Source organism: Columba livia, chromosome 4, assembly GCF_036013475.1.
Source record: "Columba livia isolate bColLiv1 breed racing homer chromosome 4, bColLiv1.pat.W.v2, whole genome shotgun sequence".
NCBI classification, from domain to species: domain Eukaryota; kingdom Metazoa; phylum Chordata; class Aves; order Columbiformes; family Columbidae; genus Columba; species Columba livia.
The window spans coordinates 36,899,032-36,971,120 of NC_088605.1; positions in this window are offsets into that span (position 1 = coordinate 36,899,032).

Sequence of the window (72,089 nt, forward strand, 5' to 3'; positions counted from 1 at the left end):
TTATTGGCTAAGCTTTTTAGGTAGATTATTGTAGTGAGAGCAGATGGTCTCAGTTTATGCCTTTTGTTCTGCACAATTATTGATGTGGATGCTAATATGAGACAATAAGTGGGCTATTTTTTGTCTGTAATTGACATTAAATGGGTAATATTGAGGAAGCATTATGACTAGCTGACAGATTCAAATCCATGTAGTCCTTACTAAAAATCACGCAAGTTCAGAATGTTGTAGCCAAATTACCACTGTAATTATCCATACACAAAAGAGAAACAGAACAAAGAATCAGCAGGGAGAAAAATATTTCAAGGGTATTTATGATCTGCAAAGTACCACAGACAGTACAATTTCAAATAGACAGAGGTAGCATTCAAGCATGCATGCATGCATGCATGCATGCATCCATCCATCCATCCATCCATCCATCCTCCTGTACCCATAGTTGTATGTACACCCTAACATGGGCACGTGTCCTACCCACGCAGCTGTTGTGGTTCTTCTATGTACAGATACCTGCTAAAGTACACAGAGCCAGTCACCAATTTCCACCCATGAAGATGACATTTCTGCCCTATTAGGGTTGTTCCTTCTTTGTATCTACTAAAAAATGAAACCTGTCCAGGCTTTCTGATATTCAGCAATACTATTTACTCTCTTGTTTCAGAGTTATTAACAGGGAGCAAGTGAGAATCAGGAAGCCCGAAGGTCTTCTGTGAGTGTTTAATTTTTTGTTTATAAAAAAAATCACTATTTAACCTATACATCAGTATAATTTTTAGCCTATACATTAGGATAACTAATAGTAGGAATACATTCCTTACTGATATGAGGAAATCATTTTTGCAAACTTTTAGGGCTAGGTTAAGCTAACATCTGTCAGAAATCAGAAATATCATTGGGAGAGCTGAGCCTGCCTGGGGGATGAGAGATGGACAATATAATTTCTTAAGTTTTCTTCCTAGCCCATTTTCTGTGATTCTGTAATAATGTACTGTAGTAGGCTTTGACCAAGGAAAAAATAATTCAATATAGCTTCATATTTGAAAGTTTTAGTACGTAACTGAAATTTGTAATACTTTCTAGTTCACATACAAATCTATGCCAGTTCAAAATTACTGAGACACAGATATTAAGCATACGTATGCATTTGTTGGATGTGCTTTAATTTTCTCCTTCACTTTAGCTTTAGGATGGCTATAACATATTAACTGCTTGAACTGAATACACATTAACTTTAGCAGTCTGCAATAAAGAAAAAAGGGGTCTTTTTAGCAAAGATAAGGTGAAATCCTGAGGGTGTTCATATCAGCAGAGATTTGATACTGTGTTTTCCTTTTTATTATTATTATGTTTAATACCGATGAGTTTTCCTACTGACAAAAAAAAATGGTGCTGTTCTGCATTTTTTATGATAGATCAGTGACAGAAGTTGTACAAGTTTTTAAAATATACAGATAAACCTTGGAATCTTTTTTTTTTTTTTCTTCAGGTAACAGCTTTCTCTCTCCAATGTATTTCAAATTGAAAGAGTCAATGAACTGTCTAAGAAGAAAGTCAGTGCAGTTCAAGTTTTAGCACCAGGGTGCTGAAAAATATTTGGACTCCTCAACCACACACAACTTCTAGACTTAACAGAATCATTACAATAATTATGTTTTAACGTGGTGCCTCTGTCATTTTGGCAAATCATGAATCATAGAATGGTTTAGGTTGGAAGGGACCTTACAGATCATCTAGTTCCAACCCCCCTGCCATGGGCAGGGACACCTTCCACTAGACCAGGTTGCTCAAAGCCTGGTCCAACCTGGCCTTGAACACTGCCAGGGATGGGGCATCCACAGCTTCTCTGGGCAGCCTGTTCCAGTGCCTCACCACCCTCATAATGAAGAATTTATTCTCTATATTTAATCTTCCATCTTCCTTATATCTTTCTATCTATCCTTGTATCTAAATCTTTCCGTTTAAAGCCATTACCCTTTGTCCTACCACTACATGCCCTTGTATAAAGTCCCTCTTTAACGTTCTTATCGGTTGCCTCTAGGTACTGGAACACTACTCTAAGAACACTGTTTAAGTATTGTGTATTTTTGTGAAAGTGTATTAATAAGCTTATTTGCTTTAGACAGAAAGTTGCAAAATATAATTTCGAGTTTTTTGGAAGGAGTTTTCATTAAAATGTGAGATACATTATTCAATCACGATATAAGAACTTCTAAGTTCAAATGTTGCATTCTGTTAACAGTAAATAACTTGTGCTATGACACCTGCTTATGTTAGATACGGTGAAAGCATCACAAAAACACTTCATAAGCTTCTGATACTCGTACTTTCTGGCAGCTGGACACACTTAGCCTTTATATTCTTAAAACAGCTGTATATTTTACTAATTCTGCACTTCCTGTATGAAATCATTCCTTAATGGCAGTGTGCATTTACATTTAAAATCTCATTTTAGGGTATTATATACTTCTGTGCTATCCTGAAGGGGTGTAAATAGACAGAGCTTGGTTGAGTTCAGCGGAGGTTTGTCAATCTGCATCTGCTTGGTAGCTGGTTGCTTATTTTCAAAACAATGTGTAATTTAGAAAGACCAAGAATGGGTTTTGTAAATAGGCACTATGATATTTACCTTTTCCTTAGGTGACAGCTAAAATATAAACACAACATGAGATTGTTTATTTATTATGATGAGATGTTATGTACTGGTTTCTAGAGACAATTCAACTAAAATGGAGTTGACACTGTTTTGTTCTGCTGCATTTAGTTTCTGGAAGGTTCATCTTTTAAGTGAAAATTTTCCATCAAGGGAATGACAGTTTGGCTTATCCATATCTTGGTCTATGATTCCATGGACTCTTGCATGAAAGTTTTCAATAGGGGAAGAAGATGGGGACAACTCCTTATGCACTATCACTGATTTAAGTAGAAATTTGTATACTTGTAATCTGATCTTTATATTTTATTCAATTAAAAATTCTATCCTTTTCATGTCTCAGTTGTTTTTCTTACTGGATTGGAATTGTGTTTTTTAGGGTTTTGTGCATGTAAATATTAAGATAAATTATTACCTATAAACATGATCAAGTTCATTTGTAAATTTAAACTCAACTGTAGATGCCCTTGTATTCACGTGCATATTTTTGCTCCTGACTTGAGTGTGAACTGCATGTCATCCAAGGACAGAATGCTTACAAGTTCTCACTTTAAATGAAAGTTCACATAATAATTAATTATATGTAATGATATATGTACTGAAAATCATGTTCTTGCCTAAGTTTTGGAGACATCTTTTCTTAAATAATTTCAAATAAAATTAAAATCTGTCTCAAATATTTTTACTTTGTCATAAAGAGATCATTGTGTAATTATTTATGTAGTGCATAATGTCAACTACTATCCCAGAAGGGTTTAAACAATGTAATTTATTCACTTAAAAACAAAAAAAATATAAAAATGAAGCTCCTGCTTAGACTTGGTTTGTCATGGGAGAAGATGACAGATTTCAGACTCCAGCTTTTGAAAATATGTATTTTGAGCCCTTTTGAACAAGTTTTGTAACACATACAGCTCAGAATTGGCCAGTCAATATTTACATAAATTATCCAAAAGAGTTGAACAACCATCCCACATCCCGTCTCCACTGGGAAAAAAAAAAAGACATTTTTAAAAAGAAGGACTGAGCAGATGGAATTATTCTATTAGCCTAACAGTGCTAATAGAGCAATCTTTGATTTTATTTTTTTTTCTCTGCAAAAGCTCCAGTGGACATTGGTTAGTAACGCTTTCAAGGGAAACTAAACACAAATCTAGGATTGTGTTTTTTTCTTTTCTTGTCTGCAAGTTGTTCTTACTTGATTAGCTTCTTTCATTTTTTGTGGCTTTATAGAAGTGAATCTTATCAAGTATGTATTTCTAAGCAATGTATATGGATCTTCAACTACTTTTTCACTAGAACAAATGTTACATACACATACTTTACTAAGGCTCTAGACACTATGTTCTACTATCTCTCTTAAGATCCTCACAGAGAACCTGATGAAGAATGGGCTAAATATAGTGAGGTGGATTGAAAACTGTTTGAACAGCTGAGATCATCAGTTTTATCAGTGGTAGAAAGTAAAGTCTAGTTGGAGGCCAGTAACTAGTGGTGTACCCCAGGGGTTGATACTGAGGCCAGTAATGTTCAACATTTTTATTAATGACCTGGACGATGGCACAGAATGGACCCCCAGCAAGTTTTCAAATGGTACAAAACTGACAGGAGTGTCTCATACACCAGAGGTTTGTGCTGCCATCCAGAGGAACTGCAGGAGGTTGGAGAAACAGGCTGACAGAAACCTTATGAAGTTCAACAAGAGGAAACGTTAAGTCCTGCATCTCAGTGGGAATAACCTTAAGCACCAGCCAATGCTGGGGAACAGTTGCCTGGAAAGCAGCTTTTCCAAGAAGGAGCTTAGAGTTCAGGTGGACAAGCAGCTTGTCATGAGCCACCAGTATACACTCAGAACAAAAAAGGCCAACATCATTCTGGGTTACATCAGGATAAGTGTTGCCAACAGGTTGAGGGAGGTGACCCTTCAACTCTACTCAGCAAGGGTGAAGTTGCATCTGGAGTGCTGTGTCCAGTTCTGGGCTCCCCAGTGCAAGAAATTTATGAACTTTCTGGAGCAAGTCCAGTGAAGGACAGCTAAGATGATTAAGGTACTGGACCATCGTTTATACGAGGAGAGGTTGAGAGAGCTGGGACTGTTCGGTTGGAAGAAGAGAAGGCCCAGAAGAGTCTTATCAATGCGTATAAATACCTAACGGAAGGGAATGAAGGCAAGTGAGTCAGACTTGCCCCAGCTAGTCCTACTTGAGCACGTGGGTTGGACTAGATGATCTAAGGAGGTCCTTTCAAACCTCAACCTTTCTGTGATCCTGTGATCTGAAGAACACATTTGGTGTGTTCTTTAGGTGACACTTCAGCCTACCACTGTAAGACATTTCCTCAGCACTAGGGACTATTTTATTGCTTCAGAGGCAAATTTAGCCCTTTTCTGTTCGGAAGACAAGTGAAGAACATTCAAATAAACACTTAAAGAAACACTTCTGAGCACACAAGAATTTTGAAAATAAAAAATTTTTACTACAAGTAGAGGACAAAGTGAAACTCTTTTGGAAAAAAAAGGAAAATATATATATAGAGATATATATATAGATATAATTTAAAAATAAGAATAAGGTAGCTAAACCTCAAAGAATATTAGGAATTGGAAGGGACCAAAAGATGATCTTGTCCAATCCCACTGCTGGAGCAGGAACACCTAGAAGAGGTTACATAGGAAGGCGTCCAGTTGGGTTTTGAATGTCTCCAGAGAAGGAGACTCCACAACCTCCCTGGGCAACCTGTTCCAGTGCTCTGTCACTCTCACTGTGAAGAAATTTCCTCTCATGTTTAAATGGAAACTCCCGTGTTCCAGTTTGTACCCATTGCCCTTTGTCTTATCATTGGTTGTCACCGAGAAGAGCCTGGCTCCATCCTCATGACACTCACCCTTCATGTATTTGTAAACATTAATGAGGTCACCCCTCAGTCTCCTCTTTGTAACTCGACAACAGCACTCAGTTCCTGAGATCAGCTGATCGGAGGTAGCTCGGTGGGTCCCAGTTAAGCGAAATCTTCGAGGTACAGAGATGAGATGACCTTCTGATAAGAGTCAACTCTGAATATTGGGCCCTCCATCCCTCTCAGAATGGCATTGCCTACTATAACTACCCTTCAAAAAAAAACATCTTGGTCACAAAACTATTTTAGTCAGGAACTGCTTTCATTTTCTGCTTTAATTCCTATTTTCAAACAACTGTGCTATTCACTTGAGATTCAAATTTGAAAAAATCTCTATTCAGCAAACTGCACCACTATCCCTAAAGAAACAGTTTACCCTTTACAAAGGAATTCCTAGTAGCTATGTGGAATTCTTTAAAAGTGTAATTTCAGTTCTCTAATGCTTCTTTGACTAGAGACAACGATCAAAGAGGATTTTAATGACACCTGGTTTGGATGGGAGTGTCTCAATTTGAGCAGCACATGCCAGTTATTTTGATGACTGTTGTATATTCAGTTTGCACACACATTAACTTTGTGTCTAAAACAAAAGAAAAAAATCTGTGCTAATACAAAAAACATGCAGCTACTCTGTTACTGCTAGCTGTCTTTTGGATATAGAATCCTAACATTTCCCTACCAATTTTTAGTACGGACTTGAACCTTCTGTATAATGAATGTTGAATTCTAGAAATAGTCTGGCTAAACCAGACATCTAACCTGTAGGATATGCGTCTACTATGAGACCTGGACTGCTTTTCAACGTGCTCTGGCAACATCCTGATTCTAGAATTCGCTGAGAAACAGGCACACATCAGATTTGCTATTTCATCAGTAAACACAGAGCTCATAGTTGCCAAAATTGTCATCTTATCCACAAAGCTAAAACCAATGATCCTTTCATTCCTATTTCCAAAGGGAATGAAAACTTTCCTGGAGAGTCATAGTGGTATCGTATACAGAACAATGATATCACAACACCATTGACAGAGGAGACTTTGTATGATGGTCACTTACAAGCACTAGTAGATACCATAGGACATCCACCTTGATTTCCTGCAGAAGCAAACCTAGACTCACACCTTTGCAGAGAGTGTGATATCATGTCATCCTCTCTGCAGGATGACAAGGGACGAGAACTCCAAAGCTCACCACAGAGTGTATGTATCCCTATCACAAGATACATGATGCAGCCTAATCCTCTTCCCTTTTATCTTCAACCCTTGTTTACTGTTCTGAGCATAAAAGAAGTTATTTCACAAAGCAAATCAGTCATTACAGCTTGATATCCAATTGCTTAAAAAGTTGCACTTTACTTGTAATTTACTTTGGAAAAATAAAGTTTCTGAATTAGTTTCAGAACTATATACCTCACACCTTATTTTGCATCTTATCTGACAAACATGAAGAAACACAAATCAAAAGTACTCTTTTCATGCTGTCTAAATCAAAAGACTTCAATAATGAACTATTGTTAGAAGGCAATTTTCATCATATAGCTCATATTTAGTGAGTCTTCACTGTATCTAATGTGGTGCAGTTAATCTCAAATTAATTAGCTCAAAATAAAGTCATAAAATATTTTTGTTTGCTTGTGAGGAGAACTCAGTTGGCTCAAATTCCAAAAGACACTAGAACATCTTCAAAGTGAGCTATAGATACTATGAATTCCTAATATGTCTCTTTGTGACAAAACTTTTCATTTCCCTGCGAAATCTGGGCACTAACAGGGATGAAGGATAGCCACCAACCCTAGAGAAATAACATTTCTGACTTATGAAGGCTGTCTAACCAAACATCAAGCAGCACTAAAGATGGATCAAAATATGTTAATAAAATCTATTGGCTTTGTGGTTGTGTTTTAGCATCCTGGCAGCTTAGTCATGTAACGTAACTATGGTATCAAGATAAAGAGCTTATGTATTTCAGAGATCCCTTTTCTTATTTTTCTAATACAGTCACGAAATAATCACGATTTTGTATCACACTGGAAACTTTAAGAAACATGAGCATATGTGATGTATTACACCACATATACACTTGAAAATCTGTAAATGTTTTCTGTCAATTTGAAATCCCCAATCATTTTTTCTAAAGACAGAAATAGATTATATACATTAACGGAAGCTTCTGACTGTTATCAGAGAACATGTTTACTTTTTAGTTATTGCCATTAACACCTAAAGAACAACATGATGATCCCACTGGTGCAAGCAGAGAGATTCTCAGGTGGATATACACATGGGAAGTAATAGCTACCATTCTTTACAGACAGCACTGCTTGTCTTTCACAGCATTGTTCAGACCTGGGTCTACATGGAGGAAGAAGACAGCACCTTCAGCTTCCCCTTGCCTTTGTTCCTTTCCCTAGAGTTACAATCTTTCTCCTGTTTCTGTCAGTCATCTCCTTTTCCAATGCTGTATGCACTGCAGGTGTGCACAGTCCCTTAGCCATACCTAAACAGAGATTACTGAGGTGAGGTGGCAGAGGGCAGGCTCTTCGGATTACATCTCAAGAGGCATTTGGCTATGGTGTTGTAGCTGAGTTTTTAGTAGAAATGTGATTCACAGCAATTAATTAAGTAGTTAATTTCCTTCATATACTAAAAGGGGAAACATCATCAGGGATCTCAGATGGCAATTCACAAAAGCTTTAAGAAACCTGAAGGAAGTAGGAGAAAGGGGGCCTAAAAGGTTCAGGCTTTTTCCTCCTCTGTCTACTTTACAGACTTGCCCAAAATGCTGTGTTACCAGGACTCAGATATCAAACCCACTTCTTACCTTAGGAACCTGTAGCAACAACATCCAGAGATCAGCAGACCGACCTAGCAGCCCACCACCACCGAAAGAAGGGGTCCTGTATCCCCACTGACTCCCTCCCTGCTGCCAGCCATGGGTTTCCCTGCATTACACCCCTCCAGACCTTGCCAAAACCCTTACTGAGCCTTCTCAGGTCAGGGGAAATTTGAAAGAGGATAATTATGAATTAATTAGATTAATTGGATTGTGTGGTGTCCAGCAGGTGTTAGGGGAAGTCAGAATGATACACCTGGGAGCATGGAAAGGCAAGTGAAACTGTCCCTTTCTAACAATTCTAAGATTTCACATGCTCTGGAAACCTCAGCCTAAGCTGCCTCTTCAAATCAGACAAAAGACAGCAAGAGGAAAGAGGGGGACCAGTCCCAGATTTACAGATAATTTCTGTAATTTATACAGCAAAAGAATCTGCAATCTCACATGACTTCCCTCAAGTAAATAAAGTCAAGAGATTAAACAATAAATAAGTAGATTGTATTACTAATGTAATCATTATTATTTATAAATAATTACAGACAGACCTCCTACTAAAATAGAAGGCATGTAACAATTACATGAGTTAGTATGAGGTGATCAGATCAAATTAATAGTCTTTGGGACCTGAAAACTAAATCTGATGTTTATGAGACTCTTTTGGTTGGTTTGTTGCCCACCCTCACCCACTACCACCCGCCATTTACCCATTTGCCTGGCTTTACACACACAGTTTGCTACAGGCAGAGTGCTAGCAACAAAGGCTTTAGATTGAAAAATATTCTTAATACAGCTCAAATGTAAGTAAGAGACTGTAAGTATAGACAGCTCCTACTAGGACATAGTATCTTTTTGTCTTTATTGTCAGGTCAGGTACGGGTCACTGGTGTAGTGCCCAGTGACAGAGTAACAGTGTGGCTAACGATGTTATATCACCATTTCAGAACAGAATCTCCTGCATCCAGTATTTCACCAAGGTGTTATCACATCTAGAGAAAGTCAGGAATCTTCCTGGATTTCATGATTTATAGTGCTTTAAGTTAGCTTATACTTTGAAAGATGTTCATTGTGTTTCCAACTCTCCTTCACTGAGGAAACATGTTTTATTTTGCTGAAAAATTGCAATTCTTGAAAATATTTCTCAAATAGTGACAGTGAAACATTTATATAATTTGATCATGTAGAAATGTAAAAGTGTTTTGCCTTTTTGTGATTTGCTTACATTACCAGTCAAATGAAAAGGTTTTGAAAACATGTCAGGTTTGATACAACATTTCTGGCAGATGAATAGTGGTTTTGGGCAACAACTAACCAATTACTCTTCTTCTTTGGTTTCCTGTTGCCCCAGGGGTGGTCATATAGTACCATATAGAAAATTTTAAAAAATCATAAAACATAGTAATTTTAAAAATGTGGAGCTTTCAGATCTCACATATTAGTGTTTTACTATGCTCTTTTTTCTTCCCTATTATGGATCTGTCTTATTTTATTAGCATAAATTAAATAAAATTTTGAATGAATATATTTGCAGTAGTTCTCCAGAGCAAACAAAATGAAATCTGTCAATTCATTTTGTAAATAGGCCTCGGTTACATTTTGCACTTACTCCATATTCATACTCCTTTAAGAGGCTTTGCAGATGGCAAACTACATACAGATTGTTGAGAAAACTCTAGAATTATCATCTGAAAATATTCCCATAGTCACGCATTCTCACTGATACCACTGCATATTCATAAGCTTTTGGGAATTTGCACTGAACACTTAATGCATCTCATCCACCTCTCCTCACTCCCGCCCCAACCTGTGCAGAGGCTGGATTGGCATTCATTTTCATTATTAGAAGCACTCTTGTGCCTGAAGAATCTGTTTTATCTTCAGCAATCACATGTTGCCACACTAAGCACATTGAGCAAATATTTATGTGGAGAAAAAAAAACCTCCATGAGCACTGTCTCCTTTCTAAAGATGAAAATTTCACAATTTGGTGAACTGAATGTGTACATAATGGACACAGCTTGAATGTTTAAGTAGTGTAAATTACTGTGTCAGAAACATACACAAAAAAATAATTGCAATTAGTAATTTTTTATTGAAAATCAGTTTTTCGATAAGAGTAGTCTGGGTAGTAGTAGAAAAACCTGGACACTGAGGATCCTATTATGCCCTAATCAAGAGTGTGTCCCTGGCATTTCCACAGATGTCAGTGTTCGCACTCTTATCACTGCCTGTGAGACACCCATTTCATATAATGTCATTGTTATTTCTAGACACTGAACCTCATCACTGTACTGAAATTTGCTTGGTGTGCAAACAATGATATGTTTACAAAAGAGAGAAAGAGAACTATATTATGCATTTTCAATCGATTTTTGCCTTCACGTATCAGAAGGGAGGAGAAACATGTATCTGCATGGCAAAAGTCTTATCACTGGATTACAATAAAATTTAGACACCTATCCTTGATGAACTGCTCTCATTTGAGATTTTTCTTTTAAACACCAGGCATAATTTTACAGCACTGAGAGAAGGAAAAGAAAGTAGCTTATTCTACTAGAAACTGAGCAAATTATAGATTTGTCAACTTCATAATATTTTTTTTCCTGCCAATGTACAATTAATCTTGATTTTTCTGTTGATATTTGTGTCCATTTTAACCTCATACTTTCTCAGTTTGTATCCCTCTGCTACGGGATTCAGATCACAGACCTTGCCTATAACTGAAGCCTGGAATTGTCAAGCTCTTTGATGTATGTGAGGTTTTATGTAAGTGTCTGTGTGCCAGTGCATTCTCAAATGTGTGTTACCTTTCCACGTAAAAAATTGCTAGATGAGGGCCCAAAGGAGGTTTTACACACCAGCATTTTGTTAATTTGTCTTGTTCTGCACCAACCTGGCAGATCACAGACTACACTTCTGGATTCCTTGAGCAAGTGTTTATTAAGGAAAACCTGAACACAGTTGAGCATGGATCTGCAATGGTGACAAACACTTTACCTTATTCAGAATCTTCAGCCTGTTAATTGATATCTACTTATACATCTGAAATGCAAGTTTTAAAACTGCCAGTCATGCTCATTTATTATAGACCACCAAAAGCCAGCTGCCTAAGGACTTTTCAACAATTTTTTTTTTTTTTTAATTGTATTGATTTTGCAATAATCATGCAGTTGATGGAACCAACATAGGAATATTGGAAGATGTACGTCTAACAAATCATGCAATATATTTGCCAATAGGCAACACATCACCCGTCAGCTTTTAGAAAACCTGCAGTGGTATACAATTTTCTGCACATAAAGATTTACCCTGTTTAGGAACAATAAGTGTCGGTGCCATACAAATTAATCTGCATAATTTAATATGGTGAGCATAGAATACTATAAAAATAACAGGTGCTAAACATTGGCTCTTCAGATATTTTTCAGATGCTCAAAATAAAGAAAATGGAAAATCATAAAGGCTGAAATAGGCAATCTATTCGTACCATGTAACTTCAGTCACTTAACTAGCTGAATTAGGAGCCTAATTAGGAGGCTCTGCTCTCGTTTCCAGCCTGAGGTGCTCCGGAGTGCTCCAGGGGGCTCTGACTACAGAAGATGCCTCAACTTCTTGCTCAGGCATCTCCATCAGACAGAACTACTGTGCCAACATCATCAGTTGTGATGCAGTAATTTGCTTTTTACTGCTTAGGTGTGTTTTGTGTTGCTATATGAACTGGTGGAGAGGAAAAGTAGAACTACAGCTCTGTTCACTTGGAATAATTTGTGGAGCACTACCCTCCAGCAGTTCATGGCTCTACAGGCTGCTGCTTTATACCTCCACTTGCTTTAGCAGACAGACACTGTTTTTTAAAATAACCTGTGTTTTTATTTTTCTTTCTCTTTTCTTTTTCTTGGGTATTTATCTTTGTCCATTCTGTTCACTTTTTCACTTCCAATACTGCCAGTTGGCACCTCTGCTGTGCTGTACCATTCCTCCTTAAAACAGCTGCACATAACAAATCCAAAATTACTTCTTTATTATATTTTACCATAGTCATTAAAAATTGCTATTTTTTCCCCCTTGTGTGTATACTGATATTGATCTGATGTGTTAATTTTTTTATCAAAACCTCCCTGCCCCCAAACACATTAGTATTAGATTTTGTAAATTCATTCAGAACATACTTAATTGTTGCTGGAAAGAGATAAGAATTCAAATAAGAATGAGATCATCAACTATAGCTGCAGAAAATAGTCAGCTGCTAGTCACAAACGTTTCAGCTAGATTTCTTTAAACTCATTCTCCAAGATAAATGCATTTTGATATAATCAAAGAATACCAGTAATACCCTAACTTGGAAGTGTAGTTTGGTACTGGAAAGGGAAACCAAGTGGGACACAGCTGAAGGACCCTAGACAAAGCGTAATTGATTTGGTCCTTGCTAATATGGCATCATCAAACATCCTCCGGGATGGATAAGACCTGTTTTGTCATAACTACAGACTGTGATAAGCTCTACATTAATATGGTAATGCATATCTCTAAGAAGAGCATGTCTTACACTGTTCTAAATAATTTATATTCTTAGGCCTCCTTACTCCTGTTTTTTGTAGATGCGTATTTGTAACAGTTTCTGGAACAAGAATTATTTAAAAAATCTGTTTCCATCTCTTCCAGTTATTTTGAAAACACAAACAGAACTATTTCTAATTTTAATATAGATAGTTGTATTTTTTTTTATAACACTGAGAATTTCTCTGTTTTCAGATTAGGCTCTGTGGAAAACTGACAGTTCTAAGATAACCTTAGAGTGGTCACTGGAGCTGCTGTTTTAACAATGATAAATTATCTGTCACACTTAGAGCAGAGATATTTGTTCTACTTTTTATATTTTTTACTAAGTAGCTGTAAAGAGTTCTGTACCTAAGTAGGGTAATACAAAACTTTGCAGTAGAGTAGGTGATATTGAATTTTGCCACTCTTTTGAGAAGGACAAAACTCAGGAGAGGATGGCAAATGAAATTGGGAGGAAGAACACGAAGAGTAAGCGATATTTTGGAAAATGAAGGTAATAGAAATGGGCGGAGATTTAAAAAGGGTTCTGGACTGCATCAGTTGAAAGGGTGGGTGATATCTACACAGGACTTGCTCTCTCTCACTAGCTAAAATGGTCTGACATTGGAGTATAAGTTCATTACTATCCTGAAATCACTTTTTTCCTCATGTGCAATAAAACAAACAAAGGGCAGAAGTACTGGCCCACTCCACTCAAATTCACAGTGTCTTCTAGGTGTCTACTTGAACAACTTGAGCCAAAACTTGAGTGAAGAGGGGAAGAAGAGGAGCCAGTTGCTGACTTATGGCATGTTCCGCCATACGGAAGGGGAACTGGGTTCATACTTTTTTTAAAAAAGGATAATATGAAACAAAAAAAACACGGAAAGATATAGTTTCTGTTGTTGTCTCCACAGAAATGTGATTTTCAGAGTAAGTGACAATCATTCCTGGAGGTTCTCTGTTCTGTGTGCTTCCTCATGGCAGCAGCCAGATGTATCATGTTGTTATTGTCCTGTTGTCCAGGTGGGAGAAATAGATATCAGATATCCACACAACATAGGCTCCTCCTACATCCTTCGTCAGAGATTTAGTCGATGTCCAGACCCAACTACAGTACTTGTTAGCTTTGCCAGTACCAGCCTGTCCTAGTGCTCTGGTATCACACCTGAAATGGAGTGACCATGTGCTACAACCACACAAATGCCAGAGTGGAAAAAGGAATACTTCTAGCAACCATGTAGGAAGTGATAATTTGAAATACAGTATTACAGGCACAGGGTTTCAGGAAAGGAAAAAAGATTTCAGACCAGAATTGCCAGAGAAGGGATTATACATGAATGGTGTAGAAATGGAGTATCTCATAGAAATGTGAAACAGATCATACTATCACCTTTAAATGCATGTTTCTGTATTAAAAATACCCAGGTAAAATGTTTTAATGGACAAGTTTGGCTGGTTTGGGAGGGGGTCTTAGATAAAACACAAGTTATTAGAAAACTAAGCTTGAGAGCTTAATGCCCTATTGGGGCACTGTTTCATGGTTGGTTGGTTTGGTTTTGTTTTGGGTGTTCGTTTGTTTGTTTGTTATTTGTTTTTGTGTTTGGTGTGGGGTTTTGTGTGTGTTTTCTTTTGTTGTTTTTTTTTTTCTTCCTATTTTAACAAAAGACACTTTTTTTCCCAGCACTAGCCTGTACAGACAGCTTCAGCCACTACACTCAACTGAAAGGAGCAAGTTGCTGCCTACCTGTAAACTTCTTTCAGTTTACCTTAGCTAATCTTAATAACATTTATGTTCCTACCAGTATAGAAACATCAAAGGTCTGAAATGTTTTCAAACAGCAAAAGTATGTGAATCATACATGTTTAACAAGCTAAATTATTGTGCTTTCCATTCATAGTATGTGTTTATCACGGACAATCATAGTGGACAAAAGCAGAACTTGTCAGAACAAACACTGTACTTTCAACCCACTGTGTTCTTTATAATGAAAATAATTTATTGTATTAGTTTATTATTAAGAACATTCATAATGAAAAAGAATTTTATGTTTTTGTCTGCAGAAATACATCAATATCTGTTGAAACAGATTTATTTTTGGCAAAAATAAATAAAATGACACCTTCTTATTTCCCTCCCTCCCTCTCTTCCTTCCTTTCTTCCCTCCCTACTTCCTTCCTTCCTTCTTTCCTTCCTTCCTTCCTTCCACTTGGAGACCTTTAAACTAGACACAAAGTGGGGGAGATGGGGTTGTAGCTGGGCTTGCATCAGTGGGGCAGCACTCCAGAGTTGATGAAGGGCACTCTAGAGTTGATGAAGGCTGGGAAGCCTCCCATACACCTAGGGTGAAACCAGCGTTCTCAGCTTGCTCTCTGAAATGCCTGTACACCAATGCACGCAGCATGTGGAATAAGCAGGAGGAGTTAGAAACCTGTGTTCAGGCAGGAGATTATGACCTGGTGGCAATTACGGAGACATGGTGGGACAGCTCACATAACTGGAATGTGGTCATGGATGGCTATGTCCTTTTCAGGAAAGACAGGCTAGCTAGGTGTGGTGGTGGAGTTGCTCTTTATGTGAGAGAGCAATGACAATGTATTGAGTATTGTCCAGGCACGGATGAGGGGCGAGTTGAGAGTCTACAGGTGAGAATTAAGGGGCAGGCTGGCAGGGGTGATACTGTTGTGGGTGTCTATTACAGGCCACCAGATCAGGGTGAGGAAGTTAATGAGGCCTTCTACAGACAGCTGAGAGCAGCATCAAAATCACAGGCTGTGGTTGTGGTGGGAGATTTTAACTTCCCTGATGTTTGTTGGAAGGACTGCTCGGCCAGCCAGACACAGTTCAGGAGTGTCCACCAGTGCATTGACAATAACTTTCTGTTACAGAGGGTGGAGGAGCCGACTAGGAGAGGTGCACTGCTGGACCTCATCCTCACTAACAATGAGGGTCTGGTCGAAGCGGTAAAAGTTGAGGGCTGCCTTGGTTGCAGTGACCATGAGATGCTGGAGTTTAGGATCTCATGTGGCAGGAAAAGAATAGCAAGCAGAATTGCAACCCTGGACTTCAGCAGGGCAAGCTTTGGCCTTTTCAAGCAATTGCTAGGGGAAATCCCATGGGCAAGGCTGCTTGGAGGTAAAGGGGTCCAAGATAGTTGGTTAGTGTTCAGGGACTGATTCTACCAGGCACAAGATCAGAGCATCTCGACATGTAGGAAGTCAAGGAAGGGAGCCAGGAGACCTGCGAGGTTAAACAGGGAACTGCTGGGCAAACTGAAGTGGAAGAGGAGAATTTATAGATCATGGAAGGAGGGACTGGCCACTTGGGAAGAATATAAGGCTGTTGTCAGAGGATGTAAGGAGGCAACTAGGAAAGCTAAGGCCTCCTCAGAATTCAACCTTACAAGAGGGGTCAAGGACAACAGGAAGAGCTTATTCAAATACATGGCAGATAAAACTAACACCAGAGGCAATGTAGGCCCACTGATGAATGAGGTGGGTGCCCTGGTGACAGAAGATAAAGAGAAGGAAGAGTTACTGAATGCCTTCTTTGTCTCTGTCTGCCAGAAGCTGTCCTATGGAAGCCCGTACTGCCGAGGCCCCAGGGGAAGGCAGGAAAATGGAGGAGTTTGCCTCGGTTCATGAGGAGTGGGTTAGGGAGCAAGTAGGCAATCTGGACATCCATAAATCCATGGGTCCGGAAGGGATGCACCTGCGGGTGCTGAGGAAGCTGGCTGAGGTCATTGCTAGACCACTCTCCATCATCTTTGCCAAGTCTTGGCCAATGGGAGAGGTGCCTGAGGACTGAAGGAAAGCAAATGTCACTCCAGTCTTCAAAAAGGGCAAGAAGGAGGACCTGGGTAACTATAGACTGGTCAGTATCACCTCCATCCCTGGAAAGGTGATGGAATGCCATCTCAAGGCACCAAGGGTAAGAGAGTCATTAGGAGCAGTCAACATGGCTTCAGCTAGGGGAAGTCATGCTTAACCAACCTCATAGTCTTTTATGGAGGACATAACAAGGTGGCTAGATGATGGCAGAGCAGTGGATGTGGTCTACCTTGATTTCAGTAAAGCATTTGACACAGTCTCCTACAGCATCCTTATAGCTAAACTGAGGGAGTGTGGTCTTGATGATCAAGTAGTGAGGTGGACTGGAAACTGGCTGAAGAGAAGAAGCCAGAGAGTCGTGGTCAATGGGGCGGAGTCTAGTTGGAGGCCAAGGGGTAATGGGTTTAAATTGGAATACAAAAGGTTCCACTTAAATTTGAGAAGAAACTTCTTCTCAGTGAGGGTGACAGAGCACTGGAACAGGCTACCCAGGGGGGTTGTGGAGTCTTCTTCTCTGGAGACATTCAAAATCCACCTGGACACATTCCTGTGTAGCCTCATCTAAGTGTTCCTGCTCTGGCAGGGGGATTGGACTAGGTGATCTTTTGAGGTACCTTCCAATCCCCAACATTCTGTCATTCCTTCCTCCCTTCCTTCCTTCCTTCCTGCCTTCCTTCTTTTCTCAGCCTACTACTTTATCTGATTGTAGGAAAAAAATTAATAGAGGATTTTGATTTTGTGTGTCTGTGATTTACTAAATCCTCAAACAATGTCTTTTAAATATCTACTTGATTACATGTTCAAATCTTGTTCTCTGATGGTGTTCAAATGCCTTAAGTTGTGGCAACAACAGTAGCTGGGAGTTTATCTTCCAGTTTCATGTACCAAAAATAGGCATTGCAGTGAGACTTAATAAGAATGTGATTCTCGGGAAGATGTATCTCTGTTAGAGAGTAAGGCAGCTGATTAGCTGATGATTTGGTTACAGAAACACTTTAGTGTGTTTCTTAAGTCATTCACTAGATCATTCCCTGATACTATGCTGGTTTTGGCTCCTCTGATCATTTCCTTTTGGAGGAAACTCAGTTAGAACATGTTCCCCAGGGATGCACTGAATGTTCCTCAACTGGTAATGGTCATTTGGTTAACAGGTCCTTCCAACTTAAATATTCAACACTCCACAGTATTTAATTTGGTAGAACCATTCCTCTCTGGGTTGTGTTATCTGCTAATGCAGACTTGAACTCTCGATTTTACAGTGCATGGCATAAGACTGAATCCTTACTGGGTTTTTAGAGTCCACCATACCACAATGCTCCAATCCTTATGGGTTTTTCTTGTAACATGTCTGCCCTCTGAACATGAGAGTACTGTAAACAAGAAGCATGTGTTTGAAATGTGCCACTACAGATATTCATGGCATATAGCTCTAAGGAAATAAGAGTTCTTGTCTTGTTTGCTCATAAATCTGAAAATCCCTCTCTGTGAAGGAAATCTCCTCATACATACACAGGCAATATACAGACAAGGCAAATTTCACTAAATATTGATCTGACCCCAAGGCATTCTGTTTAAAATTTTGTGTGGACAATCATTCTTGTATAGGAAAAATAAAGAGTGAAACTACTACCAGTCTCTGACTATCTCATACTGTGAAACTTGACTTCATGATTTTTAGGCCATGTTCCCACAAAACAGCAGGAAACAATGTGAGAAATAGTAAATTATTTTATTTAATACTACACTGAAAATCACCACTCTTTGCATCCACAGAAAATAGTAATTTTTCACACCATTTTATTTTTATTGTCTAGCTTCTGGTTTGTTTATTTTTAATTATCTGTGCTTTGACCTCAGATCATTCATTATTTCTCTGCAAAACAAGGTAGACCTCAATGATTTTTCTCCTGACTTAATAAATATAAAGAAGAATGTGAAGTAATACTTAAAAATCTCCATATGAACATCAGTCAAAGCTACCTTCTGTGGGTAATGAGAGTTGAAAGAGGTGGTGGTTTCAAGCATGTATGGCATTATTTAAAGTGCTTTACACTGGTCCTTTTTTTCTCCCATTCAAAATATAGGACCAGAACTACTTAAATAATGACTCCTTAGATACTCACCTAACCAGAAAAATTGGGAAAGGAAGTTACCTTGTTCACTGAACAATCAGGCTTTTTTTTCCTGCATCTATAGAAATACTTTGTTCAGCATTATGTGATCTATTTTAATCCATAGACACAGAAAACAAAGAAGAACCCTAAAACTAATAATAAGGAATTAGCTATTTTAATGCAAAAGTCCAACGCATTCACCCAGCAAATCTAAGGGCCAGTTAGATCTTCCTTCATTGCTCTGAAGGATATTTAGATTTTCCTAGAAGAGTCCTATCTGCTCAGTCAAATATGCTGGAATAAGTTGCTCTGGATACCCTATAGTGACGTTCTTTGTCTTCATATGAATTATTCAAATATCTTGAAACAGGAACCAAAAACCAAGCAAATGGCTTTGTCAAAGACTACCGCATAACATACACTTTTCTTTTGGCTAAATGAGTATTTAAATATTTTATAAGCAGTTGAAGAGTTCCACATACAAAAATTGCAATTGCAGGAGGAACACCCATATTCTAATGACAGAATAATTTATACCAAGTGGAGCAATATCAACAAGAGATTGAGATTTTTTTCCCTCAGAACAAATTATTATCTTGCAAACAAATCCTTTCTTAAGTGTGAGAAATACAGATTCAAATACCTCGAACAGAGGACAGTACTTTCACCTGTCCAAAGGGTCTACCTATAGTAACAGAAAGCAGCTGGTACTGTTCCCTTATGAAACAGAATCTATAGAATGGTTTTAAACAAATGTACTTTGGTGAACTCCAACTTAAGTCACAAGTATCTCTGAGCAATTTAAAAGCTAAGTAATCAGACAACAGGAAATTAACTAGTGAATAAAAATTGTGCTATTCACTTCAGCAGAAGCAAAAATAAACCATAAACTTTTATTACAATAATAAAATATTTTAAATGTGCTTTCTTAATTTTATTTTATATTAACTATGATTATTAATTTTAAAATACTTTCCTTTAAAATCTAACATATTTTTAAGCACTAAACGCAGGTACTAAGAGCACAGAGATACCTAGGTACCCATCTTATTAGAAATAAACTTTCCTATAAGATGCTGTCAGATCACTGAGTATGCAGCAAACCATAATCTTATTTCCGTACTGTCTTAGACTTTGTCATATATATGGACATCAATTTTCTTTTGTCTAGTGAAATCTTTCTTATTATATTGAATTATAACAAAATTTTTGTGGGGGAGATGTTTTCAGTTTAAGATTTCTTTCTGATAAAACAGCAGTCTTACTGACAAGGGCTTATTAGTGGTTAGCTCTTACAGTAGTGTGTTTTCTAAATAAGAACATCTGTTTTGCAATCACTCTCTACTTGCAGGGTGAACTACTGTAGTCTAAATGCCAAATTGTCTCAATAATTCTCATGCACTTCTGATCAAGAGTTGATGAACCTATTTTCCTAGGTTCTGAGGGAAGGCCACAGTAATTCTACCTTTCACACTGTTGTGGAGGACTGCTCAGTCCAAAATAGCATTACCAGTGTCCTCAGTGTCTGTTAACACTGCTAGAAATACAAGCTACACAGGTTAAGATCCACGCTCTTTCTCTACAAAAATGTCAATAATACCCACCTATGACCTGATGAAAATATCCTTTCTACCTATCGTTAAGTAAGGTTGTAACCTTCCCTGTGGTTAAAATATGCATGGACCAGGATTGCTAGTTAAATATAGTAATATTTGGAAACACATTTTAAAAGCCAGTGTAAAAAAAAAAAAAAAAAAAAAACAAAATTGTCATTAATGTCCTGCTCAAAAGTAAATAAACAAATTAATATTGCATTGAACGCATTTAACTTGAAAATTTTCACACCTGCAGCAGGAAATTTGTGTGTGGAAGCCTGTCAGTAGAGCACAGGGTGCTGGTAACTTTTCCCAAAAGGATCATTTGGGAGGAAAAGCTTCTTGGAAGAACACCCTGCATGTACCTTCAAAATGCCAGTCAAATTTCTTTTATGTTCCTTCCTGTGTAGCTGGTCTCTTTGTCTGTGTCTTGTTAAGAAAGTGTGACACAGAGCATGGAGAAGAGAGATGCAAGGAGGCCTGACTTCAATCTTTACATAAGTGACATCAGCAGTCTGGAAAAAGCCAACACAAAGCATATCAAGTACCGTGAGTGTCCCTCTGATTGACAGGGTATGCACTTCTGCTGGAAGTGACATTTTGTGGCTTTGGAGCCTTCTTACTCCTACACAATAAGTGTTGGCCTTCTACAGGGCAGGAAGGTGCTCCCCTGTTGAAGATTCACCTCTTTTCAAAATAAGAAATACTCTAAATCTGCTAATACCCAGTGTGCTTTGTTAGTTTTTCAGCTTACATAATTTATACTAAAAAATGGTTGAGGTTTTAAACTTACCCAAACTTTTAAGATTCTTCACTCACCAGTGAGTTTTCAGCTGGGCTTTTTATTAGCAATAGATTTATTAATTTAGCCTCATAGAAACAATCCAGTTGTAATATTTTTTTTCTTTAAATTGCTGAGCGTTAAAAGGAGAGAAAATCTGAAGCTGTTATCGGTTACTGATGTAATGTCATAACAGTTACTATATTACATGATTTATAACGTTACAGAAAATTGCTTCCTCTTTATAAAGACTCATCTTCCTCAGAAAAAAAATACAAATTACTGCAGCTAAGATGACAGACACCTGTGCTTTTTTCAGAATCAATAAAAGCAATATTCCTACCATGTGCGGCATATAGCCCCAGATCAGGGAAAACAATCAGATCACCTCAGAAAAAACAGTGTTTATCTGTCAGCCATTGATTTACAAAAAACATGTAGCATGAAGCAATAATACAGTAGTACCTTCAAAGACCATATGACTGTGATTCTGTGCCAGATATACCTTTGTATTACAGATCTTCCTATACCACTTAAATGGAACTCTTTATATGTATAAGAATCATCTGGCTCATGCACGCTTCTTAGAGTGGTGTATAGACTTCGGCGCTGGGCTCAGATCCTAGGTGACATCAGGTCCCATCCGGTTGTGTACAGGATACTTTTTGTAAACTTTGAAACCCCTGAAACTATGAGTTAATGAAAGTATCAACAGAATCATAACTAGATCATTCTAAACATGCTTCTGTAACAATAATACTGTTTTCTTCCAGAGGGAGAAATCAAGAACTGGACACCATTAGGGTGGCATTTATTTATTTACTAACAGGAGAGGTGTTACGATCAAAAATGAGAAAACGGGTTTAACCACCAGTAAGTGTGCAAAGAATTCAGGAAAATAGCACACAAAGGGTTTGTTCTGTAATAAAAGTTGAGAGACAGGGGACAAGAATAAGTCAAATGGAACGATATGAAATAGCCTGAGCCTGCTTGTCTCTGTGTTGTCATGGCATTCTCAAGGATTTCGGTACGTTAATTCACTTTTTTTTTCTCTGTTCTGATTTTAGCCACTCTTATTTAGAGCTGCATTTGTCTAACTTTTTCTTACTATTTTCAGTTTTTAGTATGATGTTTCCTTTTGTGAAGGCTGTCACATACCTATCATTTGAAGACTGTCTAACTTCTAAAGCTTAGACAATGGCTGATACCACCCTGCTGGCCTGGAAGAGTTAGATGTGTCAAAAGAACAGTTTTGTTTCCACACTCAGCCACCTTTTAGCCTTCCTGAAATGGTTGCCAAGAGTCTAAATAATGATGGACAATTTTATGACATTTGTCTACCTGGAATTTTACACTCAGAACTTTTTCTGTTTATTACTTAACAAGAAGTAATAAGAATAACCCTCCTGCAAGCTATTCAATTATCAGGTCTCTATTAACTTTCAATTTTAATTTAACAGAAGACTGTTTAGCAAATTTAAGTCCCATTTTTATGAATAATTACTACTTCTTTTTCATTTCACTCTTTTCTATCCTTTCTTATTTGTAACCACACAAGGAAAACAAAAACGCACCATCTATTGTCATTCCTCATGTTGAACATTTTTCAAGTTCGTTATCCAATTGCAGTTCTATGAATTCTGACTCTACATAGTGCTAAGTCTTTTGGACAATGCAGTACTATACATTTTTCAGGTATCTTTCATTCTAGTTGAATGCATAATCAGAATGAGCAGGGCTCTTACTGGAGCTTTTTAACCAAACCCGTCCTGTGAATTCTGTCTGCAAACAAGTATAGCAAATTTCTATTCTAACAGGACTGCTTAAAATTACAATAAGGAAAAAATGAGAAAGAAACGGAAGTCTTCATGAGAGATTGCAATGTAAGCTTTTTGTTTCTATCACACTGCACCAATTCTAAAAACAAAAACAGCAGCAGATTTTGTAGACATGGTCTTAGGTAATTGCATGCATAGTTCACAGAGAAATCAACCTGAAATTTCATAAACCAAGCAACACTTTAACAATGCAGAGAAAATGAGTGAAGTCTATTCAGCTCACTACTGAATTGCTGGGTGGCAGAATAGAATAAAATTGAAGGATGCATAGTAGATTTGTAATAAAATATTGCATTTTTGATTAGGTGCCATTTAAGCAGGGAGAATATGATATAAAGACTAATTTCTTAATGTGTTATAGGCAGTGAGGAACTTGCCATCAAAATCAACGAGGAGGTGACATTCAACTCATATAGGGAGTATACTGGTTTAATGTGGGCATAGAAGAAAAATATAACATTATCAAAAAAGTTTTTTTTTAGTCTTTCACAAAGTAAGTAATGAGTGACCCATCCAGGTTCTTCTGCACTGTCAAAACCTTTTGGTCTACCACTGCTGTTCCAACATACAGTGTAGAAATTCTTGTGCTTTAGAGTGTAAGTCAGTCATTAAGCCTGCAAACACACCTGGTTTCAACAGTTTTGACAGGATTAGTTTTCACTGAAATATGAAATCTTGCCAATATCAACGTGTTTAAACAATCAGGTCAATTAATGGGAATTTTCTTCTGAAAGAAAACTGGAAAGGAGACCAACAATACTGGTACAAGGCACAGTTATACATTCAGAATATTATGTTTTCTCCTGCATCCATCTTTTTGTGATCCTTGTGCATCCAAATTCCATTTTCCTCATCAATTCAAGCTCCTGTCATTGTATCCAGTTATTTTAGGTGGGTATAAGCATATCACAAACAACAAATTAGTTTATGTACACCTACTCTGGAAATTCTCTGCTATCTCTTACAAACCATTTGTAACTGTTTTGAAGTGGAAACAATATTGCATCAGAAATATAGTGTCAAGGTGTAGTCCCCTCATTTGTGTTAGAAAAAGAGACTAGTGACAGGACTTCTCTCCTTCCCCTTTTCCTATTGTGTTCTGTGGACAAACCACCAGATCTTTCCCTTTGCTTCCAATTCCACTCCAGTTATGACTGAAGTTGTATTGTTTTTATCTTCTGTTAATGTCCATTCAGTTTATTATCTGGTGTCAGAAAATACAGTTTTAAAGACTAGAAAACACTAAGTAACAACAGACAAACCTTCCTCCAGGAAATGGCTTGGCTCTCTCTTTCAGCCCTTGGGTGCTCTCATTCCCTATGCAGTGCCTCAGTTTTTCTCCAGTTCTCTTGATCTGAAAAATGGGGTTGCAGACCTGCAAAGAAGGTATAGTCCTCTGCTGTCCTGGAGTGCTAGTACCAAAACTCTTCAGGAGACAGGTGATGAGAGGCGGGAGGAGAAAAGAGGAAGGACTGTTTCTCTGTACATTTTCCTCATTTTTTTGCAGTTATGATTCAACAAACACAACCAAGCAATGGTTCAGACACAGTTCTGTTTTTCATGAAAAGTTCAGGATTTAATTCAGGTTCAGCATGACTGAATTCTTCATTCCATCTATTCTTGACACAGTATTTTATATCTTCTTTTTTTAAGATATTCTGTTTTCATCCTTTCTTCCTATTTGAAAAAAACTAATTTTTTATCTCCCAAGCAAGTTCTGCCACAGTTTTTCTCTTTGATCACCTGTGGAAAAGAGAGGGAAAGCCAAACTGAAGTTAGTAGTCTAAAAGATCTCCAAAACTGGACAGAGGTTTCATTAATGCTGCAACGTAATCTGTTTTTAAACTTCAGTCAATGCTATAGGCATTAGTGTGACTTCTAAATGAACTGAATAAAATAAACAAAAAACTGTAATAAAGGTAATAAAACCTAAGTTCAGGTTTCGAGATCTTGTCAAGTAACCTATCCTAATCAACATGGCTTCTTTTTTCTGCAAATAGGTGGTAGTCAGGCTTCCTTTTGCTTGCTGTCAACATCACCTGAAAAACAGTAAACATCTTGTGTTTACTATTTACTGTGAATCACAGCCAAACTATGTCTTGTTTACTACAGCTATCAGTTTTACAAAACAGGAGAAAATGGTTTCACCTCTTACAGTCAGTCTATTGAAATGATCTTGCGAAAGGGTGTATGAAAATGTAGAGTTTTAATACCTAAAGGGGTTAGAGAACTCTTATTATCTATGAGGGTTTTTTTCACTTTGTTTGAAAATATTACAAACCCCAAGAGTTTTGACTGTAGAGCAACAGCTCAGTAAAAGTGGACTCATGATGTTCTCAAGAGACCAGTGAATCTCTTGTTTTGTTATGTAAAACAGTACTGTATTTTCCCTTCCTCTCATGAAACATCAAGATTTACAATTCTTACCCCATCTGATGTTAATAAAAGAAATAATATCAATACCATTATTTTCCAGGTCTTCCAAAATCTATGCTTACTAAAAAATCTCTAGTTACCTGCAGTTATGGTGTGTTTCTGTAGAGGATTTTTTATGCTTTTGCCCTAAGAAATTGGTGATTCTGAACATTGTGTCCAAAGCCTGAATGGATTCAGGGTAATGAACAGTTTTGTTAGCAGTGTTAACGCCAAACAACATGTCCATGGACAGAATACTGGACTTTATGCCAAGAGCCTTCCAGCCATGCTTTCACATAACACCAGCCCTTCTCACTGGAAAAGAGCAGTCTTTTGTGAGACCCGCCCAGGAGCAACAGCTGTTTCAGAAGGATCAAAGTAAGAGTGACATGTGCACTGGTCTTCTGCTTAAAGGAATTATTCCTGACAGCACTACCAATTAATGTTATTCATATGTTAAATACAGTAGCTCAAGAGGTAAGTTTGCATTTTCTAGTAAAGTCATGGATATGCTTGATGAGTTCATTAGCCAAAGATTTACGTAGCTTACTGTCAGTGAGAGAAAAAACCACTAAAGCCTTCACTAAGCCTATTTCTTTACCTGCAGTAAGTTGTATGCCGTAACCATTTAATTTGATTATTGCTATCTGTACTGAGCCATTGATTAATGTTATTATAAGATAAATTTATGCTAATTTCATTAAAAGTCTACTGTTTATCTATTAGCATTTTCTTCTGGTCTTTCATGATTTGAAAAACATTGGTTAGGATTCCTAGGTGAGTGTTCAGCTCCAAAGTTGCTTAAACACACTTAGCTGAGATTTTACAGCCTCAATTCTAATGTTGTCTCAACTTTCAGATTGTATTACTTCTTAATATAGTGCTTTCACAGTAACACAAGACAGTTTGGAGAAAGTGATGCACAAGCTACTAGAGAAGCTGTAAGGCAATAAAGGGAATTTCTAAACTTCACATTGTCCACATAGCCTTACAAAGTCTATTTTCAAAACATATGTTGTGTCTACATGATGGATTCAGTCTGCTCTCTCTTCTCTCCACCACCCAATTCTGTCTCAAGACAAACTTTGATCACATACTATTCTTTTCTGCATTCATCTTCCTGACTCTTCTTTACAAAAAAGGCTGAGACACACTTGTGGCCTAGATGGGAAGTGTGATGTGGTCTGGTTAGGCCATCAGCCTGAAATGTTCAGGATTAGTATTTTGGGAAGCATCTAAGAATGTCTCACTTCATAGTTCACCTTAGGTTCTAAGTACCAATATCTGTTTTAGATTTTCCATACGATTAGTCTTTCAAATATCGGTAGAGGTGCACAATGTAGAGAAGCAAGCAGAGATTCTAGATTGCGTTCTGAAAGAAATACAATTATGCTAGCATTAAAATGTCGTGGAGTAATTAGCAGGGAAAATCAGTGGTAATATTAGCTTGGGTGAAGTGACACGTTTTATCTCACTTCTGTGCCTGTCAAAATTATCGAGAAAATTATTCTGGGAGTTATTGAAAAACATCTGAATGGCAATATAGTAATTGGTCCCATCCAGCATGAGTTCATGAGGGAAAAGTCTTACTTGACCAACTTAATTTCTTTCTACAAGAAGGTTATCCACCCAGTTGACCAGGGGATAACTGTTGATGTGATCTTTTTGGATTTCAGCAAAGCCTTTGATACTGCCTGTCACAGTACCCTTCTGGACAAAATGTCCTTGCATACAGCTGGATAAACACACAATGCAGTGGGTGAGCAAATGGCTGATGGGACGGGCTCAAAGGGTTTTAGTAAATGGGGTTATGTCAGGCTGGTGACCAGTCAAGCAGGGTTCCGCAGGGATCCATATTAGGGCTAGCACTCTTCAATGTCTTTATAAATTACTTAGATTCAGGACTCGATGGATTGCTTAGTAAGTTTACTGATGACAGAAAATTGGGGGGAGCTGTTGACACTCTCAAGGGCAGAGAGGCCCTGCAAAGGGATCTGAACAAACTGGAGAGCTGGGCAAGCACCAACCGCATGAAGTTTAACAAAAGCAAGTGCCAGTTTTCGCACCTGAGACACAGCAACCCTGGCTGTACATACAGACTTGGGGGCAAGATACTGGAAAGCAGCTCTGCGGAGAAGGATCTGGGGGTTCTGGTCAATGACAAGTTGAACATGAGCCAACAGTGTGCCCTGGCAGCCAAGAGGACTAACCGTGTCCTGGGTGCACAAAGCACAGCATTGACAGCCGGGCAAGGGAGGTGATTGTTCTGCTCTGCTCTGCACTGGTGCAGCCTCACCTGGAGCACTGTGTGCAGTTCTGGGCAACACAGGATAAAAAGGATGTAAAGCTAGTGGAGAGTGTCCAGAAGAGGGCTATGAAATTGGTGAAGGGTATGGAGGGGAAGCTGTATGAGGAGTGGCTAAAGTCACTTGGTTTGTTCAGCCTGGAGAAGAAGAGACTGAGTGGAGAACTCATCATGGCCTACAGCTTTCTCACAAGGGGAGGAGGAAGGGCAGGTGCCGATCTCTTCTCCCTGGTAACTGATAGAATCCAAGGGAATGGCAGGAAGATGTGCCAGGTTTAGGTTGGACATTAGGAAAAGATTTATCACCCAGAAGATGATGGAGCACTGGAACAGGTTCCCCAGGGAGGCAGTCATGGGCCCAAGCCTGACAGCATTCAAGAAGCATTTGGACAATGCCCTCAGACACACAATATGAATTTGGGGGTTGTCAAATGTAAAGACAGGAGCTGGACTTGATGATCCTTGTGGGTCCCTTCAAACTCAGGACATTCTATGATCCTATGCTGTTGCAGGTATACTGCCTCTGATCTCTGCCCTTTTGTGGAGACTGGTGCAGTTGTAGTGCAGACTCTGGAAACTATAACTATACGATATTTGAGGCTGTTATCCTCTAATTTACTTTGGTAGCCAGTGCACTCCAGTACTTCCTCTGTTTATTCTTTCTGCCCTGTGCCTCTCTTCATGGCAGTGTTATTCATGTGTTGCTAGGATGCTGGCATGCTGGTAAAAGGAGGGAGAAAATTCACAGCTGTCTCTCACATATGCCAAGACCTTTAAGGCAGAATCTAAGTAGCTAGAGAGATATATATTTACCAAATTGGGACCAAGAGGATATGTTTGAAGTGTCCTGAAATAAAAAGTTTGACCCCTTGGAAAGACAAGCAGCTTTTCAAATGCAAACATTCTCAGTTAGCAGAAAGTTTAAAGGAAGCAAGACAAGGCAGAGATGTCTGAACATTGTTTGGAGGTATTACATTTGCACATGGAATGGAAGAGCACCATTTAGGTGCAGAGAGTGAGACAAATCATCTGGCTCAGAAAGAAAAAAAGAGCATACTTGCATCTGATATGGAAAACTCAACACCACAGTAAAGTTCACGGGTTAAATTTAGGGTGCCTTCTTGAAAAAATCAAAGGTTTATTAACTCCTTATCATTAAAACTCTTCCCTTTTTGGTGCAGCCTTGGACTAACATCTTTGTGAATACTTTGTTCTCAGTTGCACTGAAAGGTTTTATATGGAAACAGAGGTAGTTTACTGCCAAATCTAAATCAAGCGTCTAGCTCTGAAGAATACAACCCCACAGACAGAGAAGAGTGTGAACAAATGTGGAAGGTGATTAGAAAGAAAAGGACACTAACTTTTAATATGCAGGCAATAAAGCATGCCATATTTTACGACATATAAATTTAAATCATGTTTCATTCCTGTTGTGTGCAGGACAAAATTCTACTACTATAAAAGCCAATCGTTGATTTGCTACTGCTTTGGATAGAAGTTTTTGAAAGGCTGGAGAACAATCTTGGATATAAAATGAATGGCGAGGACTGTAGCCAAATTCATCTAGAATTCAAAGGGACAAGTATGTGTGGTTTCCTCATGCTTTATTATTAAAGCAAATAATTTTAAAATACAAGGGTCATGGTAGAGATCCTTGAGAATGAGTTTTATCTTAAACTTTACTAAATTGAAATCAGCAGCAGACACAGAATATTTAAAATTCAAACAGATATATCCTATCATAAATGAGAATTAAATTTTCATTAAAATATGTTATGTGAATTGTAACCAGTATAATGTACACAAAGCATTATCTTTCAAACAAAAAGCAATACAAATAAACCAAAGAATTTTGTAAATCATCTGCATGACAAATATGTGAAATACAACAAATCAATATATTTCATCAGTGAAAAAACACCTAAGAGCTGCAAAACAATTCATTATGTACATAATTCAGTATAGTCCCCATAAATGTAATAGCTTATGTTCCTTGCATCTTTGCATTTGCTTGACATCCAAAATGAAATTGTTTATACTGCTTAAAAAACAAACAAACAAAACAAAACAAAAAAACCTCTCCAAGAAACAACAAACAAAAGAGGAAAATCAAAAAAAGGAATATATTTGTCTATCTTGATATGATTTGAATATATACTTAAAATGTCTGGTTTGTAGTCTGAGTATATCCAATTCGAAAGAACTCTTTCACACAAAGAGGAAATTAAAGAGCAGATTGCTAAATGGGATATAAACATGATTTCACTCAGGCTTGCTAATATGTCAGGCTGAAAGCCGACACTCTCCATTACTTAAAATTATTCTAAACAGTGCATGTCAAATATTTCAGACATTATTGAAAATGGCTGTGACAGAAAATGTAAAAGGAGTCTACATATATTCAGCATGGCCTTATTGTCTGAATCTGTGAATCTCTACACTGACACAAAATTGCTACCCTGTCAGCATGTAAAAGGACGGATCATTTCATCTCTTTAGTGACGAAGTTTCAAATCCACAAAGCACAAGCTATCAGTCCTTTGAGATGATTATGATGCCTCGATCCTGACAGCTTGCGCTGACAGCTTTCACAAATTCTGGAAATCAAATTGTTCCTGCATCTAACAGAAGAAGGCAGGTGTGTACAAAACAGAAATGGATGAGGCTAAACACGAGGATAGTGTGATCTCTATGTTCAGTATAATTGTTAAAAGTTATACCAGGGAAAATCATAGATTTTGATTTTGAACCTCTTCGTGATATACACAGATGAGGGCACCAATAACCCATATGGGTAAAAGGTTTGCCAGGAAAGGAATATCAAGATAAACAGATGGCTGTACCATTGCCATATGGCTCCTCGGAAATTGGAGGACGCTATGGCATTTTGCCACAAGATAGATCTAGTGTTATTTCTGTGCCAATATTTTAAGCAATACAAGGAAGGAATACATAACTATCTGCAATTAGCTGTGTTATGTAAATATAAAAAATAATAACTGTTTTATGGGAAATTTTGTAGACTGACGTTTCTGAAATGCAGATAGCAATCCCTTGGAAAACTATTTTCTTCAGCTCTTTATTTTTTGCACTCTTTACTCAGGAAAATGTGTTAAATAAACTGAGTTGCTGTGCTGATGAAGCTTAATTTCACAGTTTATCTCCCTGTACAGAACAAAGAAATCCTCTCTAAACACAGTGTTCACAGTGCTAAAAAAGCAGAGGAAAGCAAAAGTAAACTACAGACCCCTCAAAATTAGTACAGTAATTCTAAAAGTCACATCTTCTGGGTATCTGCATACATAACCAAATTATTCAAATACGACCTCATACCCAAGGTCAAAGGGCAGCCATTCTCATAGAGTGAGTCCTTTATAGGACTTTCTTATGGTTTTGACACTCTTGGTTGGTATACAAGGTGTGTCGCTGCATTTTCATATAATTTGTGTTTATCAGATGTTTTCGCTGGCTCAGACATTCCCTTAGTTCTGATTCAGACTGGTATTTTTTAAAGAACAAATGAAAGCATAGTATGAGACACAGAAACACTGCAGAGGAAAACACAGAGGGTATTTACACTTCATGGAACAGTAACTTGCCTTCAAATGTTATAAAAGCAACAACAGAGCTTTCAAAAAAGAAGTTTAGGCAAGAACATATGAGTTATAGCTATTACATTATTTATATACTTAAATCCCAAGCATGAAGCTTAAATTTTTATTAAGAAATTGCACTGCTGGGCAGATGAGGGTGAAAGCTTGACTTACAAGGACTCTAGTGATTCACAGTGCCTAATATCCAAAATCATCAGCATGTCTTTAAGGCACAAAACACAAGAGGCAAAAAAATCCCAATTGTTTTTAAAAAAATCACATCATTTTTTCAGTGATATTACCTCCAGCATTTCAGCTAGGATTTACTCCTCTAGAGCACTACATCTTACTGTTTGTATTTCCCAGCTTTAGAAGTACTCAAAGCACGTAGAAATTTCGCTACTCTTCTTTTAGCGAAATTATCACTCAACCCGATTCCCTTTGATTTCAAATCTTTGCCTGTAAACCATAAATGTAAAATCACATCACAGAAGAAGTAACCAGAAGACAGGTTCCACAATTAAATTGTGAGCTGTAAGTTATGATTTTTTCATATTTTTTTCAGAAGGAAATACTTAGAGAGCAGCTAGGAAAAACAACAACAACAACAGCAAAAGAGGAAATATCCCAGAGAAAAATTACAGTTGACATTAAAAGATGACTAGCACTTTTAGACAACTCCTGTTACTCTGATCAAGCTGTACTGCCATCAGTTGCCTTCACAGAAGCTTTGGAGAATCTCTCCAGACATTTATTTTTATAAATCCATGAGGTTTTCAGAGGATTGGTGCATAATTCCAAATTTGGATAACCTGAGCTTCTCAGTGGCCACAGAGCTGTAAAGCCTTTTTTTCATTCTTCATCTCCCTGCAGTATTGTAGTTTTCGGGGGAAATTTCAGACATAGCTTTGAAGCACAGAGATGGCTGAGCTACTGAAGAAAGCTCTGTGTGTTTTTTGCACTCAGCAAAGTGTTTCTTCATGCGGTTGCAATCTTCTCCTCTTTAACAGATCTCTCATCCCAACCCATATTTAATTAGACAATTGTCTGTACTACAGAATATTCAGAATTACGACCAAGGCACATGAATATTTCACTTTCTTGTTGCCAGTCACACTGATATACCAAGGCTTTTGACAGAGAAATAGTAACTTGACCACATCTTTTGGCATGAATGACAACAGATCTTCAAAACCAGCTTGTTCTCCCACCTCATTATTATTACAGTGAGTCACTGTTATATTCCACTTCTATAATATTCTATTCAGCTATATTCAGCAGATTAGTTCTGCTAGATTGGCTCAACAACAGCTTTTGGTCACAGTCTTTTAACACCCTGTTCAAGGGAGGAGAAGTAGGAGGGAAAAGAAAGAAGGCAGAAAATGAGAAGAAGATTGAGGAAATGAATAAATTTGTAAGGAAGTTAAAATAGCTGATTATCATGACTTGTCTGTTCTCTATAATCAGGACAGCGTGCTCTTAAATGAAAATATCCTAGGCATTATGAAAGTCATCTTTCAAAAAAAGATGCAGCATTTAGTGGCCAATTAATGGAGATCTGTACAAATGTAATTGTAAATTTTCACCAGAATTCCCTGCACTTTAGACTGGGGAGCAAAAATGAGAAAAAAAAAAAAATGTTTCCATTGTCAAAACAATGTCTTTATGGGAACCAACCTCTATTTTCCCTATGTATTTTCTTTTAAAATACCTTTTTAAAAAATTATGTATTTCCTTGAGATATTTTACTTACAGTGAACTAATCATTTCCTACTTTTAGCTAGAAAGATTTTCACCGGGGTTACTGATGTATTTGAGACCCATTTGTTCTGTGGTGCTGTACTCTGCAAACTGGATTTTGACTGATCAAAATTCAGATGTTATTTTATAACTTAATCAGAAAATCAGCTCTAGAATGACCTTGCCTAGACAGAATACTGAGCATTACTTCAGCTCCCCATTTGAAGAAACTATTACACTGGGCAAGAGAATAGACATTATTAGCAATCTTAGGGAATAGAGAGGTATTTTTCTGGGAATAAGTAAATTGTGTTATTTATCATAGAAAAATGAAGGCTAGAAGGAAATAAAATTACTTTCTATAACTATACTGGAAGGAAAATATGGGAAAAACTGTTTAACTAAAGGACAGTGTTAGCACAATAATTGGTTATAAACTGACTGTTCAATGTTTTCTGTCTGGCAGTAAGAACCATTGAGCCCTAAAATAGATTGCATACGGTGCTTAGGGAAACTTCTTACTGCAAGCTCTAAAGAGCAGGCTAGACAAATGTTTTTGAGCGCTGTGATCCACACAACATGGGGAAAGACTAAATAACTAGGCAACCTCTAAAGCTTCCTTCCAGCCTTATTTCTATAATATGTTTTCATACAAAAACAGAGGGTTGGACTCTAGTGATAAAGAGATTGCTTTCAGAACTATGCTTTTATTGTTAAGACCAATCAAAATGTCCAACCTGCTTTTTAGATGTCAGAGGACTATACTTTTTGGAAATATTTTTACCTCTGTTACCCAAGATGGATATTTGCATGTACATTACTAATGGGACAGTTTTTTTGAATGTTTGCATCTCCCAAAAGGAATCCTCCTCAGGACCTGGATGAAAGGGACTTTTCCATTGTTAGGTCACAGAAAAAATAAATAATCACATGAAAACTTGAAAAAGACACAAAAAGATGCTTCAGGATGTTTTGTCCATTTCTAAACAAAAGTTATTTCACACATCAGTTCAGGATTTTGAAGCACTAAACGTAATTCTTTGATATCAGGTATCTATTTAGTGACAGTGTTTCGCTGCTTTAGTTACTAGATGTTATTGTATACACTGCTAAGATTAGTTCCCATGGCAATATGGATTCTGGTTTTACACTTTTAAAAAATTACCTTGCTTTTTATTTCTGTTGTGGTAGCATCGTAAGCCTAATCAAAATAGTGATAGGTTAAATGATGATTCCAAAGAGAGCAGGTAGCTGTTTTAATGGAGTTAACAACCACAACCATGACTATTTCATTCAAATCAAGACTTAGGAAAACCTATTTGTGGACAGCAAGCAACACACATTTCGGTTTGAGCATCTAGGATCTTTGTTGCTTAGGAACTTCATACATTTGGCTGAATTTGTGTGTTTAGCTTCAGGATTTTGATCACAAAACTCGCACCTAAACTACCAAAGTCAATATCTCCCAAAGTCCACTTTTGCTTTGTATGAGGATCTAACAACTGTTATAGTTCAGTCACAGATCACTTGAATTTAGGAAATATAATAAGCAGGCATCATGTAGAAAGAATTTATTACAAAAATTGAAAATTATCTGTGGACATGTTTTCTTTTCATCATTTTCTTCATTTGTCTGAAACAGGGACTTGCCCTCTGTGACTGAACCCAAAGGAAATTGTCAGTAATGCCCTAGCAGCACATAACCAGCTGTGGATAATTGAAATCTCCCATTGCAGGAACTCTCAGCTAACCAAGAAGCAGTGTGCAGGTTCTTGAGGTGTAGAAAGTTTTGCTATAGATGCCTAAGGACAGAGTGTTAGGATATCTAGGCTTTTCAAAATGAGAGTATGCCATATTAGAAATAGTGGTTTTGTTTGGTTTTCAGCTTAGGTTACCCAAGTCCTTAGGTATTTAAAGGAAACTTATATTCATGCATTTTTTCCACTTTTGACAAATGCTTCAAAATTAGTTAAGCATCTGTTTTCTTATTCATTTGAAGCAACTTTTCCTTCTAAACAGCTGCTTAGCTTATGATAACAGTCTTTCTCCTAGGAAAGCAGTTTGTCTTTGTTGCCAGTTTCTAATACCTTTAAGATATGTTGTTTTAAATCTCTAAACAAATAACTTCTGTTAAGTTTTCTACTATATATTTGTGCCTGGGTGACTGTTTATTCCTCCCTGGCATATTAGCACAATTTTTCTTGTTAGGTTTATTACACAACTAAGCATCACTAGAGCTATGCCACTGACCCGCCTATTGCTTGAAGGAAAATAAGAACATATGAGATATGACTGAAGTGGTGAAAACCATTGTCGTTTTTTCTGTTTGCCTGTGCATATACCCTCTTCATTGTTTAAGATCTTGTGTTTCTTCTAAAAAAATGTCATAATATATTATCAAATATGAGAGAAGGCAGAATGCTATTATAGTTTTCTTCAGTTATTACAGATGGAGAGACTCGCAAAACCTGAGGAGTTAAACAGACCCTGAGAGAAAACACTGTAATGCAGGTAGCAGTAATTGCTGAGCTTACAGTGCTCTCACCGATTTTGTATTCCTTAGATTTTTGTTTTGGTGAAAACTAGGGTTTTCATAAGCAGCTTGAACAATTCCTAATGAAACAAATCACTCAAGCTAACCTTTGGCTGCTGCTTTACTACTCTTTGACCATGGCCAGCATCTAGAGAGGACCCTGCCAGTGGTGCAGGCACTCAGAAGTCCTGGGTGGGACTTCATAGCAAACCAGAACTGGATTCAGGGATGCTGGGTCTCAGGCCTTGGATTTGCAGGCAGCACTGACAGGGTCCTCTTCAGATGCCAGCCATGGTCAAAGAGGGCGAGACCCTTGTGATCTCCCTCTTTTATAGGGTGTATGACGTGTATGGGATGGAAAACTCGGTCAGTTTTAGGGCCCCTCCTTGCAAATATGTCCCGTTACCAGTTAACCTTGGTTACCATACTAACAAATCTAAACATGAGCTTCTTCTGCATTCCATTGATCATCTTATCAGTCTCAAAAAATTTGCAGTTACTTAAAAGGTTCTTAGAAGAACTTAACTGAAAGCAAAAATTGCTAAAAGAGAACTGCTCTGGTTTTTAGCAGAACCAGGACAAAACGCTATGTGCAGTTGCAACACGAGGTTCAAGTTTCAACTCTGTTTCACAGCAGCTTCCATTTTCATGGTGTACACCTATTGAGAAAGTTGTGTGTCATGAAACATTCATGTTCTCTGTTTTTGTAATCTTTATTTCATTTTTGTATTGGAAACAACAGCTTGCATCATCGGACATATAGGCAATAAGATCCAAAGAAAAAATGAATGTTGCATCATTTATAAGCTTGCTGGGGGATTCTTACTGGAGGTTTTGCCAAAACCTTAGTTTGAGTTTTTGACTGTTTTGGAAGTGGAAATCCATACTTTCCTTGAAGATATTTTGGACAAAATGTCTTCAGTTGAAAAGTAAATTTTCTTTTAATATTCCTTTTTTAGGCGGAAAATTTCAACTTGCCTCTGGAGAGTGTATCAAACACCTCAAATGACATTTTTTTTTCCTATGACACTACAGAGGTTATTTATTGGTGAAAACTAATGGTAGAAGACACCTGTCTCCTTTTACATCTTCTCTCACTGACTTTTTTCAGCTACGTAGTCATAGTGATTAAGACTTTGTAGATGAGATTTTCAGAAATGTTCAGTGTTAGCTTTCTGTTGCTTCGTGAAAAAATGGCTTTTGGCAGCAGAGCTGGAATGAGAAACAGCATTTGTACCTCTTTGTATGAACTCCAGTTTACACAAAAGCAACCTGTAACAAAGCAATTTCCTAAATCCAGCTCCAGTGCCTGGTCTGCAGCACCTCAGAGAGGTTCTGAGCGTTTCTTCAAGGCCACCTTAGTTGAATGCATGTGCTGAAGTAGACAAAAACTAACTTTGACTCACTGTATTCAGAAAGATGGGTTTTACTCAGCACAAGGAAGGCATTTCTGCATCCACATCTGAATTTTCAAGTACAGTTATTAACCACTTTTAAAAACACATATTTTGTCACAAAACTACAAAAATTTTTATTTCCATTACTAGAGTGAAGTTGATATAGCTTTTGAAAAGTCACAGAGAGTAGGACAGCCCTTACTTGACATGTATTCTGGGAAGCCATTTAGTTGTGCATTTGTTGAAAGAGCATCTTCTAATAATACATGCCATAATGTTACTGTCAGTAGTTAGCTAGGTCTTTCTGGATTCCTCCTGGTTACAACTGGTGAGTGAGTTAATGTTTGCCTAAAGTAACTGGTGAACATAATATTAAAAAAACCTTAGTCCTATTCTAATTAGAAAAAAGTGGAAACAAAATATAATAATAACTTAGCTCAGAACTTGAGGACTGGGATCTGGAAAGCATAGGTCATATTTCTAGCTTTTTCAGAGACACAATTAATGTAAATAATGATTATTATTTATCATTCTATTATAGCAGTATTTATGATTCAGTCTAAACCAAGTGTCCATGGTGCTGGGCACTATACAAAGTGTGTAACTCTAGGTGTTCATCTCTTCAAACTTCACTGCATAGAAAAATCTTCACTGCAGAGATAAGGGAGATGGGAGTTGACACAAAGAGGCAACCGCAGGGTTTCAATAAACATGATTTTTAGTATATTTTTTGTTCCTCTTTCTTTAGTGATTTACTTCAGAGGCAACAAAATAAAGAAAAAAGGGAAAGTAAACCGAGTAACAAGGCGAGAAGAGAGTGTAAGATGGAATCAAGCAGGTATGAAGGGCTGTGAGGAAAAGACTGGAGCAATTAGTGAGACAGAACAAGACAAAAGAAGTCAGCCAAAACTGCAGATTCAGTAAATGGTCAGGTGATCCTGCCTTGGCTGATTCTGTGTTTATGGCCAGGCATATTTGCCTTCTGCTGTGTGGCTTTGAGGAAAAGCTACAATGACAAGTGGTTATGCTTTTCTGAAAGATCTGAGTGGGAGAAACTCTTTCATTATCTTCTCGTGGAACTTTTGTTCTTTGCATTTGGAGTCCTTTCTAGTTAACATCAATACTTCCATCTTCCAAAATACAATGCTAACCTAGAGCCTGAGCATGAAATTGCTAATGAAAACCCAATCTAAACACAGAAGTGTTTATTAGCAAGACAACCATAAAAAGTAAACAGCAAGAATCTTGAAAGTCCTGCTTGATATCATTACAGTATTTTTCAGCAATAACTGATGTTTTCAAACATATTATGTTAGCAGTGATATTCTAAAGCTGTGAACTACAGGGGGATTTAGAATAACTTTTTCTCCAAGGTGCTTCTAGGTGTAAAGCACTACATAAAATACACTGTCTATATGTATTCATGTGTTCTGTATGCAAGATGCATATGAAACAGCAAGAAGTAACAAAGGTAAACATGACTAGCCTCCATTGTGCATTTATCCCTTAGGCTTTGCAGCTTCTAGAATATAAATCAAAGCTGTATCAGACGAACATATGATTGCTGATATTATCTTGACTGCTGTTCCTTTTGTCACTGTTGCCGTCAGTCTATAGCCAGGGTTACCAGGGTACTGTCTAGCAAAATTGCATTTGTAAAGCTGAAGTGGGAGACAGATGGGGTAGGTATCTAGCAACTCTTACGAACAAAAATATTAAAATATTATTAATTATTAAAACATTTCCTGACTACCTCCCAGAAGATGCCATCCATTAAAGTCAATTCACATTTACAGCAACATAAGAAATGAAAACAGAGTTTTACACTTCCAAAGTCAGTACACATTTTAGCAAATCTTCTTTAATGTTACAGAGGTACAAGCTGACACAGCTTTGTATCTGCCATTGTTCATGCATTAACTCTAATGGCTTCTCTGTCTGGTTATCAGGTACTTTATAATAAATTATTACACCATGCTTCTTATTTCATCACATTTCTTGTTTACTTTGGATGCTCTGCTTATGATATGATCTCACACATTCTATTTAGGGGACAATTATAATTTAAAAATATTAATTTTAGCTTATCATCTTGCTTTACAAAGAGGGAGAGAAGGATTATTCAGTGTCTAAACTTCCAACTTGCAAGGGATTGTGTCATTCTGCTAGCTGTATTCCCCTTTTTTAAATATAAAAGAGTGCCTGTCTATTGCAGACAGCAGAAAGGTGGGTGCTGGTTTGTATTCCTCTTCAAATGCTGCATGTAAGAAGGTGATTCACTGTATTTTCTCTTACAGATACATTCTATGTGCTGTTTTAAATAACATTGAATAAGTTATTCAGGTGGAGAGGGATGTTCTTTTTTTTTGCATGTAAAACCAACTATTTGTGCTATAATCTGTGTATTGTTGTTTGTTATTCGTATATTGGTTGTTAGACACCTTTTGGAATGTTGAGATGCTTTTCCCCCTGTTAACTGTGATAAATTGTGGACTGTAAATATATGAAACCTAAGCATTTTAATTACTTGCCCGAAGAAGAATAAGCATAGTGTCACATGTGGTTGCTGAATCCGCAGTGAGCTTCCCACAGCTGGAAAAATGCAGAAGCAATCTTTGCAGCCAGCTGAGGTTTGATTAACTTTTTTCACCTGGGAAGAAACTCTATGATTTTTCATGAACTCAAAATAGTGAAAATGTTTGCAGCTTTAAAACACAAAAGTACCTTCTATTTGTGACTGTTTATCCTTGGAAAAACAAACTTTTTTCTTACTGTGAAACGTGGTAAAATTTAAGACAGAGACTCTGAAATGGTTCAAGAACAGAACTAAAGAGAAATGAGTGGTTTTATCGTTTTCCAATGATACTAAGGACCTTCCTTTGTGATTATATGTGTGCATTGGTTATTGAATATGGATTCATAGATGTGTACAGCATGAGCTTGATATGTTGTATCTATGCTACAATTATTTCTAGTAGCTTTGGAGGAAATATAAGGCAATTGTCATTTATCATGATTTCTTTATTTTACCTTGTGCTTTGCCTGGAAGAAACCATTTGGTTTAATCACAAACACTGCGTCAGATACTCATGTAAAAATAGCACAGACACGTGATGTGGATTTAAATAAAAAATTGCAAATGTAATTTGACATATGTTGTAACCAGACAGAACCTGCATCCAGTGCTTGGGAGCAGAGTAGCCCTTAGAAACTCCAGTTGGGAAATAATGAAATATTTTCTATTATTAATGTTATTTACAGATGGTATTTTATAAAACTTTAAGAGATCCAGCCTGCTGCGTTTGCATATATCTGCTCCTTCATATAGATCCAAGTCCAGAGCTTAAGGTCCACCAACATTCAACTCAGTCTTTGAGTCCAGAAGATAGACCAGAAGCTATTTGTTCTACTGGAATTAGAGCCCCATGTCTCTAAATAGCTCAAACTGTTCTCAGTCTGACCACTCTGGCCTCTCAGAAAAATTCCCATTTGGCTTCTGTTGCCACAGCCACAGGTTATCACATAGTCTTATTTTATGACCCTAATCTAGGTAGAGACTTGCTGCCAAAACCTCTGGTTTCTGTAAGTAAGCAAGTTTCCTCTTAGGTGAATTGAGACCTCACCTGACCTGTCATTTTCCCCCTCTGTCTCCCAGGATGGAGGAAATGTCCCAGGGATTCATTCACAAACAGCTCAGTATTCTTTTCTGGGCTGGCTCAATTTTTGCCTGGCCAGTCTTTTATAAAAGAGTAATAATACTTCATTCTTATTGTAGTGCTAAAGAGGACCATTATACAATTCATTTGGGATAAGAGGGAATCCAGGGTTAATCACATTTTCACAAGTATGAAATTTAGTAGAGTAAATAGGTCCCTGATGTCTTTTAGACTAGATGTGGTTTGCATACAACATTTTCTTATATAATCACAACATATTAAATCCATTATAACATTTTTTCCAAAACATTTTAGAAGTGGAACAATAGGCATAAATTCTGATACCTCTTGCATGAACTCTGTTAATTCTTATTAGCTCTTTTTTGAAATGTTTCTGTGTGTTCCTCTTTTGAAAACAGTCCCATAAAATCTGTGAAAGCTACCAGACTAGAATATTTTTCTACAGGTAAAGAAAGTTTAAAAAAACACAGTCTACTTAAAAACAGTTGATGCATGGAAACCAAGAAAGAATATTATTGTTATGAAGGTTTTATTGTGTGTCTTTGTAAATGTCAAGAAATGCTGCGAGAGTAAGTGAATTTTGCATCTGCTTTGCAGTTTTTCTCACAATTTTCTACTTGCCTTTCAAAACAAGTTTGTTTGCGGCTCACAATTAGCACTTTTTATCTTCATTAAAATGATTTCCCAGATGCTTCTCAAACTTAAGTGTGCAATCATGTTCCACTCTTCTTGGGAAAGAATAAAAACTCTTTTTTGCTTCAGGCATCTTTCATTGTTTGTCACGCACATGTTAGGACATGATGATGACAAAGATGGAGTTTGGAGTGCTGCTGCTTGTCCAAGAAGACTGTCTTATGTCACATGGAGTCTTCTTCCACTGCTGAGATCTTATCATCCAGCCAAAAGAATCCTCCGAAAGCTAAAGTTCACTTTTTTCTTTGACCATATGTCTCATTGAAAAAGGCTGTTATATATAAAAATATAATCTCAGGCAGACCTGGAGACTGGAAAAGGAAATGAAATTTACATGCTTGAGGCACTCATGGCAGAAAAGCCTTCTTTTTCTATATTCTCCTTTAGAGAACAGATATTGTACAGATACAACCTGGTCTGCAGCTCTGCCCTCACTGGTCACTTTTATTTGAGCAGCTTTGACATGTATGTAAGTTCTTAGGCAGGACTATACAGAACTTGTATAGTACACAACAAATATTTACTAGTACAACATGTTGATACTAAGGACTAATGTTCTAACAATAGAAGTATGAATATGCTCCCCACCAGCACAACAGGTACTTGACAAACCACTGCTGGGTAGGCAGTCACTGGTCTACAGAAGATGCACTGCCTGCACGTTGCTAGGTTTTGTGCTAAAGTTCATCAGTGCACCCAGAAAGAAGCACAAAGAGACAATAGCTGGTGTGGGGAGGCCTAAACAAACCCTGAACCTGCTCCTTCCAAGACCACTGCAGGAACCATCAGTCTGTCAAAGGCTCATCTTCACAAACTCAGAGGCACAGGAATACAGGGGTGGGCAAGAATCCCAATTGACGACTTGGAGGAATGTCCTGTCCAGGCCCTCCCAGGAATGTCCCAGAAAAACCTCAGCCTAAAAGTCCACTTGTGATACACGTGAAAGTGAGTCAGTGCTGGAGGAATATCTTTTGGACTGAGTAGGACTTACTGCCTAGGGCTGTGGTGTCCATGTTGGAATGCAGGGGAAGAATATTTTAAGATTGCACAAGACTTCTCACAGGATCTTTAAGGGGGGGATCTAGGTGATCTGGAGAGGAACAAGTGTGAGAAAAAAGAGGCATAAGGGGATAAAAAGGATGGGTCATGTGTAAGCACTTCGTTGATTTGTTCCTTATCTGTTCATTCCCCAAAACCTGATCATTACCGCCTGTCTTTTCTATTAAATTTCTTTCTATCTCTTTCCCATGGATGAGACCGCTGGATGAACTAGTTATCAGGAGGACCAGAGGACTCCTGGATAGCTGCTGGACACAACATGGGGCCTGGATGTCTCATCCCTAGAGACCCTGGTATGTTTGTGTGCCTATGGGCAAGAGCACAGAGGGGTTGTCTACTGGGGGTCAACCTGGCAAGGAGGATTGTATCTGTGTGAGTGGGATGGCAAGTGCCAGCAGCTGGAGCAGGGCTACCACCTCAGGTGCTGGTATGTCCAGGCGCCATCAACTAGGAAGGATGGGATCCAGAGGTAGCTACTGGGCAGACTGAGGGTATGAGTGCAGTTGTTGGAGGGATCCACATTGTGTTTATATATATATGTCTCCTTACTAATGGACCTCTCTATTGCTCCAGAGAGGACAGAAGGATGATGCCATGGATGCTGCCTGTTTTTAGGTGAGTTCTCTGTGTCTCTGTCTTTGTTCTGCACGGCAAGCCATGTATTTATGTGTATAGGTATATATGTGGTGACTATGTGTGCTCTGTGTGCATCTGCCAATGTGGAATACACTTTCAGCCTCACTACTAGTTGGACCTGAGGCTACTGCAGCCACCTGGTCTCTCTCAAGCTGACCTATCCAGCACAATGTATTTTCCTCTAACACCCGCCCCACTTATCCTTGGACTGGGCTGATCTTTTATTTCAATGAGTAGCTGTCTTCCAAGTCTTATCAAGTACTATACCTTTCCATGGTTTTCAGAACACTTTAAATTGCTATTACCAGTTTTCAGAAATAATTTCTGGTTTCGTTCTCACTTTTCTTGTCTTTCATGGCTTTGAGTCATGTGAACTTGAACAGCTAAGTAACAGTTTCATTCATTAGAGCTGATCCAAGGTCACACAGTTGTGTTTCACAAAGCGCAAAGTTGCAGACAGCTGAAGCCTTGAGTTGTGCATTGCATATCCAGATTTTGTCTACAGCTATTTTCACTATTTATTTTCTTATATTTTATTCCATACTGTTGTAGGCAAACATGGTTTATGTACTTCTTTCAGCCTTATTCTTCTAAAAGATTACCTATACCTGCTTATTCAACCTTCAGCTTCTACAATGCCCCCAATATGATCATTCTTTAGATATTAGAGGTAATACAGAGGTAAAATATTTTCAGTAAAGAAAATGTAAAAAGCCTTCACTTTTCATGTGACAATTAGAGCTGCACAAGTGTTGAAATATATGTTGTAGGATGCATATATTTGCTATTTAAAAACCAGACAGAGTAAAGGGAGAGGTAAAACTGCATGTAAAAATATCCAACAACAACAAAAAAACACACACCATTTTTCTACAGAGAGGAGGAAACTCTAAAAGCAGCACACACAGTTTGAGCATTAGTGATTAGATAGTACTTTCAAGCCTATTTGTTTTGAAAAATCTGGCCTTCCTACACAGTACCCTTCAGGATGCAATGTAAATTGAACTGCGGGGCACTCTATAGCAAATTTACAGTCATTATCTCTTAGTTGATTCTGTCTTGTGTCTCATAACTTTTCAGAGGTACATGTGAAGCTCCTCTCATAAAAGCTATTACTTTGTCTCCATGATACCTGTTGATATGAGATGATGAAATAAAGATGATTACTCATCCCAGCAGGCACCTGCTTTGACCTTGTTGTGTGTAGTTTATCATAAACATTGCTGTGTGGTATTTCAAGTTGAAAATTAGGCAGATGCAAGAACATAACATATGCCACTGGGCCATTTTATGTCTTCTAGCAGTACACATGAGAAGTTTATAATGCCACGAAAGCAACATTATACAGATGATACAGCAAATTTAAACAAAGCCCATTGCCAAAGGTGTGCATGAAAATGGGACTTAACTACTTAGTTTCTCAGTTTGAGAACAGAAATTTTACAGAGAACATAATGAAAAATTCTGTGAAACAGAAAATAGACAAAGATTCTATATTTTTAAATAAATTACAAAAGTCAAGATACATTGATCAATGTTAATGCGAACTTAACAATTTATACTATTTTCCAAATGTGTTTTCCCATAATTTGAGGGGAAATAAACAATTTGCGTTGAATAAAAGCACCCTCAAACTAAGATTCTTTCAGGTTTTGTATGTGTAAGGCACAAATAGGTATAAAGGCACAAAAATATGTATGAATATAGAAAATATAGCTTTAAATAATAAAATAAAAATATATTATCCCCAAACTTGTGTAGGAACATATGTTCTAAGGATATCACCCATTCATCAAAATCAAATCACAAAGCCTCCTCTTTTGCTAGATTTATTTTTTTGATGACACTTTTCTAAAACAATTATAACATCCTCCCCTAATTTATAATATTTGACAGTGCTCTTTGGAACAACGAAGCAGACTCAACAAATGAAACAACGGAAAAAGGACTGGCAAAGTAAAAGACTCTTAATTTTAGTGTTTCATTTCAAAACATAGCTGTATTTTATGAGACCATTCTACTCCTGAACTCTGAGCCCATGAAGGAATTTCTTGCTTTTGCTCTTTTTGACATTAACTGAACTACTACTCATTGCAGTACAAGCAAGATATTAAGCATTGTGGCCATCAAATGCTTATTATGAGTTTGGCTCAGGCTCCAATAAATACATATGTGAAGAACCTCATCTATGATTTTTCTTAATCTTGAACTCTGTTTTACCTTAAAAACATAAGACATAATTAAAAGAGTTAGATTTTGGGTTTTATTTAGTATTATGGTAAAGGGAAGTTATAAGTTAAAACTACTGCATCCATATTTGACTTGTGCGAGAATAAAAACTGGTCATATTTAAACTGAGCCAATTATTTCAAAAAGTTGATTTAGATATTTCAGCTTGAAAAGAAATCTTTTAATATTGATGTTTTACATTTTCATAAAAGTCACTGAATCTACACAGGGAAATTCAAGCCTGTCAACTACCACTATTTCCTAGCTTAAAAAAAAAAAAAAAAAAAGGTATAAAAAGCTGCACCCCAAAACAGGATTTGTCTTAAAATACAAAAGAGCAAATAAGTCAAAGGTCATAGTTTTTCTTCCTGATAAAATAAATTATGACACATGGTTTATGTGCGGGAAGAGAGAATTTATATTTTCCTATTTTGTTAGAAGGAGCAACACAATGGAACTAAGCTAGTGTGAAAGAATTAGAAAGTGCAACTCTCAGTGAAGAAAAATGAAACAGAATTATTTCTGCTAGCTTTGATAGAATCTATGTTGGGGTGAAAAAGCCAGTTTTCATTGCCATTTCACTAGCAGGTAGGGAAGGAAGAGAGACATTGTAGAAGTATTTGTGCCTGACTCATGGATTTCACTTTTTCAAAAATAACACTGACCAGAAAGGTATCTTTCTACATCTCTAGATAACTGAATTTCCTAAAACACAGGCCATTGTTATCCAAAGTATGATACATATGGAAAAAAACAGAAAAGGTGAAAATTAATTGAGATATTTATGTGTTCATATAGATGTCTATGAGTGTTACTGGTTACATAAACAGAGAAAAAAGTTTTAATATGAAATTTTCTTCCTGACTTTATTTTGATTAAAATATTCTGATGTGGAAGGATGTGACCTTAAGAATATTGTAATAAACCTTTGAAATTCCCTTCAGAAATTGTATTTTCCAACCAGAAGAACATCTGACTAATCACAATCCGTATTTACACTCATTTTAAGGCAACCACATAAATCAAAGTGACATGAAAAAGAATTCAGAAGTGTTCACTAAAGTGTGACAAAAATGAAAGTTAGATTTGAATTAACTTAAAAAAATGCTAAATGCTCCTTTCCTCCCTGATTAGCAGAATAATGTTGTTATTCTTTAAAAAACTCCCTTGGTCTGTAATTCTAAATAGTTCATATGGATTGCACGAATAAAATCTGTGCACTTTAAGACTGCAAACTAAGCAATTTAGGATTACACATCTTATAGACTTTCAGTGACACTCTTCTTCCCAGATCAATCATGTTCATGTAAAAATCTCATCCCAAATCCTCAGATTGACTTTAAACTGTACGTGGAGGTCTATAAATACCTTGTCTTCAAATTAACTTGAAAATTTTTGAAGCATATATTAAGATAGGACAGTTTTATCAAACCAAATATCCAGGCTAAACTGTTCACCTTTCTGCAGTTTCTTTGCATAGATACTGGAGAGAGGTCATTTTCAAAGTACAATTCATGCTGTCCTGTAATAATTTTCTAAAACGGTAAGAACAAATCTGATTTTTATTTACTTCTAATATACTCCACAAACAGTAACACTTTGTCATGCTAAAGGCACTGTGGTCTGCAGGTCTGATACTGGTCCAATTCTAGTCAGCATGCTAGTCCTGTGTGCAGCATGGCATTGCAGCATATATTGTACCCTTACACTTGCTCCAGTTCTTGTTTAATTAAAGAGAGGCTTGATATATACTTAAAACCATACGCAGTGGATAACTACCTCTTTTATCCCAGTTCACGTTGTGGAAAATGCTACCTTCTTAACCATCAACATTATCAGCAAAGTACTTGTTTATTGCAACACTTTTTATTTAAAAGAAGACTCCTTGATAATCCTATGTTCATCATTTACTTATTATACTTTAAAGAGTGGTTTTGCTTGAAGAGTTTATTTTCCAGGTTTTCCACAAGTATTTATATTCTCAATTGCTTTCCTAACTGGGCCATCAAAGCATAAAAAGCTATCAAAGAAAAGGAATATCTACACACATTGACTGAGTTCCTACAAAATTCAAGTTATAGAAAAAGGGTGGAGTAGTAGGATGGGATGGGAGCTAATACTCATGTCTTAGTAGATGCCATTACTTATCTGTGTTTATTGATTGGGCAATATTAATGGAACAATACATTTCTACTTGTAGGGAAAAAAAAAAAAATGAAAAAAAGGAAAAAAAAAAGAACAATAAAAATAAAGAAGGAATAGAGAGAATAAAACTTAAATCTTCCATAAACATTTGCACTGGATCCTACCTTCTTTTTCACACCTTGTATTTCTTTTTTCCATGAACAATCACATCAGCTTTATTAAATTTAAGGTAAGTCAGTAAAAGTAAAAGGTGACAGACCTAGTTATTAATATAAATATAGAAAAGATATAATGAAAGTCAATTTTTTAAGCATTCTATGCAACCACAATAGAAATCTTCCATTCCAAGTAAAGCGCAGAGGGAAATAGTGATAATCTTCTACATCACCCTGTGTTAGCAAAGGCTGACTTTTTAGTTGCAGCTGGAGAGTATACTGTGGAATGTTTTAAACAAAAGAACTGACAATAATTGTTTTGTATGTTCAGTAAGCAAGAACACTGTGTGAACATTTTATTAATGTTCCCAGAATAATCATAAAGCACAGATGGCTTGTCCCCAAGACTAGCATACAAGACAGTAATGTAGAAGGCTAGTTAATATGTAGAAGATTGTAGTCATGTCTTATTATTTTCTTGAGGAACTATTTTAGTTCTTATACATGGGAAATAACACTTAAAAATGTGAAAATAAGAAAAGAAATTAAAAGAAGAAGAATATAAGTGGGGAAAAAAATTACATTGGAGTCAAGAAAGGTATGCCTATTTACATCAGCATATGATCCACTCCAATATTTTTATTGTAGAGAAGCCAAAGCTGCTTTAGGGACCACTGTATCTGAAGCAAGATTTTCTCTTTTTAAGGAGCTGATATACAACCCATTTAACTCACCCTCCCTTTTCACCTGCACTTTATGCATAAATTCTAAGTATTCTTTACCTGGAAATACCACGTCACATTTGGCAAAAAATAGAAATTACTTGAAAAAGCAGTAACCTTTATCTTAGAGACTGCTTTTATGTGCATTCACGTGTGTTCTGTGTTCCCAGATGGTTCAACCCAAATACCTTAAACATCAGAGTTATCATGGGGAAAACAGAGCTGCAATGGATACTGAGAAAAGCTAGGTGGTTTTAATTCAGAGAAGTGTCCCAACATTTAAATGCTGTTCTTTGACCTACACATCAAGCCCCTGCTTTCAAAATGTGCAGAAGCATATTTTTAAATCAGCCTTTATTCAAAAGGCACTTCACGGTGCCTGTATTGTTGTAATGGCTTGTTCTCATGTCGCACTTGAGCCCTAATCCCTGACTGTCCAAAATAGCTATATGTCTGCATACAGATTGGTATGCATGAAGTGCTTCTCTTTCTGAGGAAACTCGAGCTAGAGGAAGGAGAAAAAAAAGTGAAAACTAACTTGTTTTCAATTTCCATCCTTTTGGCAGATGCATAGAGTGTACACACCATGTCCTGGTTTTGTTAAAAAACAAGTTTCTCTTTTAGTGAATTTGCCTGACAGCTAAAGCCTTCATATTAGCTGCGTTTTCCTGGAGAACCAGATACATGTTTTGGTAAACATAGCAACGGAATGTGAAGTTATTGATAAGCATGGATGGACATCTCGCGAGAGGGGCAATGAGAAACAAGTGACCAAGAAACTGACCAACTGTGTATAACATTCCATTAATGTGAATACTTCATATACAAGTGGGAGATCACGAGGATCTCGTCCCTTTTCCGTCTTTTTTACTTCTGCTTATGGCCAGCATTAGGAGAGGACCTTGCTAGCCGTCCCTGCGAACTGAGGCCTAGTGACAGACTGAATCCAGCTCCGGTTGGCTGCAGAGTCCAGTCCAGGACTTCAGGTGCCAGCTCTGCAGTTGTTGAGACTTTCAAGATTGGTTTTGTATATTTTGTAGTATTTTCTCTATTCTTATTAGTAGCATTAGTAAAACATTTTTAATTTTTCCAACTCTCTTCTCTCTGTCCTTCTTTCCCTCCCGATCGCCTGTCCTCAGTGGGAAGGGGGGAAGAGGGAGGGGCAAAAGAGGAAAGTGGGGGGAGGAGAGGAGGTTAACAATACATCTGCCAGGGTTTTATTGTCACCCCGAGATCTAAACCCTCGACATGCCAGTAAACCAAGGCTGTATAAAATTGGCTTGCCCCAAGTTTCTTCTGACAGTACCCCAGCAGTCTTGACACACTTTCATATCTCCATACTGCACTGTTATTTGTCCTCAAAGTCATGCTGCAAAACAAAGCAGTCTGTGTAATTTTTCAGAAATACTTATGCCGCCATGTCCACAACCTGATGTGGAACTACTTTGAGTTATGTCTCTTTACCTTGTTGGCGTGTAAAATGAGTCTGTGTGCTCATTTTTCGTAAATGGTTTCATTCCCAATTCAGCCGAACAGTGCTTTATTTTGCAGTCTTCTGAAGGAACATTGTCCAGTTGGACTTGTGTGCTCTTTTACCTCTATTATAGAAGCTTTTCTGAAAACCTTAGTGTTAAGTTCTCCCAAGCCAGCCAGTCTTATAAGGAAAAGTGTTCAGTCCTAGTTGGACTTTACCAAAGCAGGTAAAGTACACATGCAACATAAAAAACATTGCAAAAAAAAAGTGGCAAGACAGCTTATGACTATCTCCATGAAATAGTAAATTTTTTTACAGTAGTCAGGCAGGAGTAGGTAACTCCAAAATCCAGCTTTTTCATGATCCCACTCACTAGCATATTGCTAGCTCAGGGACTGAAGGACATGGATACTCCTTTGTGAGCAGGAGAGGGAGTGAAAGTATTTTGTTTGAGAGCATCTTCCCATATTATATACAAGCATCTAAGAAAGTGCTCTGGGTACAGAAATCTTCAATGATTTTGGCAAGTGTTTAGCCCCTCCATGATAACAAATCTGATATTGGACTTCTCATATAAGACAGTTAAAGAGATAAGCTTTTATGATATGAATTTGATCGATTATTAGCACTCAGAGAGGAAAAACAGCCTTCTAAAGAACATACTGATCTTTTCTGGTATCCTAAAAACAGAAGAGAAAATAGGAAAAAATCTTGTATAAAAGACAACAAATCCACAAAGATTAGTGTACTTCCCTTCTTTTTGCATCTTAGTAAGCTGCATTTCAACACAGTACTTTTTTGCAAGCCACAAGTATTATTATGTACGATTCTTGCCAACTTTCCCCTTAGGGAACTCTAACTATAGTTGAAGGATCTTAGCTGTCCTTTTCTATCACTTGTTCAAATACCTGAGAATTCAAACCTTAAACTCCTTGGAGTTCTGTCTCCTGTTGATCAGGTTTGTACCTTTCAAAGTGCTCCTAAGTCTTGCTAATGCCTTACAGGTGTGAGAGACATGACAATTTGGGTTCATATGCATTATTTCACACTTTTCTGATTTTTCTGATGTTTGTGTATTATCATCTGATGCACAGTGACAGCCACGTCATTTTTCAGAACCTGCAACCAGTTCTCAGAATAGTGTAAATCCTTGGGATAGCTCTCAGTGTGAGCTATCAGAGTAGGAAGAGATTCAATAAATAAAGTTACAACTCAAAATTATAAAATGAAGCACTTAGACTAAACACTATAACAATACTCAGCAGAGTACTAATACTACAATGTGATGATGCAGAAGTGAGACTCAAAGAAACACTATAAAATAAAACCAACATACAAACACATTATATTTACTGATATCAAATGTGTCTACTTTCCAGAAAAAAAAAAATCACCACCAACAACAAACAAACAAAAAAAAACTATTAGATTATTCTGTAAAACTGAGAAAAATCACTCATGCAACTTTAAGCAGAAAATTAAGTAATAACAGTTAGTCACAGACTGCTGCAAAACTACTGAAGGAGCTCATCTGTGCGACTACATATTTTTGAAAACCCCATGTTGAGACATAAGTGCAAAGCACTAGTTCGGAAAATCATAATTTGTGACAATATGCCAAGCAAAGCTCAATACTGATAACTCCAGGAAAAGGATATAAGGAAAATATCACAATACACTCTGAGATCACCTCCTGATCCATCACGACAGCAGAAGGACAAATGGAATGAGACAGGAAAGATAGTAAATTGATTCTTCAACTAGTCTTGCTTGGATTTCAAGGAGGAGCTATCAATATCTCTTCACTATTTATTTCAAAGATTAGCTTTCTGAGACAGTTTTCTAAAAAATAAAACAGCGGATTTCATTTTCAGAGGACTAATCTGACACAGTGAGATGAACAAAACCTTTTTGTTTATATAGAGAAATGCTAGGATGACTTAAGGCAAGTATTTACCACTCAGCAACAAAAGACAAACTGAAAATGGAAGAAAATGAGATGTACCAAAATTTTGTGAACTGCTGCAGAATATTATACAACAACTTGAGATGCCCATGTAACAGATAGATGAGCACAAACCTGATTATTTCCATAAGATTAAGACCTGTTTTGGAAAGGCATAATTCTGATCTAAAAGTAGAGTCAGATGATAAGTAGTATAACATGATTTGCCCTACATTTGAGTCACAGAATGATTTAGGTTGGAACATTAAAGATCATCTAGTTTCGACGCCCCTGCCATGGGCAGGGACACCTTCCACTAGACCAGGTTGCTCAGAGCCCCATCCAGCCTGGCCTGGAAAACTTCCAGGGGAGGGACATTCACAGCTTCTTTGGGCAGCCTGTTCCAGAGCCTCACCTCCCTCATGGTGAAGAATTTCTTCTAAATCTACCCTCTTTCAGTTTAAAGCCATTACCTTTGTCTTATCACTACATGTAAAGACTTCCTCTCCAGCTTTCTTGTAGACCCCTTATAAGTACGGGAAGGCTTCTTCTTTTAGGTACCAACCAATCAAGAAAGCAAAGCATGCTCAATTTATTTGAATTTTTTTTTTTGTAAGGAAAGAATAACCAATGAATCAGTGAAATAACTATGTTACTATATTGTAAAAGACCACACATAAGAAAAATATGTATATTTTGACATGTGATGAAGTCCATCCACTTAAAAAATAAATAAATAAATAAATAAACAAGAAAACATCAAACAAAAAACCTAAACATTCTCTCCCAATTTCTGAAAATAAAAGCTTTCCAGGAAAGAAACGCAAGTTAAAATAAAATCTTAGAAGAGTAACCTGATGTAAAAAATATTTTGTGTGAACATGTCTTGATGAAAGACTACCTCAAGTCCATGCAGAACTGGATCCATGTTTCTAAAACTGTGGGAAGTGAGACGTCCTCAGACAGAAGGAAAAAGACATAGGGGAGTAGAAAAAGAATGAAAAAAAAACACTATTTAGGTGCATGTGACAGGGCATTATCTCGTATTAACATATGTTAACCAGCTTAATTATTATTTTCCAACATTAAATTTATATAAAGACAGGGAAGTAAAGGAAAAATAGGCAAAGGGATGCACATACTTCAGTTTAACTTGAAGTATGCACTACAACAATAACATCTAGCACACAGAATATATATTTTTAATAATTATCTTTTATCAGCAAAAACTGTCATTGTATATAATTCATCTGCTCTTACATAAGATAAAGAAAGGAATGCAAATATGCAAAAAAAATCAGAATTTTCGGAGACTGTATGAAAAATTAAAACAAATAAAAATCCATTCGGTCTCCAAACACTCATCTTTAAAAGAAAGCCTCAAGCCTGTTTTAAAAAAATCAAACCACAGATTTTCTATTCAATAATACTGATTTGTGTGTCCTATTTGATTACTGGCACAAACCCTTTTTCACAAGTCATTACACTACAGGAGGGGCATACCCTTCTCTCTATATTAAGCAAGAAAATATTTACAAACCAATAATCAAATCAATATATATCACAGCCTCAAGATCACTTCTAATTCAGACAAGTTTGAAAACTGATGCTCTAGGCATCAAAACCCTCATCTGATAAATCACATATAGGCTGCCAAGTAACTAGTAAACCATCCATATAACAAAAATGAATAATGACCTGTATAGAGTTTATAAAAGTGTTCTTAGATATGTCCTTAAATAAAAGTCACAGTAAACATAAATGAAGTGCATATATTCAGCACGTTGCTGAATGGTGGCCATAAATGATATACAGATAGTGGTGAAAAGGAACATGAAATATTAGAGAAAAAGCCTGACGAAACAGTGCTTTTTCTGTGGGAATCTACTTGCTGTTGCTCCTTAAAATTACTTCAGCTCAATACTGTACCTGTAATGAAATGTCATGTCTTGTCTTTGTTTACATATACAATGACCAGAATAGTAAGTCCTTTTGATAGGAATGTCTAGCCCTCTAAACAGTACAGAGAAATACAAGCAGAATGTATACTTTCTGTGAATCCAAAGGTTCAATTCTGCCTTCACTTATGTCAGTATTTGTCTTTAAATTTCTGTTGCCTTGAGCAGAGTTGATTAGTATAATGTTGCTGAAGTAAAGAACCAAAAAAATTGTATCAGAAAGGAAAACACTTTGGAGAAGATAATAGAAGGAAGAATTCAAAAAAATTACTCAGTTGAGTGTCCTAGACTTCAAAAAGAGATGGAAGTTGAAAACAAGCATATCTGTAGCATGGCCATATTTGTATTGGTTTTCCATTTTTCTCCATTTATAACTTATAATCCTGTGAATTACTTATTCATTCCTACCTGAATTACAAAAAGGTGTTATGTGAACCTGCCAGCTGATATTTATTAAATATATTGAAAATGTGTTGAGTATCACACTGGACACATTTAAGGCATGCTTTAAAACTGTCAGGTAAAAAATTATTTTAAAACAACATACTTCTATCCTGGATAATGAAACAGTACCTGATCAGAAAGAGAGTGACCTAGAGAAACATTTAATAGAAAAGCAAAAAAAGAAGGTTAATTAATCAACCTGACACTCAAAGCCTTTACAAGACTGAAATAATGAGTGGAAATAGGGGATATGATTCATGTCTGAAGGGGTGGGAGAACGAGGAGAAGAATACTGAAGTAAATAGTTCCATATATCGTTATATTTCTGTTCTGAATGCTCAATTCCATACTAGACCCCAAACGATTCACTAAATTTAAACTATAGAAAATGTAGGCCCAAATGTCAAAACAAAAATAAGTTGATGTATGTTACACATGCAGCTAATACCCAATAGGATGCATAAGTTTCAACAGTCAACTTTGTTTGTTCCTCCTGATTGGTAGTATATAAATCACCTTCCTGGAAAAGCTGGTAGCCCATGGCTTGGACAAGTGCACTCTCTGATGGGTTAAGAACTGGCTGGAGGGCCGGGCCCAGAGAGTGCTGGTGAATGGGACTGCATCCAGCTGGCAGCCAGTCGCTAGTGGTGTCCCCCAGAGGTCAGTGTTGGGTCCAGTCCTGTTTAACATCTTTATTGACGATTTAGATGAGGGGATTGAGACCATCACCAGCAAATTTGCTGATGACACCAAGTTGGGAGGGAGTGTTAACCTGCTGGAAGGCAGGAGGGCTCTGCAGAGGGATCTGGATAGGCTGGAAAAATGGGCCGATTCCAATGGGATGAAGTTCAACAAGGCCAAGTGCCAGGTCCTACACTTTGGCCACAACAACCCCCTGCAGCGCTACAGGCTGGGCACAGAGTGGCTGGAGAGCAGTCAGGCAGAAAGGGACCTGGGGGTCCTAATTGACAGGAAGCTCAACATGAGCCATCAGTGTGCCCAGGTGGCCAAGAAGGCCAATGGTATCCTGTCCTGTATCAAAAATAGCGTGGTCAGCAGGACAAGGGAAGTGATTCTTCCCCTGTACTCTGCATTGGTGAGGCCACACCTGGAGTATTGTGTTCAGTCCTGGGCCCCTCAGTTCAGGAAAGACATTGAAGTGCTGGAGCAGGTCCAGAGAAGAGCAACTTGAACACAAGACCTATGGGGAGAGGCTGAGGGAGCTAGGGAAGAGGAGACTTAGAGGTGACCTCATCACTCTCTATAACTGCCTGAAGGGAAGTTATAGCCAGGTGGGGGTTGGTCTCTTCTCCCAGGGAGTTAGCAATAGGACAAGCGGACATAGGCTTAAACTCTGCCAGGGGAAATTTAGGCTGGATATTAGAAAGAAATTCTTTACAGAGAGAGTGGTCAGGCATTGGAATGGCCTGCCCAGGGAGGTGGTGAACTCACCGTCTCTGGAGGTTTTTAAACTGAGATCGGACTTGGCACCTAGTGCCATGATCTAGTAAATGGACTGGAGTTGGACCAAGGGTTGGACTTGATGATCTCTGAGGTCTTTTCCAACCCAGTCGATTCTGTGATTCTGTGATTCTCACCATAAATTATTCCTTTTTAAGTTTCAAAAAGCTAGTTTTCATTGTGAAAGGCAACACGTGTGTTCTTATTGGTCTGAGTAGGCTCAGTTTTGTAACTTTTATCTTCTCAGTGACTACTACATTTCTGCAATCCTGTTCTCTGTGGCAGCACAAATGACAGGCCATTTCTTGGAATTCTATACCTTAGTGAGGTTTTGTGATATAGGAGACAGAGGAAAGAAACACGTGGATCCTGGTATCATCATGTGTTATATCTCACTTAAAGATTGTGCTTTTCTTTGGTTACACATCTAGTTTTTTCCTTTATTTCTCTTCTGTAATGAATGATAATACTTTCTGAGCAACCAAATAATTCCAGCTGTCTAAGGAAGATACATTAGTTTTCCAACTTACCTTCCAATAATGGCACTAGGATATACCAAGATACTTTTTATGTGTGAGAAAATATACCCAGTTTTCATTTCAAACTCACAGAGACATTAATTCTATTCTAGTTTGAGGCACTTACACCACACCCATCGGAGTGACAGCATAAAATAGAAAGGGAACAATGTTCTCTGATTATAACTGAAGTTATACCCACTTTTTAATTTTTCTGTGACTTACTTGTAGTAGTAGATCTGATTATGCAATAAATTGACACAGTACGGTTGATTTTGACATAAATAATGAGAAAACCAAGACAGAGTCAAAAGCTGGTTTCAGCAGGTATGAACCACATTTTCCACTCCACCTCGCACACCAGTAAGAACAGTTAAAAAGAAAAATCAGAAGATTGCTGTATCCCAGAGTTGGAATCTCCATTCATATTATTCCTGCAGAAAGAAACATGAAAGGTGGAAGACATTTTTCTAACTTTCCACCATCAATATAGAAAAGGCCATGTTAACTTCTCTGTGTAGAAACAAGAATGGTAGAATTCATCCTCTCCTAATATATCACTCATAAAAGTCTTTGTCATATCTCACATTTAAAATTCTAATTTCTTGGTACACCTGCATAATGTATTTTGTAAGAAAAACATTTCAGTATTTCTAGCTTGTATGCTGATAGATATTACCTTCTAACCCATTTACAGTTAAGGAAAAAGACATTGCCTGGTGTGGAAAAATTAACAGCTCGTTCATATAGCTCACTTTTTCACAAGGACAAACAACTTGAGGTGACTGAAGTGTTTTCAGAATGTATGAAAATAGGATGCCATTTTGCATATATGCTTCACAAACAAATATTATAATTTTTCTCCTGAGACTTGTAGGAAAATAACTCTCACTACCTTTTATAATTTGCTTTATTTGTTATGTTCTGTAATCTAAGATGGAAAAAGAGTCTATGAAATGGAGTCAAAATGTGTTTGTGCACCTAGAGAGTCGCCAGCGTGTGTCTTCTTTTGGGAAGTATTGCTGTCATTTAAAATTACTGACTTCTCTTAATGGCAACAATCCTTATATCAAGTTTACTACTGGCTATATTTATGACAAAAACATACATTAGGGTCACTTACTTCGTTCAGTAGAAGCAAAAAGATCTGTGGGTTTCCTTCACAACATCCCCAAAATATTACTTCATCTCACTTCATCTCTGTTTCCTGAAAGTCCCAATTCAATGCCTCCTCTTAGGACTTCATCACAACTCCTTCCTTAGACCTTCTGATTTCATTCCAATTGTGTCCTTTCCAATAGGCATATCCTTCTATTTACTATTGATCTGCCATATACTAAAACCCTTAGCAGGTTCCTTCTCCGTTTCCAAAGATAATTACACTGTGCCTGAAACACAGTATCTGGAACACCTGATGGCGTTAATGAAACCTGTGATTCATTTTGGATCAAAGATTTTCTTGCTAGCAGCCATCGTCACCTCTCAACGTATTTCACAATAAACCATCTTTTTATAGCAAAGATTTTCAAATAAGCCTCCTAATGTCTGTGTAAGATTTACAAAGCTGCTGCCTTTTGATGTTTAAAATACATTTTGCATGATGGACATATCTTGTTACCCGTATGGCTTTAATTTCTAAGATACTTGGGTTTCTTTCAAATGTTCATTTCATCACATCTCTGTGAGGTAGTAAGGTATTATTATCCTTGTTTCAGAGATGGGGAAATGAAAAACGTGAAGTCTAGAGACATCCTCTGATTCAGGCATCTAAAATTGTTTTAGGAAGCTAGGTGCCTATCAATGAGTCATCTCAACAAATTTCCTGTAGCATCTGGCATCTACCTTCAGCAAGTACCTTAAATATCAAGGATGTATGCCTTTTGTGCAGGACATCTTGAAACTGTAGGTGTTTGACCCACCATGCCTCCTGTTGTCTCACCGTGCATCTTTCTTCTCGCCCGCTCCTATTTCTCTCCCACAGAAACACACACACAAACAGAATTACTTCTCTTGCCCACAAATGCCTACTTTCCATAGAATCAGTATACAAGATTGTAGGTTTTGCAGCTAAAATTCCAAAATGTTTTTGTGGTGTTTTTTTTTAAAAAAAACCTTTTTCCTTGTTAACTTGTAAACTCTCAACAAGGTGCTTTTAGAAGAGGTATCATCTCTTATATTCTAGGATTTGCTAGAAATGCTAGATGTTATTATCTTATGCTTTCTGTATAAATTTCTGTATGTATCAAAGAAATAGCACAGTTTCCTTCCTTTTCCCTTGCATTCACTTCATTCTGCACACATCCAGGCATTGCAGTTCTTTTACAAATATTTATCTATTACATATGTAACGCGTAACATTAGTCTCATAGCAAAAATTTCTGTCTTTCAGAATGCAGAAGAAACTTTAAGTCCCTTTTATGCCTTGCAGCTCACATCACATCACATCACTTTGAGTTGCACAAAGCCACGTGTTGACAGAATCAAACATAACAAGACACAATGCATCAAGTCTCTTTAGTCTTATACTCAAGGTGCAAAGACAAATACTATCACAGAGGCTTGTAAGGCTGCTTTATAAAACTCATCACCAGAAAGCAGTGCACATTGCAGCAGCTCTACAGTTTAAGTGTTTCAGTAGAGCACTAATGTTGTTTGATAGCATAATGGCAGTACAGACTTACTGACATGGTGGAACAAAGTGTTGCTCAACATAAAAAGGCAAAACTGTAAATACATTTAGTGGTACAAGTTTGCTGTAGGGAGCAGCATCAGTGAAATGCAGTATTTTACCAACACCTTACCTTCCTACTGATTTTTCTGTTTACATTCCTGTTAACTAGCATCCCATTTAGAGTACACGTTATTTTCACAGCACTCCCTAAGCTAGGCACATCCAAGAACAGGCCATCTGTTCACTTATTAAAACTGTGTAAAAGAGTACGGTTCTTGTTCGCCCAAAGTTTCAGTCTTCTTCCTAAGGATCTTTCAGTCCTGAAATCTGTCCCTCTGATTATCTACTAGTAAAACATTAAGATGCTGCACCAGGATTAGTTTGCCGTGCTGAAGCACTTTCAAGTCTTTGAAAGACGAAAAGCAACATTTATTTAATGTGTGTTTTGATAGTGTACACTAGTCAACTGCTGTGCATGATCTGCAATATGACAAGTAAAGGAGGATTTTTTTTGTAGGATTCTTTCAGGATGGTTTACTGGCTGACTGCTTATTGGTAATAATATTCAGAGAAACTGATCTAGTTAAAAAAAAAAAATCTGCTAAAATATTACTATATTTTATAAAGCTATTATGAAATCACACATTTAATTACTGAGAATGATACATGTATTTTCTCTAGAACATGACACTTAATTTTCCTCACCTTAAAACATAATTTAAAATGTTTCTGTACAAATATTTATAAAAGTAAAAATTTTATGTCAGTTGATCAGTTCATTTGACCAAAGAAAGCAAGCAACAAAACTGAATTATCAATGACATGAGAGAGCATCTGATAAAGAATCAGATGATATAATTTGAAAGCAGTTAGGAAGATGTCACAGTGACGACACATACTTGAAATTAAGGAAGTGGCTTTCTTGTCTTGAGTCATCAGTGCTTCATTTACCTGTATTTCCTCAAACAAAAAAGAACAGATCTTTGCTAGTATCCACCTGATATAGTGAGAACCGTACAGAATGGCTTTCTCTATGTGTCTCAGGACAGGCAATTTCATGTTTTAATGTTAAAAAGTCCATCCTCCGAGTTTTCTGTAAGCACCTATTGTACAAGTGTCAAAAGGCAAGAGTTTGTCTTTCACTCAGATTTTAAAATTAGCCTTCTGTTCTTAAAATATAACAATGCAAGTTAAGAAGAATCACTTCTACCTTTGTAGGATGCTGATTGAAAAGAAAACCTTTTAAATAGCTTTCAGCTAAAAGCAAGTTCAAAAATTGTATATTGATTCAAAAACCCACAACAGAACAGCAGATGAAAAGGAGACTTTTAGAAAGATGTGGCACTTTTAAGAACTAAGCTTTATTCTTTGTCATCTTCTGCAATTGTACTTTTTTCAGGGCCCTTTCTGCATGAATAAAAGATCGCTCTTCAAAGCTATAATTCCTTGTGTATTTCCAGTGTCTTCTCATAAATAAAAACTGGAGGGGAAAACAAAACAAAACAAAACACAAAACTACAGAAAACAGCAACAACAACAACAAAAAAAAAACAAACATGAAGATGATTTTCAGTAATCTTTTAGTTCCTGTCACTTCAGGGAAATAAAGACCATGGAAGAGCATGAATACCATATGGCAGCCAGATTGAAAGAATTTTGTTTATGCAGCAGTGTCCACTCAGAATGAGGATTACTGAAATAATGACATCTTTGCTCAAAAGTAAGGGATTATGGAAGTATTTATACTCAAGAATGGGATCAAGGAGACTCAAGAGAGGAAAAATAAACCTTTGCTGTAGCCCTGCAGTGCTGTAATGATCTTGTGGTTTAAGCACTCAGCATGAAGCTATCTCTCTGTAAACAAAAATAAAACCTGTAGTGCAAAATTTTGATCCACATCTCAAAGGCGCCTCAGAAGTACATAATGAAAAACAAGGACCTGTATTTTTATGCCTATATGCTTTTGTCTGTGTCTGCATGAAATAACTTAATTTTGGTGTCCTTTATGATGTTGCATTAATTAAATTATTGTATAATACCAAAAATGCATTATGCTACAGCATAGTAGCTAAATGAAAGCATTTTATATAAAAAATGTCAGAAACACTAAAGAAATTAAGTAACATGAGTTCTCATTGAAGATTAACAGTATAGATGCTTCTGAACTTTTCATGGTCTTTGGGGTTAAACTTCAAAACTTTGGAATGTACTTGAAATTTAATGGACCAATTCATTAAATTACTGGTCTAGTAACCTATCTGCATACAAGCTCACAATTAGCAAGACACAGAATTCTGCTGGAGATCTGGAGTTTCTGAAATCTGATAATGTCACTTCATGATGAATATGTCCTTTCCAAAACAACAAATGAAAGGAGAGGTAAAGTAAAGGATTGCTCAGTAAATGAAAGAACTTGGAGGAAAGAAGCAGCTTCTCAGTTTCGAAGTAAGGAAGAAAATGCCTTTCACTTGTTCCTACTAAATCAAAACAACAAGTACAACAGAAAACCACCACAACCCCATAAGAGTTTGTAGCTATAAAAGCCTGGCACAAAAAACCTTCTAAATGACCTATCAAAATCTCAAAATCTCTTCAAGCTTTTTCCACTTGTTAAAGAGACATTCAGCAGCTGAATTCCTCTGTTTTAAGACTGAAGAGATTATAAAACCAACCAAATTGCCTTTTAATGATATATTTCTTAAACATTGAATTATGCTTTACTTTCCATAAATCTCAAGATTTTAACTTAAAAAGTGAGACATTCATCCCTAACTTAATTATTTGATAAGATTAGAAATAAATTATTAATCTGAATCTCAAAGAAATCTCTATTTCTTCACATATTAAAAAAATAATTTCCCTGTGCTTGTGGAAGGAAAGAAGTGGTAGACTAACAATCTACAACACATCTTCAGTGACAAGGAAAATCCATTTCAGATATGCTTCTTCATGTTTGAGGCATTTCTCCATAAATTCTGTTGGACTTTTCCACTTGCTCTAGCTCCCACGTGAAACAGACTTTGTCTGACCAAGAAAAGGCATGGACAGGAGAAGGGCTAATTAGTGTTGTTCCTTTAGTTAGTACATAAATAAGTAACGACATTCATTAGAGGTCAGCATTCTCTCTTGTCCTACTGTCTGCTGAGTAGTTCCAGGGCTAGCCTCATCCTTGCTCACGGGGGACTTGAACAAAAGGCAAGCGCTGGCACAAACTACATGGTGTACAGAGCAGACTTGCTCTCTGCCTGTACAGCAAAGGTGAAGGGAAGATGTAGGAAGAGGTACAAAACACAGCCCATGAAAGTCAAACCAAAGTGAACAAACCTGAATACAAAGCAGAGCAGCAACTCGCACCAACAGCATAATGTAAATATTTATCAGCATCTGTTGGAAGCACATGACTAGGTGAGTGTGTTCAAGAACCAGAGCAAACTGTTGTTCAAGAAAAGGAATGGGTGGCTTGCTGGGGCTGGGTAAACAAACAGTAAATTTTCATACTACTCCCCTGCCTATATCACCAGCATTCATTGCAGCTTTTTGCAGATGACCAGGTGAGAGTGTCTTTATTCAGTTCCGTGCTGCCCACTGCAAATTCAGTAAGGTGGCACCTTATGTTACACTGTTTTAGAGTCAACATTGCATGATCTCAAGAAAAGCAATAGATTCAGAGTGAGAGGTTCAGAGAGAAGAGTTCATAATGGAGCTAAGTTGTGCATAAATATCATATTATTGACAGAAAGAAATGAAGGTAAATGTAGAAATAAGAGTAAAGAAAGGCTGGAGAACTTGAAGCAAGCTTCAAACAAGATCTAAGTATATTCATCCCATATAATATATTTGAACAAATGGAAAAACACTTGTCTTTATGAATAGCAGAAATCAATAGTTCTGCTGCTGAAATTCAACTGTTTCTGTCCCTGACAATGACTTTCAGAAATAAGCTGAACTTTGTATTTCCATTTTAATAAACATCACAAAACAGTCAGATACTTAATAAGGATTGTAAAGTAATTAACAGAGAGAGTTAGTTCTCTGTGCATTTCTTTTAATTTTTATTTCTATTAGTCAACTTGTAACTCTTCAAAAATCCCAAACTAGCAAATTTTGTCATCTCTGTCAAAGAAAAAAAAACACAACATACTGTTTAGATACAAGCCTATCAATTATTGGTATGCACAGCAATATGTCAAGAAGAACCCCCTTTAGTGAATGCTTGTATAAGATTATTGCAATAGAGTTACAGAGGTGTGCAACATATTGCCATCACTGGCTTCATTCACAAGACGCCATTAAATGGTAATGGCTTTTGTTTATTATTAACTTGAGATAAATTTCAAGCAATATTTGAAAGCTGAAAAGTTCTGCTTTGTGTCTGGAAACTCTTATAAATTCAGCTCCCTGTTCCTTGGATATTGTTAAGTCTTACAAGAAGAGTTTGCATTATAAATACAGGGGTCAGCATGCTGTTTACAGACAGGATATGTCCCTGTGATCACACAGAAGGGTGTAGCGCATCTAAAGAAACACAGTACCTGCACAAACAAAGGAATTTAACTCCTAGAGAGCAGATGTCATTCCACCATCCTAGGAGGCAGTCTTAAAAGCCAAATGATACCTGTGTGGATCATGGACACCACATATGTGCTTTTTTCTTGGGATCAGCTTTCTGTCTTCTAGTTAGATTGTCAATCAATCCAAGGTACCTAGTAATGAAGGACTGTCAGGAAAGGACATATCACCCTCTCACCTTTACCTTTTGATGGGTGAATTAAAAAAAAAAAAATATATATATATATATATATATATATATATATATAGTAAAAATGCTATCTGTAGATCAGCATTGCTGAATGCCATCTCTGTTTCTTTTTACAAATACCGTACTTGACAGTAAGTGGGTAACTGTAGGTTCCAAAAGAACTCAAACTGACCTGAGACGTCTTTAAAAAGTTGTGAATACACTGACTACTTCCTTGAAATTAAATATAAAATGTACTATATTTCTTGACAAACAGAAAAATTTCAGTTAACTTTTATTAATACAGTATCATTTTATGTTTTCTTTCACTAAAGAAAATAAACATTTAATTTAACTTTTTCCTTATATTTTCATCTCTTTTCAAGAAGCGATTCTTATTCAGTGTCTTGTCCTCTTTACTTGGCTGGAAATTACTTGGCTAATTTGTCTGTTCACTTATTATTTTTTTTACATTCTGCAGCCTGATTGGAGTCTGATGCAGCTGAAGATATCTGGAAATTCCAGACAAATAACAACTGGGAACAGACATATCAAATCTACAGTAAGGATACAGTTAAATCCACTATGCACATGACACAAAAACAATCCAGACACATCTTTTAAATCTGATATATTCTGTATCAATCATATTTCTGGGAATTTGCAGTTCAATGGCAGAGAAGAAACAGAGAAAGTAAAAATCAAGAAAGCATTGACTTTTATCTCCCACAGACTTGTTAACATTTCCATTCATGCCTGCTGTTAATCCCATACACAATTTTGCTGGCTTTATGGTGATGACTAATTTTCAGTGTTTGTGGGATGATTGGCTAATTTTCCAGTTTTCTGGTTACCTCATTACATTCCCTGATGCTATCTCTCTCACTGATGAATTCCATCCATCTCATAAATAACTGACATAATCCACTGAATCCTCTTTCATTGATTCAAATTTTTCATTTTTTTTGAAGTAGATAGATTCACTTCCTTCTGGCATTCAGTCTTTTGTCACTCTGGAATTCTCTAGTGATTTTAATTTCATTTTCTTATGTGTATGTGAAATTTTAAGCCAGGGAACAACTTTGCTTCAGTTAGACTTTATTTTCAAGATCATCCAGCCCTGTGCTTACATGTATTTCAATGAAAGAAATTACTAAGAGGCATGAAGATGAATATTTGATCTTACTGTCCTCTGCAGTACCTTATAAGAGAACTGAGTATGTATTTTAGCTTCCAGATGAATGAAGAGTACCTAATACTATCTAATATTGCCATTTCTGTTGTGGTTATTCGGGTATTACTATCTTTTTTTCTTTCTTTGGTATTTTATCTGAGAATGGCTGGTTTAAGTCTCTCATCCTGTAGACTGGATTAAAAAATATAAAAAAGAGGTGAAAGGGAGTATAGAAAGAGGGAAATGTAAACTAGAATATGAGAAACAAATGGGAAAAAGTTAGGGGAAAATAAAGAAACATTCACCTTTGTGAAACCACAAATTGGGAAGAAACCTGTAATAATTTTTCTTCAATATCATGTATGATGCCAAGTGCTGTAGTAACCCATAGAAACTAGGAGGAGAAAAGACACTTGGGCTGGAAGTTTCATACAAATGATAAAAATGGTGACATGGAAAGGATTTCACATCAATCTCTACTGGAGCTTGAATATCTCAAGTGTGTTACACTTGGGCCCACAGCTACAAAGGTGAATATATGAACAGAGTAACTTTAGGGTTAAATGAATACTCATAAAGATAAGAAGCTGATCTACTTTTTAACATGTGCTTTCTTACTTCAGTGGGAATAACAGCACCCTGAATTTAAAGGGTACTGGATTAGCCTATGTTATTTAGCTGTTATAAGAAGGAATGAAATATCAACAGCAAAGCTCTTTTAAAAATGAAAGCAAGTTTCTGAAACAAATCCACCGGATGCTTTTTCAGTGTTCTGAAAAAATGTGAGCTTCGTGGGTTTTTTTTTTAAAAAAAGATTTAGTAAGTAGACACTTGTGGTTGCAGTGGGAGGAATGTCATAGGAAGCATTACATATACTCCTGCATGCAGTTTGACATTCACTTTTGCTGCGAAAGTGTCTAGAGTTTCTGCAATGAGCTGAGAACTCTAGGAACTTCTTTCTAGCTCCTGTAAATTAGTTGTTAAGACCTTTGTCCTCAGTCATGTGTAATATGTTAATATGACAGCATCACAACATAGTGTGTTCATTATTATATAGATTAGTAATTTTTATGGACACTGAAACAACTCTGGTTCATTTTTCCACTACAGACCACGTAGCAGTGACAGAGATGGCTAGAAAGAGACCCACACTGAGTTCCTTTCTAATCTAATGAACAGAATATTGTTCCTAATATTTGTTCCTAATAAGAACAAGTGCATTGCTACGGACAATCTGACTGAGACAGTAAGACTCCTTGAAGCGCTTTATTCAATGATTTGAAAATCTTTGGAGAGATGGTATGTGGGGAAACAAGTATTTCTGGTCTTAGTTAGCTTTGGCAGTAGTATTGAAGATACTTTCCTCAGCACCTGGGAATAAAACAGGACAGCCATAGGGTCACATAATTTATCCATCTTCAGAACTACAATTCCATGCAGTCAGAAATATCAGAAAGTAAATTATTTTCCCCCATCTGTTTCTGAAACCCTTAAATGTATTGATAGGGTCTCATTTCTGTAATTTCTCTGAAGTCATTTTAAGAATAGATATCACAATATGCCTCTTGGGAATGTAACATCATCACGTACCTGTAAGGAAATGAATATACTTTTAAGAAATACAATATTGATTTTCCAAAGCATTTAAAAAAACCTATACATGAATATAGAAATTGTTTAGTCTGTCTTTTAATAGCAATAATTTCAGTCAGAGGAACAGTGATTTGAATGTCCAAAGTTAGTGCTATCTAATAATCATTTTGGAGTAAGTTCCCAGGATCTTTCTTCATGCTTCCTTCTCAGCTAAGTCCTGCTCTCTGTTCTCTTTCTTTGGCATCTTACAGGGCTCTTTTTCTATGGAATATGAGTTTGAATGAACTGTATTTACAGTGTCAGACAAGAGTTCTTAATTCTTCTTAGAGCCCTGAAATGCAAATGTATTGCACTTCAGTAAGTCATAAAACTGAACAAATACTATCTTGGAAAAAAATAATTTTGTAAGTAAGTTTAAATATTAATGCTCGGTACGCCTTATTAAAATTCTGAGAATTAAATAAAAGTGAGTGATATTTCCCAAACATTGTTTGCAGAAGAGAACTTAAAAGCTAACAATCCTTTTTATGCAAGAGAAAAATAAAACATTCTTGAGCCAACAAGAAAAAAATTGTTCGCTACACATAAGGTCATATAATCTGGAATTCATCATGTTCTACATATTTTTGGACAGCCTGCCACAACGTAAGCCCCATAGCCAGATGTTCCAGGAGGAAAATCACTCTTTTGACTCTTCTTAAACAAAGAAAATGGCTTCCACAGAAAATCTGATTTTCATAAATCAGTTATTTCTGCACAGTTCCTCTACTGGCACCTGGTGTGTCACCATCATTGTATCTGAAATGTGACTTTGGAACGTAGCAGGCTCTTAAACAAATGGCCCTTCAGACAAACAGATTATTTCTCAACAGTGAGAGCTTTAATTTACTTTAAATTCTCTCTTCTATTCATCTCTGTGAGGATATTACTGACTGAGAAATAAAACTGAGCACAGCCGGGTTCAACTGTGCCCAATAAGGTCTTACACTTACTATCTTAGTAAAGCTGAAACCTTAATCTCATTTAAGAGATCAAATGCCCATGTAAGAGAGTTAGGTAGCAGCTTTGCAACTTTGGACCTTGAGGCTGACAGGCACAACTACATTCTCTGCACTTAGTTGCCTGCAGACTTTGATTTAGATGGAAAAATAGAAGAACATAAGGGAGAAGGGCAATTACATTGACATGTTGTATGTACATATGAAAGTGTTAGATTCCTTGATGAAAGACTAGTCACAATAAATACAAAATTTGGTGGAAGAACTCTAGTAATGTCACCAGAGAAAACAGCATGCACTGAATTCACTATCCTAAAGCTGTTGAAAGAGAACAATTTGACCATTGTCCCTGATTGTCAGCTCTCCAAGAAGAGTCAACGAAAGAAACCACCTCTCATGAAAGTCATGCAAGTTTGAGCAGGTGGTTGTCTAAAGTAGTGCAGGACTTGTTACAGGATGTAGGGGAAGAACTTATTATGAGAGGTTTGTGTGAAGGACCAAAGATAAGAAAAGGAGCAGGGCAGATGCAGGAGGAGCAAGCATGGGAAGAACTAACACTGCATGTGTTCATGGTACTGTCAGTGAAGGCACTGGTCTCTGTGTTCACCTGTGTGACTGATAGCGTGCGTGTACAATACAGTGCACCCATGCACATGTGTGTACATGTGCACACACACCTACCCATTGGGAATACATACTTGGTCTCACTATTGACAGGACCTGGGAACACAGAACTGTAGCAAGCACCAAATCTATCAGGCTATGACAGGAGAAATCCACATGCAACTTGAAGCCCACTGGATTACGCTGCCTCTAACCGTAAAATTTCCCATTTAATGTTTATACATATCAACTCCATTCTTAAGTTTCTTTTGCCTGAAAAGAGTGTTCTTTATTCCTAGTCTTGGACTATGCATATGTGCCATGAAAAGGATAAGTGGGAAGATGCAGAGAGAGACAGAGATGTGGGAAAGTTCTACCTACTAAGGAAATACAATTTTCTTAGATTTTGAAGAACACGTATGCATGAGATCTTGTGCTAGCATATTTAATTGTCCAAAGGTATATGTCATTTATCTATCTTCTCCCTTTTTGCTCTTGGTAGAAAGGTTTTATATTAAATGCTAGTATTTGCCTGTGTTACTATAGGAAAAAAAAAAAAAAACAAAAAACAAAAAACATAAATGCAAGAAGTATCACTATTTAAATGAACAGTATTAGTAAATATGGAATTAAGTGCACCTTTGGCAGTTGCAAGTAGCAGCATGCAGTTTATGTGTTTGACAAATGTGCATATTGGTAACGGCCATTTCTACACAAAGAACTTTATTGCTGCTCAAATTAGTTCCCCTTTTTCCTTTGTATTTGCTTTGTGCCGTCATACCCACATTAGTAACAGTAGTTTCTCTAGACAGAACATACATTATTCTTTCATTCCACGTAGGTAGTCCAAATTTAAATGCACACCTTCAATCAGCATTCTACTCCTTCAAACATTAATGAACCGAATCTGTAGTTTGTAAATGTGAGCAATGCTTCATAGTAAATCTATGATAAAACTCTGAGTCAGACTGCAGCTTCTGCATTGTATTGGCCACATGGATTTGTGAGCTATGCTCATCTCATCAAAACCATTATGTGCAAAAAAAACGAAGAATAACAAACAGAACACTGCTTTCACAGAGTCAACATCGTGAGCACCAGCTGGGTCCTCTGATTATCAGTAGTTATAAAAACATTTTTGTATTTATCATAAGCCTTCTGCTTTTGCAAAGCCATATATCTGCTAAGGAAGTTTTCTATTCCCTAACATATTGATTTCCGAATTGACCCCAAAAATATTGGACAAAGATGGACAGTTAAATGTAATGGATTTCGTGGGGAAAAAAAAAAAAAATCAGACTCAGCTCTCTTCGATTCTGGAATTGTCCTACTCCTTCATTTAGATTTAATGTGTATATGTATGTCTGTGTGTGTATAAACATAAACCTCCCCACACATACCCACACACACCCCCCAAGATACCAATGGCTGTCACTTTGCATTTTGCAACCACACAGTTTATCAGATCCATTTTTGTTTCAGCTTCTGTATCAGAGTTTGCACCAATCCACAAAACATCAGCTCCTTCAAATGTAAACAAGATGTTCAAAAAACATAGAAACATTTCATAGAGCATAATGAATGTGTAATAGATGTCTAACATTATATAGTTCAAGTAAATATCCTTTGTTCCTGAATACTTGACTTTATCCTTTGTGGAAATGGAGCCAGCACATGCACAAATATAATCCAGTCTTTGGGTTAGTTCCCAGAGTTTATCATTCTTGCAGTGAAATTCTGGTGAACCACTGAAGCATCTTACATTTATATTAGAATTTTCATACCAAACATGCTGTCAGGCATTACTTAGCTTTTTAAAACTGGTTCACATTTTCCATTTCAGTTCTACGGTCTGGCTGGCTGCAGGTAACCTCATATAATAATGATTCAAGTTTTTCAGTGACTTTCTTCATTCAGTCTATTGTAAATAAGACTCAGAGAGCACGAAGAACATCAAAATGTCTCCTAAGAATAACACTAGGTCATAACTGAGGACACTTAGTTTGGGAACCAGTTCAAGATTAAAACACATACATTTAGACAACTCCACATGAGCTATATGGTTAAGCTAGGCTTGGTGCTAGGCTTGATGCCTAACCAAACATCTTTTTGAGATTCCTTAGTGTATTCTCCATGTGATCTACCTGCCCTTCTAGAAAGGCACAACTTCCTGGCAGGACCTGTATCGTATTCCTAGGTTTGTGCAGCTATCTTGAATACTCTAGACCACCTTAGGTGGAATAGAAACCATGTTTAGATGACTGAATTGACCTGGTAGTCAATAAACTCAAGGTAATCGTAATACTCTGATGAAGACAAATAGATGAGATTTGTTTGCATAAATACAGCATCCATGTATCATTTTAGGTCAATAAGTCTCAATTTTAGCAGCTGGTCAGCTGAATAGCTCCTTAGATTCTACTGACCTTATTTACTACATCTCTATTGATTCTGGATCTATGTCCAGTTGACAGAGAGTTTGTGATTAAAGAAGTTTCCCTGGAGCAAATATTTTTTATTGGCTATTTCTCATTATTTAGGTAAATCTAGTACACTTCCAGTATAAGTCAATAACTTCATAGTTAATTAAAAAGGAATGCATTATATAACATAACACTTGTAACACTAAGCCACCTTAAAAATGTGGTTTACCTACCATTTTGCCATAAAATATACTTCCATTAGTAGGGCAAAAGCTGATTTTATAACATTGATCTATGACTTGTGTCATGTGTTTCATTGTTCATAAGTGTTAATCATAAACAAAACAAACTAATATAATCTGAACTTTAATTTTTTTTAAAAATACATATTTCAAATGAAAAACAGTTATGAATATACTCATACTGCTTAATTCAGTTTTCATCATGTAGTAGATTAACAAGGAGGCAGAAAAAACGTATTGTAAAAGTTACCAAATAACTGCAGAGGATTAATCTTATATGTGTTAAACATGTCATGTGCAAAGAAAATGCATATTGGAAACAAAAAATATGAATAGCTACTGGGCAACGTGTTCTACCACATGATTATTTTTGTAATTAAGAAACCTCAACATATAGTTGGTTTAAAAAAAAAAAAAAGGGGGGGGGGGGAAGCGAAAAACCCCACAGCTAAACAGAGCTTGTGCTGGAAATTAATGATAAATTCAGTACTTTATACATTCAAATGTGAATTGACATGGAAATTTTAAGACAACAATTGAAACGTACATGAAAAATTAACTATTTTATAAACACTTAGTAGAAAAAACACTTTTCACAGAGCTCTGTAGTTTTAAATATTTAAAATAACTAAGGAATGTAGTATCACAAAAAGTGGAAAAGAAAGGTAAAGTTAGATCTATGGACATTTCTCAATGCAACATCTATGAAAGGTGCAGTATTCTGGATGGTAATCACATCTATAGTCCCTCTGAGGAAGGAGAATAACCCATTTTCTATTGAGGCAAACTGAAAATGAAGAAAAAATATGGTAAAAATAAAATGGTCTGATTTTTTCTTTTCTCTACATAAAATCTTAATTTTAGGGTTGTTCTTGTTTTGTATTGTTTTTGGCAATCATCAGAAAAGCAAAGTAAATGTACTGCTAGATACTCAAATTGCAACCTGCAAGTACAATTCTGATCAACAGTCCTTGTTATTTAGCAATTTAATGTCCTCCCTCAATTGTGTAGAATACTGATGTTCAGTTCCTTCCTCTACCTATAGAGGGTTGATGCCTTTCCAGTCTGTCCCTCTCTTTTTACCCTGAGCATTTCTTATTCTTACCGGGGTGGTAACAAGAGCCAGTAGGTGCAACTAAGGATTATCAGAGAGAGAAGTCCCAGGATTTCACTGCTGTGCCATTAAATCAAATGCAGATGGACATAAATTAACACATGATCATAGGAATTCATAGTCTTTGTGTTTACTGTAGTTCAATAGATCACATGCAGATTGCTTATTCAAGCCTTAGAGCTTCACCATTACCTCCCACTTAAAACTCCAGGATGGGTTGCAGAAGCATACTGTCAGTCTTCCATGACACTCTTTTCTTTTTACATGAACACGCATTCAGTAGAACAGGAAAAGAAACTGCAATGTGCAATGTCCTTCTTTCTATATAAATCTCTTAACTGAGAGACTAATGAGAGACTTTT